This window comes from Ixodes scapularis, unplaced genomic scaffold (genome assembly GCF_016920785.2).
Source record: "Ixodes scapularis isolate PalLabHiFi unplaced genomic scaffold, ASM1692078v2 PGA_scaffold13__105_contigs__length_92229423, whole genome shotgun sequence".
NCBI classification, from domain to species: domain Eukaryota; kingdom Metazoa; phylum Arthropoda; class Arachnida; order Ixodida; family Ixodidae; genus Ixodes; species Ixodes scapularis.
In genome coordinates this window covers 24,105,248-24,177,175 of record NW_024609839.1, presented here as the reverse complement: position 1 = coordinate 24,177,175, position 71,928 = coordinate 24,105,248, and the positions used below count along the sequence as shown (strand labels likewise).

The 71,928-nt window shown below is 47.0% G+C and overlaps 2 protein-coding genes across 2 annotated transcripts; both read left to right on the top strand.

Annotated features, from left to right (window-relative positions):
- Nucleotides 1-21,243: 21,243 nt before the first annotated feature.
- Nucleotides 21,244-22,848, top strand: LOC120844453. Its single transcript, XM_040216246.1, has 3 exons — nt 21,244-21,249; nt 21,334-21,447; nt 21,943-22,848. Exons 1-3 carry the CDS (start codon nt 21,244-21,246, stop codon nt 22,846-22,848), a joined length of 1,026 nt encoding a protein of 341 aa, XP_040072180.1.
- A 17,342-nt stretch (nt 22,849-40,190) lies between these two features.
- Nucleotides 40,191-42,591, top strand: LOC120844452 (zinc finger MYM-type protein 1-like). Its single transcript, XM_040216245.1, has 4 exons — nt 40,191-40,841; nt 40,977-41,197; nt 41,303-41,861; nt 42,352-42,591. The coding sequence occupies exons 1-4, from the start codon at nt 40,191-40,193 to the stop codon at nt 42,589-42,591; spliced, it is 1,671 nt and encodes a 556-aa protein (XP_040072179.1).
- The last annotated feature ends 29,337 nt before the right edge of the window (nt 42,592-71,928 follow it).

The following is a 71,928-nucleotide window of genomic DNA, read 5'->3' as shown; positions in this document are numbered from 1 at the left end:
AATACACAGCACAACCGACAAAAGAGGAGGTCTTGGCACCATCAGTATAAACATGAAGATAACCATCATACTTATTTCGCAGCTCTCCAAACTCTTGCTTAATTACAGCATGGGAAATGCCGTGTTTGTTGAACTTTGCGAGAGACCAGTCGGATTCAACTCGCTGTGTTTTCCAAGGTGGAATACCGTTGACTTTCCGAACGAGGACGACCTGGTCCAGAGAAAGGTCCAGCGAGGAGCGAAGATGTTCAATGCGGAAGCTTAACGGTCTTACAATGCTTGATTTATTTTCAAAAAGGCGATAGAACCTTGACCTTGTGAGGGAAGAGTAAGTTGGATGCTGAGGGTCGGCCAGAATCTTGTAAGCATATGTTAGACTAAGATATCTACGTCGTTTGTTCAGGGACAGCTCATTGGATTCTGCATACAAACTGAGGACGGGGGACGTCCGGAAAGCTCCTGTTGCCAGTCGCAAGCCGAGATGGTGAACTGAGTCCAATATCTTAAGGGCAGAGGGCCGAGCCGACCCATACACTACTGCACCATAGTCAAGGCGGGATCGTACAAGGGCATTGTATAGCTGCAGGATACATTTTCTATCAGACCCCCAAGACTTGTGAGATAATACTTTCAGAAGGTTTGTCGACTGAAGGCATTTTTGCTTCAGCGCTTTAAGGTGGGAAATAAAATTAAGCTTTCTATCAAATATCACACCAAGAAATTTGTGCTCTTTCCTAACAGGTATAGGAGTTCCATTCAATTCCAGGGATGGATCCAAAGAGAGCCCACGTCGCAAAGAAAAGGGAACACAGACCGTTTTTGAAGCAGAGAACTTGAACCCATTTTCGTCGGCCCACTTGGACAGTTTCTTTATGGCTAACTGCAACTGGCGCTCACAACTAGAAAGGTTACAAGACGATGATGAAATCTGTATATCATCAGCATAAAGAGAATATGAAATAGAGGGTGGCAGCAGTTGTGCGAGTGAATTCATTGTTAGCAAAAACAAAGTAACACTTAAAACACCCCCTTGAGGAACTCCGTTTTCTTGAACAAAGGAATCAGATAGGGCTGAGCCGAGACGAACTTGGAAAGTCCTGTCTGTCAGATATTCCTTTATGCTTCGCAGCATACGGCCCCGGATATTACAGGCACACAGGTTTCGGAGAATCCCATACCTCCACGCTGTGTCGTATGCCCTTTCTAAGTCGAAAAAAACCGCAACACAGTGCTGCCTGTTTACAAATGCCTCACGTATCACAGTCTCCAGGCGAACTAAGTGGTCAAGGGTAGATCGACCTTGGCGAAAACCACATTGATTGTTATCAAATACCCTCTGGCTTTCTAACATGTAGACCAGTCGCCTGTTTATAAGCCTTTCATATGTTTTCCCAATGCAGCTTGTTAGTGCAATGGGGCGGTAGCTTGATGGTTGTGACGGGTCTTTGTTAGGCTTTAGGAGGGGGATGATATGTGCGTGTTTCCAAGCCCGAGGGAAACATGCCTTTTCCCACAAAAGATTAAAAAACAGGAGAAGGTTTTCAAGGGATTCTGGAGAAAGGCGGCGCAGCATTTCATAATGAATTCCATCGGGACCAGGGGCAGAAAGCTTTGTCACATTAAGAGCCATCTCAAGCTCGCATCGCGTAAATGGTTGGTTATAGGATGCTGAATTTCCTCCTGACATGACAAGTTTTTGTCGTTCCGCACGAGCTTTTAACTGTCCGAAAGTAACACTGTAGTTGGCCGAACTAGATGAATTATAAAAATGTTCCCCAAGTATGTTGCCAATATCTTTTAGTGATGAAGAAGGGGCATTAAACGTTGGAATTGCAAAGCACCTGTAATCCCCATTTACTTTCCTGTATCTGTCCCAGGCCTCTTTGGCTGGGACAAAGCTGGTTAAAGAAGAAAGATACTTCATCCATGACTTCCGCTTTGCCTGCTTCCTAGTCCAACGAGCCTTGGCTTTTCGTCGCTTGAAATCAACAAGGTTGCTTGGAGTGGGGTATCTGCGAAATCGGCCCCACGCCCTATTTTGGTCTGCCCGGGTTGTCGCACACTCCTTATTCCACCAAGGTTTACATTTCTTCGGTATATTACCAGATGTTTGTGGAATGGAATGCTGAGCAGCCTTTAGTATCTGCTCAGTAACATAAAGTGTAGCGTTCTCAGGGGACATAGACGAAAGAAGCGAAGGATCTAAAGTAGAGTGAAGATTAAAAAGCGCCCAGTCTGCCTTGTCTAATTTCCACCTAGGGACCCTCTTTAAAAGATTAGGCAATGGAACGGTACTCTCTAAAACAACTGGATAGTGATCACTTCCAAAAGGGTTATGAAGAACCTTCCAGGAAAAACAAGGAAGCAATGAAGGTGAAGCAATAGAAAGATCGATGGATGTAAATGAGTTGTGTGCCGCACTAAAAAACGTTGGCTCTCTCCCATTAAGAAGGCATAACCCCGAAGACAATAAAAGACGTTCAATCACACCACCACGGGAGTCTTGACGGGTACTACCCCACATAGGATGATGAGCGTTAAAATCCCCCAAAATTAAAAACGGTTGTGGAAGCTGTCCTATAAGTCCCTGAAGCTCTTGAAGGTTTAAAGGAGCATTAGGTGGCAAGTATAAGGAAACAATTGTTACAAGGCGGTCTAGAAGGAGACATACTGCAACAGCTTCCAAGGGCGTGCAGAGGGGGACTTGAGAACAAGCAACTCCCCTCTGTACGACCACTGCAACACCACCAGAAGGGGTGGAAGAGGGGCGATCTTTTCTAAAAACCTGATGACGTCTTAAAATACTAAAAGAATTAGTGTTAAGATGGGTTTCTTGCAAGGCGAGAGCGATGGGTCGAAGCTGATCCATAAAATAGTTGACATCAATATTTCTTAAAATACCGCGACAGTTCCATTGCATAAAATGTAACTTAGTCATCTATAAAAGGTATGTAAATATAAAAGTGAAAAATAAACTTAGTAAAATAAGTAAGACTGTAAAGTCAACACAAACTAGGTGGAAGACATTGGGATCATCATTTGGGTGGGACAACAGGCTTCTTATTCCTTTTATGTTTACTGGAGGGCGTTTCCCACTCCATATTGTCCTGGTCGGACCCAGGAGCGGACAGATTGTCAGCATCTGTTGACATCTCCACCTCCTGAGAGGTATCCGTTGTTTTTAGAACAGAACTTGTCCGGCCAGGTGTGCGGGGGGGCAAACCCCGACCACGACCGGCTGGGGGGGTTGCAGACGAACTGGGCGACGGGTCGTCTGAGCTCGTCTGGTCCCCTCCTTTCACAGGAGCTGCATGGGCACCATGCTGCTCCCTCGGTAAGGGGGCCCTCTCTAGCGAGCAAGAGCGAGAAGCTCGCTCCGTCTCCCCAGGGGGCGACCTAGGAGAGGGGGCAGGCGCGGCTGCTGCCGGCCTGTCCCTGGAAGGAGGAGCAGCACGCTTGCTACCACCAGGGGCTGGAGGAAGCAGCCGCTGCTCCTGTCGGGGAGCTGGGGCCCTGCAGTCGGCCGCCAAGATCTCGAGAGAGACCTGGGTGGCCCTTGACTCCGAGCGTGGTGCAGGGCCCCTGCGCACCACCTCGGCAAAACTCCCCTTTGACAAAAAGGAGAACCGCTTCTTGGCTTCTGGGTATGATATGTTTTCTTTAACTTTGATGGTAAGAATTTCCTTTTCTAGCTTCCAAGAGGGACATGCACGATAATAAGCAGGATGTGGTCCACCGCAGTTAGCGCAGAGGGCCGCAGCCGCCTCGCAAGTATCGGAAACGTGACCTTGACTACCGCACTTCGCACACGTCTCCTTCCCTCGACAGCTGCGTGTTCCATGACCAAAACGCTGGCAACGGAAGCACCGCTGGGGGTTGGGGACGTACGGGCGAATGCGGCAGTTCAAGTATCCTGCCTTGACTGTCTCGGGGAGGGTATGTCTTTCAAACGTCAGGATAACATGTCTCGAAGGAATTTGTTCGCCATCTTTCCTAAACATAATGCGTTTCACGGCGACGACACCGGCACCCTGGAGTCCCTCGAGGAGTTCTTCCTCACTAGTGTGCAAGAAGTCGTCCTCAGAGAGGACTCCACGGACAGTATTTAGTGTGCGATGAGGACTCACCGACACCTTCACGTCAACGATGGTAGTTAGTTTAAGAAGTGCGTCACTTTGTTTTTTTGTATTCAGTTCCACGAGAAGGTCTCCAGTGTGCTGTTTTTTAGCCTTGTAGGAAATCCCTACAAGGTTTTCTAGCACCTTTGCTACAATAAAAGGTGACAGCTTGGAAACAGGTCTTTGTTCATCCAGCGAATGAACGATGAAAAACTTATTAAACGTTTCTGCTTCATATTCTTTGTCGATGGTTTTTTGTTCGGGGCAGCGCCTTTTAAGGGCGTGCCCTGAACGGGGTTTGGAGGGGTGGGGCGCCATAAAAGGGCAAAGAGTGTTCGGAATCCGCGGTGCACCGCCCACCACCGAGCCCAACAAGGGGTTAGGTAACGCACCATAACAAGAAGGGCTTGGCTGGAGACGTTACGCTAACAGTGCTGCCGGGAAACTATACCCAAGTGTGGGTCAAAACAGAGGTCTATTGCCACCCAAGGTTAGCCCTTGCCGCCAAAGAAGGGTGAAAAAGGAGCAAAAGAAATGAGAAGGAAGTGAAAGGAACAGGAAAGGTAAAAGCGAAAGATCGGAGGGGATAGTAGAAGAAAAGGCGACTAGACTGAATCATCCGGGCCGGGCCTTACCAGGACTCCCGTCTATGAGAAGCGGGGGCCGAAGTGGTGTATTGCCTCGCCCGGGGGGCCCCGAAGGGTCCAACCCTGCCCCGGGCTCAGCTCAACCACCAGGATGCCCTTTTCCCCAGACACGGGAAAGCCACGCACAGTCAGACGTGGGCGGGCGAACCCGCATGGCTCGGGGTCCGTGGAGACGCCACTCTCCAAACACCTGCTTTCACAGGTGCCCCCTGCGGGGGATGGCTATGCCCGACTATGCTGCTGAATCCCCGGTTACATGCCTCACAGCTGTTTTTGAGCGTCTTTTTTTTATATAGCAGTGTATTTATATAAGCGAGCCCCACTCGATTATTGTCGTAGAGAAGCTACCTAACTTTTCTTTTTTATATGAGCTGAAAAAATAGTATTTTATGACGCTTGTAGCACAAAATATTAAATTAAAAAAAAAAAGAAAATCAGCGCAAAACATTTCTGAGCTTCCCAGAAAAATATAAAAACCGGATGAGTTCATGCAACCGGCAGCATCGAAATTCGGAGCTTTTCGTATAAATTGGAAACCCTAAAAAGTTTTACCGGCAAGTGTTATTGGATTTTATCGGATTTATTCAAAAACGCAAAACCCATAATGGCAATATTTATCTGGGACCATTTTTTCCTAGTTTGTACTTGGGACCATTAGTACCGGGACCATTTGTTCCAGGACCATTTATTTCGGGACCATTTGTTCCGGGACTATTTGTTCCGTTTCCCCTTCTCTCCATCTCGGCCATTGAGCAAGAACGAGGGCCGGCATTTGCTAGGCCACTAAGGTATATCCGAAGGTTGTTTTCAGCCTGGCCATGAGGCAAATACCGACGCGGCATTTGCCTGGCCACAAATGTATAACTGAGGGTCGTTTTCACCTCGGCCATTGGGCAAAAAATAAGGGCCGGCATTTGCTAGGCCGAGGGTTCTCAACCATCGATGTTTTGTGGACCCCTTGTGGATCGGCGATACCACCAAAAGAAGACACCAATCTGTTGAAAGTCGAAAGATGTTTGTCCTGTCCGTCCTCTTTGTATAACTCTTTCGTATTTTTGAATAAGGGCTGTTCAAAAAGTATCCATCTTTGGCAGGAAAAAATACATTTATTTGCCTATAAAACTCTAATCCCCTTCAAAGTACTCTCCTTGGGATTGCACACACGTCAATGTTTGAAAGGCTTAGATGTTTATTCAGCCAGTTGTCCCGGTGCCCTGGGCCTCTTACGCCATAGTTCGCATGGTTTCTGAATGAGCCGAAGTCCTATCTTCTTTGATGACTTGGCTACCTCCAGTTCCACATGGCCCAAGCCTCAGCACAATGCCTGCAAAACGTTATGAGAGCAATTCACTTATAAGATCAAGACAAACAAAATTTAATTTCGACTAATAACTTGGTTTCATGTCACCATTTCTGAACAATGTTTCAACCAAACTAGAAAAGCAGAAAACAAAAGAATTGCCACTCATATGGCAGCATGAAAAAGTATAATCTGCTTGTAACACTGGAATGTGCTTGCCAGGTGACTTACAGCAAAATAGAGTGCTGTTTTACCAACTTCATGTGGTTGTTTAAAATCCTCTAAACCTGCATAACTACGGCACCTGAAAAAGAAGCATTTGAAGTATACAACCACTACTATTTGCATTGACAGCTGCCATTAAATAATGTTTTCTATATATTAAAATAAGTACAGTGGACTTCGCAATAAATCAAACTCTAATATTTCGTACTGCCGGTTAATGCAAACAAATTTATATATTTTGTTGCTCCGCTATATTTTTAACGCATTTACAAGCTGCTCAATTCAAACAATGTTTTCGCTCAATTCACACACTATTTGTTCATAGCGTTTAGTGCGCTTCTCACCGAGCACCTGTGTACTGCGGGAAAGCAATATTTTCGAAGCTCGCAAGCATTGCTTTTTCGCAGTACACGGGTGCTCGGTAAGAGGCACACAGGATGGGACTAACCCACTCCGATCATGCAAGCAGCACTGTCCTGACAATCTGCTTTCATTATTCGTGCTTTTTTTTAAGGCGGTTACATTTCAGATGAAAGAAAGAATTTTGCATATAGCAAGTAGATTTATAAATTCCCTCGATTAGGATAGCTGGGTGTCTCTTTAGGTTTAATTTTATGTGAAATCTGGCATTTACATGACACCCCAACGTGAGCATTAGTCTTTCAGATGTCACAGTTCATAGATAGAGTTATATTAAAACTAACTGAGCCTAGAAGTGGACAAGTGGAACGTTTGGAACGACCTTCACGAGTTCAGCTAATTTTTGTTTAAGCACGGTACAATGGTAGTAAAAGGCTTTGAGAAACTATTTTATATTCAATTAGAAAACATTCGGCCAAAATCACTATTCGCTTTGAAATTCACCAATGTTTCATCTGTGCCCTTTTTAAATAGGCCTGTGTAGAGAATAGTGTAAAAAATCTACTTGGTATATGTAGTTATTCCTATAGCAATTTCCTACTTTGCCTTACATCATATTCACATAAATTTCAGATAATTCAAACTTCTGCTATTTCAACCCAAAATCTGTGGCTTCCAGGAGTTTGAATTATTGAGAGTCGACTGTATTAAAAAATACTTCCCATCCTCCCAAACCCAAGGACCTAAACATAGACTTCAAGCAACAGCTTTTCTAGCAGACAAACAAATGAAATGCCACACCAGAGGTGTAGCTTCTTTCAGGGATGCGAATCATAATCTCACAGAAAAGATGACCACAAGTTCACAGGAGGCTGCCGTCCCGTGTAGGAAAGTGGCACAATCACTGCCAATATAAATAATGTTGTATACTTTGTACACCTCCAGGGAATGCCCCAGGACGCAGCCATCAGGTCGGAACACCCTGATGATTCCAAGCTTCAATTGTACTCTCGAGTACTGTGCACAACGCGCACAACCTGCACAGCCCTGCAGAAGTGGCCCATTCTCGTGGGCGCCGTGAAACTCCACCTTTACGGGTTCGCGTGCATGTTCTGCCACATTGGCTTTCCCGCAGAGCCTCTTCCAGAGCTGTTCAAGGTCTGTTACCTGACCTCAGCATGCGTTTTAGCATGCCGAGGTGGTTCTCGAAGGGGAAGCTACTGAAAGACTCCGGTGCTCCCAGCCTTCGGACGTCGTTGGCAATGTCTGTAAGTGCATAAACATTGTACACTACAGCTTCCTCGCCATACAGACGCTGTTTCCTTGACAACATACTCCAAGGGTTACTCGGCATATGTAATCACTTGTGCAGAGCTGCTGACACAAGTGAGGATCCGAATGCGACATGCCAGCACATGTAGTGCACATAATCGTGCACAGGCAGCACCGAATGCAGGTACTTTCTCCTGCATACAGGAGAAAGTACCTGCATTTGGTGGCTTTCCAATGCCCGCGCTCACGCATGACGCGAGGATGCCTGGAGAACTCCCTTGGCGGTGAAGACTTGTAGGTTTCCCTGCCCACACCTTGGAAGCCCCGTGTTCTCGTCCGTGCGGTCCACCCCGGAAGAGCACGCAGTAACAAGAAAGGGTTTCTTACGTCTTGTTTATTCTCTGTCTCCACCCCGAATGCCCCTGCGCCTCCCTCCCAGCTGCGCCCTGCCATTGCGTGGCACTGCCGGAGGGCGTCTTGCACTCTGCCACAGCAGTGTGGCAGCAGCCACCACACCCCTCCCCCCTTCAGGGGGAGCCCGGGTCCAGGTCCAGCTGGTCCAGGAGCAGCGCGGGGTTCGGCTCATTTTCCGCGCCCCGAAGTGCCCCCGGGCGAATATGGCGCAGAATAACCAACGCGGCCGCGGCATCGTCCTCCGTAAGCGGGCAAAACGCCGCGGCCAAGGCCGGGTTTTTTACCGCTCGGAGGGGGGGTAGAGTCGGAGGGCTCGCCCACCAGGGGCCGGGGCTGCTCCACCCAGGGAGCCCTCGACACATAGCCCACGGGGCCTGCGGCGCGTTCGGGCCAGACGACCCAAGTCGCCGTCCCGGGAACCTCCATGCCCGCGGCAAGGACGGAGGCAGGCACTGTCCGGGCCGCCCGGGGCACCTGGCTCTGCCTGTTGCTCCCCTGTGTGCCACCTTGGAGGGGCCACTGGTATGGCAGGTTCCTCCGGCGGTAGTTTCGAACCATCTGGAAGACAAGGCAAGTCAGAAGGGGCACCTCTAATAAAGTGGGATATGTTATCCATTAGGGAAGAGATGTATACGAGGACGGAACACTAACAGGCGACCTACCCGTCGCCTTGCCCTCAAAGAACCCAATGAGAACTTGTTCAGCTGAAATAAGTGGCCGCGCCGCTTGATAGTGTCTTTCCAATTGCAGCGGCAAAGCTCTCCCGCAAGGTGCCCCCTGCTCCTCCTTTCCCTAACATAAATGATCTCCCACTAAAACTGTAGGAGCTTGAGTGCCTTCTTTCGCTGTCCTCACCGCCGCCTCATGTTGTACTCTGGTGGGGGTGGTGTAGGAACCTGTGGGCAGTGATCAGGATCACTTTCAGCTGGATCCTGGAGCAATTCTAACTCTTTGGGTTCATTGAAAGGTTTTATGCGGGTAACATGAATGGACCTGCTCACTTCACCGGACTAGCAACGGCACCAGCTTGTAAGTGACGCAAGATTGTGCTTTCCTAATGCAGTAGGTGCCTTCCCACCTCTTGGGTAGGGACGCCGTGAAGCCCCTAGCTGCGTCACTCAGAAAATGAGTTCACCTCAGCACCAGATATCCTACATTGAACCTCAAATACCGCCTCCCTTTGTTGTGCTGGTCCGCTTGCTGGAGTCTCGAGATGTCTATGTTCTTTTGAGCTTCACGTATGTAGGTTCCCAAAAAAACGCTGCTGGAGCTCTGCTGCGAACTGCGTAGTGATGCGCTGCACGCGTGCTTGATCTGTGCAAAGAAGACCATTTCCAGGGGAAACGCGAGCTCTTTTCCGAAGTTCAGAAGGGCTGGGGTAAAACCCGTAGACCGGTTCACTGTTATGAGTGTGGCGAATGCCATTTCCGCCACTTTCGCGTCCCAATCCTTGCGCTGCTTTGTGTGCGTGACCAGCATCATTTTGAGGTTTCGGTATACTCTTTCCGTAATATCCGCCTGTGGGTGGTACGGCAACGTTTTTTGTGCCGTATCCCCAATGCCTTGCATGCGTCCGTCCACAAACACCCTGCTAATAAAACAAGAAGCGTTGTCCATAATGAGTGTTAAAAAAAGCCGAACCGAGCGAATGTCTCGAGAAGGCAATCCCAGATTCTCCTGGAGTAAAGTTTGTGCAGAGGAAACAGTTCAACCCATTTTGTGAAGTGGTTCGTAACTACCAGCAAATACTGGTTTCCTCGCGGACTACGGGGGAAAGGTCCGACCATGTCGCATGCAGCGCATTCCCTAGGGTATCTACTTTCGACCGTTCTCATTAAGCCTGGTTGTTGTCCCCCTCGGAAACAAGCACCAGGCAAATGTACAGCGTGCCTTCTGGCACGCCGTACAACTGCGCGTGCACCTCATACTGTCTTGTCTCATACCAGGCCACGTTGCAATTTGGGCTAACTTTTCGTGTCTTGCTCCCACTGCTGTGTCCAACCAATGCGGAGTCATGCATATATCTCATGAAGGACTTACGCAGTTTGCGAGGTATCGCGGACCGGAACGGCGAACTACAGGCCTCGTCTTCTTCCTGGTGGATATACCTCAGCAGGATATTGTTGCTGCACAGCAGGTACAAGTCAAACTCTCCAGGACTCTTGGTGTCGGTTGGTCTCCGTTCTGCCAGGGCATGCGTCACCCGCTGGCAGAGCCCATCGACTTGCTGAACCGTCTAGAGCTCCTCTCTGCTCACATTCCTTGAAGTCGGACGCCGGGAGTCTCACGACGAAGAGTGAAAATGTTATGAGCTGGCCGCCCGGTTGTCGATGCGAGAGCAGACACGCCAGGAGTCTCAAGACCGCGAGCGGTGTGAGCTGGGCTCCCGGGTGTCGACGCGGATGCCGACACGCCGGGAGTCTCATGACGAAAAGTGTTGAGAGCTGGCCGCCCGGTTGTCAATGCGAGAGCAGACACGCCGGGAGTCTCACAACAAAGCGTGAAAGTGTTATGAGCTGGCCGCCCGGTTGTCGATGCAAGAGCAGACACGCCGGGAGTCTCAAGACCGCAAACGATGTGAGCTGGGCGCCCGTGTGTCGACGCGAACGCCAACTTGCCGGGAGTCTCATGACGTAAAGTGTTGCGAGCTGGCCCCCCGTTTGTCGATGCACGAGCAGACACGCCGGGAGTCTCAACACCGCGAACGGTGTGAGCTGGGTGCCCGGATGTCCATGCAAAATTGGACACGCCGGGAATCTCACAACGGAGAGTGTTGTGAGGAAGAAAACGTGATGGAGGGCAACCGAGGGTCAATAGAAAAGCGTCAGTCCCCGGAGCCCGTGTGAGCCTCCGGGAGGCTCGGAGGCAGATGCGGCGACTCGATCTTGTGGATCGCGTTTTCGGCGCAGCCGGCGGAGAGTAGCCATTTCTTACCACCGCCGGCCGTAGCCGTTTCCGTGTCTGAGGCTGCCGCCACTGTTCGCTACATTCCTGGCATACATGTCCTGGCCGGCATCATCGAAAACAACGGGGCGTGGCCTGCCCGTCGAATTTGTGCAGTGTCCCGCTCGTACTTGCCCTTCCCGAACTCCGCGTTACCGGTCCAGAGGCCAAGAACTCATTTTGACCAATGGAGGGGTTGTGGCGTTGTGAATGTATGCCCTGAAACCCGCTGCGCCTTCGTGATTCATATGCATGAGGATCTAGGGCTCGGGAGACAGACGCCTGGTTGGAATAGTCTGTGTAAAAAACACGTCAAGCGACTCCGATGTCTCGGATGGAATGTCTTTTAATCACGCTCCCTCGCGACCACATCACCGTTTGTGCTTGGCATTGGTGCGGCAAGCTTAAAAGAAAATAGAAAACAACGAAGCACAGGGCCCCTACAGGGCTCCCCCCCCCCCCCCTTGCAACATGGAGCAAAGTGTGTTTAAGCGTGTTTCACACGCAGCAGTTTTGGCCCTAGAGCGGCGCGATTTCTGCCGTCGCGGCGCTCGTGCCGCTCAACCGCTGGTGCTGGCCAGAGCGCCGCGACGGGACAAATCGCGCCGCTCTAGGGTAAAAACCGCTGCATGTGAAACACGCTTTATGGGGCAGAGTCAGATGTTCCATGAGACACGCTTAGTGACGGGTGGTGAATTTGTAGGTGCGTGGGAGTTTGCTTGTTGTATGATCGGAGTCGGAGGTACAGGATTATCATCCAGAAAGGCTGACTTCATGCGGTCCATGGAAACGATCTCTGTTTGACCGTGCAAATCGAGGGTCATCGTTTTTGCCGTACGGTTAATAACCTTGAATGGCCCGTCGTAAGGCGGTGTCAAACTCCTCTTGAGGCCCTTCCGCAGGAAAACGTGTGTGCATGTTGTTAGATCTTGGCTTACAAAAACTCTCCGGAAGCTTGGCAGGCGAGGCGGTGTTGGTTGTAGCCAGAGCCGTTTATACTGAGAGAGTTTGGCCGATGGGCGGAGCTTGTTGGCCGCTAGAACCAGCGGATTTCGCGATAACACAATATGGCGTTACTTCTTTGTCTTGTTCATTCCTGTGAAATCGCGTAGAGTTCCTATGAGTCAGATCCACAATATGGCGGACGGAAGTAGTCATCCCCCGGTTGTCAGACTACGCTGCTGTGGTTGTCAGACTGCCAAAATCTCCTTAAGAAGGCCAAACTCTCTCAGTATAAACGGCTCTGGTTGTAGCCATTGGAGGGTTTCCCTCAAGTTTTCCAAGTATGTCTGAGATGAGAGTGATGCAAATATCTTGGGTGCTTCAAAGAATTCTCCGAGTAAACGAAGTGGTGCACCATACACCAACCCTGCGGAGGTGCAGTTCAGGTCTTGTTTCTATGTAGACCGGATACCAAGCAGGACAAGAGGCAAATGGTCCACCCAGTGGAGGCATCCGTCTCGTGCCGTGATAGCCGCTTTGACCTGCCGGTGTAAGCATTCCACCGTGCCATTAGCCGACGGGTGGTATGCAGCGGTGTGGATGTGGCGGGCCCCAAGCAGGTCAGTTAGGGCCGCAAACAAGGTGCTCTAGAACTGGCGTCCCCTGTCTGTCGTTACTGTTGATGGGCAACCGAAGCGAGAAACCCACGTCCCTACAAATTACAGCGGTTAAACCAGCTGAACTACGAAATTAGGGAGAAAGGAGAAAAGACAAGTGATCGCTGGTTTAACCTTTCTCTCTAATTTCGTAGTTCAGCTGGTTTAACCGTTGTAATATGTACCACCGACTAGCTCAGCTTCTACCCCCTGTTCCTACAAATGTTTTTGCGACAGTCTCAGCAGAGATGGCGGCCAGTGGAACTGCTTCGGGCCACCTAGTGTACCGATAAACAGCTGTTAAAATGGATGTGAATCCTCGAGATGATGGGAGAGGGCCTACGATGTCGATGTGCACGTGGTCGAAACGTGCATCTGGAGCTGAAAACGGTTTGAAAAAAACACGTCAAGCGACTCCGATGTCTCAGATGGAATGTCTTTTAATCACGCGCGCTCGCGACCACATCACCGTTTGTGCTTGGCGATGGTGCTGCAAGCTTACAAGAAAATAGAAAACAATGAAGCATGGGGCCCCTACGGTCTGGTTCTCTCCCGACTCTAAGTACCCGTGCATTCCCAGACCGCGCAAATGATGGTTCCAGGGTCATGTTCTGTGGAGGAGGGAGGCAGTGTCTAAGTTTAGCGAGGATATCGACCTGGGATGGTGATCGCCGCTCGTGCCATCTTGTCTTAGTTCTGAAATGTACACCCCCCGAGATGGGGATGGAAACGCGGGTGGCTTTGGCGGGTGGCGTGTTCTACTTTCTCCGCGTCTGGTGCCGCGGCGTCGGCGATATTGTACAGGCCCTGGAGAGCCCTTCAAACTCGATGAGCGACTCGTCCGGGTGCTGTGTGCACGCGCGCAGCTCGTCCCTGGTCCGCATGTTATAAGCCGGAGGCAGGAACACCGTCCTAAATCACGCCTTCAAATCTGACATACTTGTGAATTTAGTTTGTCTTTGCCTCCACAGTGCTGCAGCGTCTGTCAGTGCAACCAGGAGTAAATGGTCTAGTACTACGTCGTCTTCTATCCCCGACGCTGCTTTGTAGTTTTGCAGCTCAGAGATGAACGTTGTCACCGACTTCTTATCCGCGTAGCCCGCATACTTCAGAACAGTAAGCGGGAGCCGCGAATCGTCTATAGGAGGCGGAGTGGCTGTCACCGGAGGCTGCTTAGTTGCATCATCTGGTCCCGTTGACACTGAAGCAGTAGGGTCATGGCCGATCTCAACTCGTCGACACTGTCCCGCTGCATCGTGCCAGCCGATTCTGTGGTCACTGGTTGAAAAATATGTGTGTCATGTTCGCTAGTGCTGGCGGGGTTTAGCCGCTTTGCGAGTTCACCGAGGGGTATATCCTCGTCGCCGCCCTTAGTTTTGCTAAGATCCTCCGTGGAAAGCTGCAGCGGTGGTGTCTTAACCACGCTCATCGTGAGTTCCCTCAACCCTGAAAGTCTTCCAATCGATGCTACGGAGGTCTCTTTCTGCCTAAAGTGCGACACGTCTCAACCGTCGGTGCTCCGCATAAAATTGGTGAAATAAAAATTAAAAAAAGAAAGAAATAGAAAAAGAATCGGTGAAATAAAATAGCGTTGTATGTAAACCGTGCAATCACTCTTCCATAATGACAATATTACTTCGACAACAAATCGATAACGCGGGTCGAAACGCTCGTGCGGAATGCGTGTACCATTCAGGGGGCGTGGCGCCACGCAGCGATAACCCTGACCGAAATAGAACGATGTTTGGTTTGTTTCTATAAACAAGTTATGAGCTGCCTGTACCCGTGCTCGTGCCGCGTGGACGGAATTGTCACCGACCTATGCGCCGAAAATTCGCCTCGCCTCCTCCGCTGCGTGAATGCGAGCACATGCAAACCCGAGACAGTAGAAAAGACCCCACTTACTTTGCAGAGTCAACCACACGAACGAGGCCCCACGTTAGGCGCCAAGGTAGGTTTCCCTGCCCACACCTTGGAAGACCCGGGTTCTCGTCCGTGCGGTCCACCCCGGAAGAACTCGTAGTCACAAGGAAGGGTTTTTTAAGTCTTGTTTAATCTCCGTCTCCACCCCCGAATACCCCTGCGCCTCTCCCCCAGCTGCGCCCTACCGTCGCATGGCGCTGCCGTCAAGAGTCTTGCCCTTTGCCGGAGCAGTGTGGCGGCAGCCACCACAGACTTCACAGCCTTGAGGTTTTCCGAGAGTTCCGCAACCTTGGTAGAGGGCAGGCGGACACACCTGGGACCCTTCTGTGTCCAATAGTGCAACAGCTTTCTCACTACGCCCAGGTAGAGCAGTGCATCGGATCCACAGGGGATTGGAATACCATCCCCAGGTCCCCCAGTTCCATGAAGGGTGAAGCACCGTTGCAATGTTCTGGCTGTTCCATGTCTCAAAAGGGGGCATCAGTTCGAAGTGGAGCGTCAACTTTCGGGTAGATCATCCTCCCTCTCCAGCAGCCTTTTCAAGTGCACTTATCGCACCCGAAATATCCGTTGTGGGCTTTCACATTCTTCGTAAAGCTCCTTGCCGGCATGTCGCACACCATTGATTGTAGGAGAACAGAAACGGTTGCCCCACTGCATTGTACACCTACTTGGAGCAGTTTCTTCAGTTCAGAAATTGCATTCTGAAGATATTGATGTCATCAGGCTTGTTGAGGCCGCAGTAAATGCCGATAGGGAATGGCGCTGTGTCACTTGGCATGCACAGAATTGGCCAAACGTGCATGGATGAGCCAGAGAACAGAGGCAGGCCGTCGATGTTGATGCTAACGTACATAACAGCCGTCGGCAAATCCAGAGCGCAGGCACCTCTGAATCCCTTTTTGCATCCGATGTGAATGTACTCGCCCGAGCCGCACTGATGGATTTCTGTGGCTCTCGGAGTCAGTGGCGTAACCAGATATGACGGCGCCCATGGCAAATGAACTTTCGCGCCCCTCATGATGATAGTGATAATGACATCATCATCATCATATTATTATTATTATGGATGGACTCGGCTCGGCGCCCCCCCCCCCCCCAAGTGGCACCGGGGCACTTGTACCCCCCTGCCTCCCCCCCCCCCACCCCACCCCTAGTTGCGCCACTGGTCGGAGTGTGCAGAAGCGTCCGGGCGTCAGTCGGTAGCCCTAGAAGTTTGGCCGCCAAAAACACGAGATCGTTTAAGGCGACGTGTTTGATCCTGTTCGACATCCGCGCCCTGTGCGGAGGTTGAACAGGCGGGTGTTGATGCGGCGGAGGTTGAAGCGACGGAGCTCATTATCTCGAAGTGCGCGTCAGGGGGAACTGCTGATGAAAAGTCCTCCACAGACTCTCCTGGCTGTTGTGGAATTCAGGAGCCAGCCCGTGCATAGAGCAGGTAGCTGTTCTGCTCCCCGACGCTGTGGCTTTTGGCGACTCTCCGTGGCCGGTAGAGCTCTGGGAGGAAGGGTTGACTATCCCTTTGTCTTCTTTCATTGGCTCGTCGTCTGATGTGGAGTCATCGGTAACCTGTTGCATCCGAACGATCTCGATTTGCTCCGATGCAAGCTTCTTCGCCTTGCACCATTGCCGCCTCTTTTGATTCCTTTGCCGATGCGAGCGAACCTCGCGATCCATGGTGTCGAAACTCAGCACCTGGGCGCGGACGCAATCACGGTGCTCAACGACGAAAAGTGCAGCTCAAAACGCAGGTAGCGGACGACCCACCAACGGAGATTGCCGTTTGCAATTGGCGGGTTGAGCTGCTAGCAGACGACACCTCTCTAAAAGGGAGGGAAATATTTGTTTGCTTGTTTCTCACCGGAAGCTTCTGCACTGCCGCGCCTCATTTTCTTTCGGATTCTGAATAATTAAATAAATAAATATTTTATTGTCTCTTTTTTTAACACAGTACCAGGGTTGGGCAGTATCGCGATACAATTGTATCGTGATAGTAATTCAGAAATACGTTTTGTATCGGTATTTCTGTATCGCGATACAATTTCAGATGAGTATTTATATTTCAGTATCGAAATAATATTTACAAATATTCCTGATATCGAGATACAATCAGGGACCAATGTATCTCGTTACATTCCCCAGCTCTTTTATCTTTCTTTTTTTTTCAGGGAAGGGGGGGGGGTACGGTGACGCATCTCGAAGGCCTCAATAATTTCGCGTCCGTTCAAGTTCCAACTGACATCGGTTCCCGTTCCCTCGTTCTTTCAGAGGCGGTCCTTGCCTTTCTTCGTTCAGAACTTCAGTCCTGACCTCCTTCCTTGTGTTAGGTTCCGATCATCTTCCTCCTTTCTGAAATCCCTTTTTCCTCCTTTGCCTGATGACGTTTCCCTTTTCCCATTCCCCTTATAAGGCACTTCTCCTCTTCGCCCTCTTGTGAGACTGTCCACTTCAAAATATTCTCTGCATCCTAGAGATAGAGACAGAAAAAGAGGGACCCAGATTAGTTGGGGGGACACTGTACCTATTTATAGAGGTTCACTGTTTGTGAAATTTTCCTTCAGAAGGTGTCGCCTAAGGAAGATGTCGAAGGAAGAACCGCGCTCTATTCTTGATGGTAAATTTTTCAACCTGTTGAAGACTCGCTTACGCCTAACAGTAATACATTAAAAGCAAAATGTTAATTTTGCACGAGGTTTTTTTTTTTTTTTGGTCAAGAACGTCCACGTCTAATTTTAAGCTGCATCTCACTGTGAGTACTCCATTAACATTATTCATTTCGAAATCATTCTTATGCATTTGTTTAGACTGACTTATGCCATGTTTTTTGTCTTCTTTTCCTACCCTCGCGGGTGTTCCCAAAAAAGGCAGCGGAATATGACAAGTATCTGCAGAGGCCTCAAGTCAAATTTGGGGGTTTTACGTGCCACTGCAGAGGCCTGAAAAAGCTTGTAGCGGACGCGACGCGCAGAATGGAGGTGAGCGATCTCAGGAATGTGGCAGCCAAAAGAGGCTTCAGAACTTCATGAACGTTCCTGCACGCGTAAGCCAAAACAAGTTCGACCAGCTCCCACAAAACTTTGTAGTAAAACCATGGTACCTCTGCAGCTCGTGGACGAAGACCCGTTCCAGGAATTTGTGAAAGGTGATATACATTGACTTTACTGTCATTTGAACCGCACAACATTAATAATATTTTATCAATCTTAATCAACATATATTGTTTTTGATTTGTTTTTAGGAATGTGCCCCACAGTTACGGTGATGTCGCGAAGGACTGTCTCGGAGAATTGATGAAGATTTGAGGGGAAGGTCAGCGCCATTCGGTGTGCACTGCAGTCTGCTACGCATGTGTGCACCACCGCAGATGTCTGGTCGTCGACAACAAGGAGTTTTATAGGCACTACAGCTCACTGGGTGATACACATCGCAACATTTTTTTATGATATGACAGTACAAATACCTTGGACTCCAATTTCAGCAGAGCCTTAGGTGGGAAACTCCCATCGACTTCATTACTACCAAAGCAATTAACTACGGTATCTAAGAAGAGTTTTAAAATCAGCATCCCACGAAACAAAGTTAGTAGCCTATAAGGCTCTCGTACGTCCCATAATGGAATATGCTAATGTCGTATGGTTCCCCCACTATAAAACACACGTCGCTCAGCTAGAAAAGGTGCAGCGCTTGGCTGCTAGATTTATTTTTAATAAATTTCGCTACTCTGACTCACCGTCCCACTTTTGCGATCTAGCTGAACTGACACCATTCGAGAAAAGGGCAAAAATCTCAAGACTAAAGTTCCTGTTTCAAATATTAAATGACCAAACCCTTATAGATAAAATCAAATATGTTACTTCACACATTTCCAGAGCTAAGAGAAGGAATCATGGAAGGCTACATCCTATTCTAGCGGTTTAATGTTATTTTCCCCATTTACAAGTGTAATATGTGTATTAAGATCCTTCCGTGTCTCCACTGAATAGCCCCATCCTCCTCACTGTCTTCTTTTTTAACATTGCACTATAAAGTATGTAAATAGTGTTTTACCTTGTAACCACCCTTCTAAAGTTTCCGATGGAAACTGGTAGTATTTTTAAATAAATAAATAAATATCATGTTAATGGCTTACAGGCTTTTGGGGTGACCTGTCTTCATTTGTCAATCTCAATACTCTTGAAGTCGTGTCCTACGTAAAAACAATTCCTAAGAAATGCCATTCCGGAACTCTCTTGATGCAGGGAATTCACATTGGTCATATCACGGGCACATCTCCTTCTAAAATAGCATCCTGACTAAATGTTATTTTTTTTTATTTAGGCAACTTCTACTATACGGCTTTTACGTCTGTCCGCATGTTTTTGAGATTTTCTCAGAATCATAGTTGACGGCTATATTTGCTTTGCAACATTCCTGAGTAACTGTTACTTGTCCTAAATGTTGAATTCAATTTAAGTTTATTTTATTAAAGCTTGATAAGGATTGTATATTTTCAGATTTCACCTGATACCCTTAAGCAAGAGTCGGTGTCTTTGGCTTGCAAGAGGTTTCTAGGAACCCATTCATACCACCACGTGGCCGACATGCTTGCGGATATTTACGGGAACTTCGGTTTGAACACCGACAAGATTGATTGATTGATTGATTGATTGGGGGTTTTTGGCGCATCAGCAACTAAGGCTATATTGCGCCAAGCTTAGACTATTGCAATTCGGGTTTAAGAAGAGGAAAGAGCTATAGCGCCGAAGCGCTCAAGTTTTGCCGCCAACTAAAGCGCCATTCCAGCCCCTGGTGGGACGCTATCGTCCGAGTGGTTCGCGTTTTTCTTCCCGCCTCGACGCCATCGCCAGTGGACTACGCTAATCGAGGCAGTTGCGATAGAAAAAAAACGCGCGCCTGGCACTCAGTACTGTTGTGTGGTCGGTTGCAGTAATAACCTCCGTGACTGTGGTAGTAGCAGAACTAGTGGCCAACCGTTGAAGTTCTATCGGTTTCCTGGAAGGCCGTACGAGTGTGCACGACGCCAAGCCTGGATCGCGGCAGTGCGCCGGCAAAAGTAAGCTTCTCTTTTGTTGATGCATGAATTTCGCTCTGTATACCGAAAGAGAAACGAGGTGGAATCCGTTTCAGAACATAAACAGTGTGAATGCCAAACGCGGCAAAGCAATTTGGCCATGCGTGTATGACTGGATATCCCATTTATGTTGCGTTCGATTAAGTGTGGTGATTGGCGGGACCCAGATCGCCACGTCGCACTTTCTTTGCATTATTATTTTAAATTTAGTCATTGACAAGGTGAGAACGGCGTCGCTCTCGTTGCCTTTCGCCTGGAGCGCTCTCCAGCGCTTTACTTTTGCCGTGCTTCTGCTGCGCGTGTACGCTCCCGAGACGCTTTTGCCCTGCTTCGGCTGCGCGTGTACGCTCCCGAGACGCCGTACTGTTATCGAATAAAGCGGGACGACAAACTCCTCCCTGTCGTTCTCATTTTATTTCGTCTCGGTTTTTCGTATATCGCAACAAAAGTCTTACATTGTTCCTTTTTTCAGCGAGGACGGTTCGAACTGGGTGCCCTCAGCGTCGACCAGGATATGTAGTGCCAATTTCGTCGACAATTGCCGGAACGACGCGGAGGCCCACCCATCTTACATCCCGACCATCTTTCCTCCAGTGTACAAAAAAAAGGCACCCAACGCGGAGAGGGCGAAGAGGTACTAGTAACCTGATTTATGTCTAGAGCTCTGCATTTCCGGATTTGATTTTCGATGAAAGTAGGAGGGTATTTTCGAATAAGATGTACTTTAAAAAAAAGCCAAGCAAGCTGGTTGATATTTATCGTTACAAAAACACCAACCCGAGACCAATATTCTGCATTTACCGGAATTGAATTTCGTGATATGCACAATTCTTTAGAATTCGACTTGAAGTAGAATATTTTCAGTTATAAAAAGACGCACGAAGATATTTTGCTTGTAATTAAAAGAACGTAGCACCACCCAAGCAGGCTCCAGGAGGTCTCTGTTGCTGTGCAAAATGACCTGTTTTACTGACAATTGTTTCAAAATTTTTCTACAGCCTTATTGTTCAATGCAAAACCCTCTCTGGGACATATGGTAAAAGTACTAAATAGTTCCTTTTATAGGCTGCTCAACAGGTCAGGACGACTTCAGCCTCAGCCACCACAGCTGGAGACGCCTACTGTTCCCAGTGCGCCGCCAAGGTCGGAGGACACCGCCGAGGACGAGAATGTTGCTGACTGGGACCCCCTCCAGATGCTGGTGGACGTTGCAGCCGAGGCGGTGCCAGAGAAGCACACGTCTACAGTGGTGAGCAATCCTGTGTGCTATGCGATTGTTAAACACATTATTCAGAAACCCCGATTACAAGCGCAGGTACAAATTCTGTCTTTACATATTAATGCCCACTATTTTTTACCTCAATATTTACCAATGTCAGTGCAGATAATTTCTTTATTTCTTTGTGGCATCAAATTTATGAGCATTATTATAGAGCCTGTTTTACCTGTTATTGCCCCTTAGGGAACACAGTGTGATCCCGCGCCACAGATCGGAGGACCACTGAGGCTCTTGTTATCCGCAACGGATGGCCAGGACGGATCGATCCAGGTCACTCACGCAGAACAAGTCAATGCGGTAATTTTAATGTCCTAGTTTCAAGATTACACGCAACTTCCCATACTTTAGTTTCTACTTTGCATAGCTCAATTGAAAGTACTCATATTGTCACGAATGACAGATGATGAGGCGACGAATGAACAGAAACAAAACATTTGATTTGGCAAACTTGAGCTGAAAACACAAATACAAAGAGGTAGTGTCGAAAGTCGACAGAGTAGCACAATCAAGCACAAGAGCGAGACTGACTTGTACGGCACGGCGCGGCTTCCATGGGAGCCTAGAATATTCTACCTCGATCCTTCTTGCACTATACATTCTGCCCATGAATACGCTAGATGGTTCTCCAATTTTCCCAAACTTCTACTTTCACAAAGAAAGATAAACCACACGCAGTGCCAGGAATCGAACCCGAACCACCTGCGTGTGAGCCGGATGTGCTGCCGACTTGGCTACGTAAGCGTGTGGCAATATGTATAGAGGTGATTTATATTTTGCAATTTCTCTCTTCAGGTTTCAAGCACGGAGGGAGACTGCCGACGGCAGTGTGGGTTCCTTGACTTCGAGTCGCTGAAGTCATCCGAGCACGCTCTCCAGGACCTATGTGGGGTCACCATGACTGTTTTTAGTTTGTTAAGCCTCACACCAGCAACCAGGTACAGAAAGAGCGACATTTCAGCTGAGGACAAACTCACCCTCTTCCTTATGAAGCTTAAACTGGGGATCAGCTTCACTGCACTAGCCGCCCTCTTCTCGGTCCACAAGACGACAGCGTCTCGAACATTCAAAACACTACTGGACATTCTAAGTGTGAGGCTCGAGCGCTGGGTGTTTGTGCCAGCTCGAGACATCATCAATGAGTCGCTGCCACCGGCCTTCAAAACACACTATCCAGGCTGTACATTTATCATAGATTGCACAGAGATTCGTACTGAAACTCCCTCCGACCCTGAGCAGCAGCACTACATGTACTCGAGTTACAAGAGTGGCTACACCATCAAATTACTAATTGGCATAATTCCTAATGGCATGATTTCATTCGTATCTAAAATCTATGGGGGGCGACAGAGTGACAGTCACATCACAGTAAATTCAGGGTTTTTATCTTTGGTTCAACCCGGCGATGTCGTTTTAAGCGACAGGGGCTTTCCCAGCATCCGGACTACCATGGCTGAGAAGGGTGCTGTGCTTGTCATGCTGCCTTTCTCAGTTGGAGGTCAGCAGCTTTCCCAAGAGGACATGGACAACACCTTCCACATTGCGCAGGTCCGCATCCATGTGGAGAGAGTAATTCAAAGGCTGAAAAATTTCCACATTTTGAAACACAGAATCCCGCTCACTCTAATCCCACAAATGGACCAGGTCGTCCAAGTATGCTCCGCTCTTGTTAACATGCAGACACCAATTATAAAGAAATAAGAAGACAATAAACAATGTCTCGAACTGAGCCAAGTACGAAACATTGTTTATCTGTCTTCATCTACCTAGCTGTTCCTTCCGTTTGTGCAGAAAATGCTACAAATATGGTAATGCACACTTTGGAGACTTCCCTCAACTGTTGGCTTCTGAAAATATTGTCATGTACAGTCGGGAGCAAAAGTTTGCGGGGCACCAGAGCGCGTGCCGAAATGCATCGCCACGCCGTAGGCGCGCCGCCGCATTAAAAAGCCGCGCTTTGCGCATGCGCGCCCTTCGTGCTGGCAGTGATGTCTCTTTCGCTTGTTTCTGTCTGACTTACTCCTGATAACCGGAGTCGGCGCCAGGGGCGCATGTTGCCGTTTCGCTGGCTGTCATGCCTGGCGTCCTCTTCGGCCGCCACAGCAGCCGCGCTGGGTGACGGAGCGCCTGGTTAACCCCCTCCCCTTCCCTACGCGAGCTCCGTGACAAAGCGCGGCAGCTGAAGCAGACGCGCAGCATGACAGCCAGCGAAGCGCTAACTCGCGCCCCTGGCGCCGGCTCCTGTTATCAGCAGTGCGTCGGAAAGAAACGAGCGAAAGAGACATGAATGCGAACACGAAAGGCACGCATGCGCAAAGCGCGTCTCCTTAATGCGGCGTTGCGCCATCGAACGGCGGGGCGATGTATTTCGGCACGCGCTCCCGTGCCCCATAAACTTTTGCTCCCGACTATACAGTAACTGTAATTTCATCATCATGTAACGGTTAAAATATTTTCCTGTGTAGAAACTGGGGTTTTTGTTTTCCACAACCTCACTCGGCGCATGTTATAGTGGTGCGACCTATGTATGTTTTTCTCTATATGTATGGATTTCAGTTATGCAGCCTTGCCACAGGATGACCGTGCAAAAATACAAGTACTACTTATACAAAGGTGCGACTTATGTACCAACTTTTTCGTAAAAACAACTGTTTATAGGAGGTTTGGCTTATACAATGGTGCGACTTATGGACCAAAAAATATGGTACCGTCTAATGCACGTTAGAAACTCCAGGTTAGCAGTTGTACTACATCGAAGAAATTGGCCCTCATAGCCGAGACTCCAGGTGCCATTTTGAGGCAGACCAGCTTCCCACTGTAAACATTTATGCAACAGGCTTGATTCAGATTTTTAAGATGAAATTAGTACACCTGAGCTAATTATTCTTTAAGTGTTTAGTCAGGTGCTTGTCTTGTCCTCTTAGTGCAACCTCCAAGTGAAGTCTAACATTACTTCTTTTTTTTATGCGTCCGAATCTTACCCTTTCTCTTGACTAAATTAATGAACCAAAGATAATCTGAACCTAAAACAATATTGCTGTCTGGAAGGTCTGTGTAGCGACTCCTTGCAGGCTGCTGGTCACACTGCCCTCGCAAAATTTCTCATCTACACCACGCATCAGAGGCCTGTCAAGGCAGACTAACCCCCACTGTCTAAACATCCATAGAAGTTACTAGGGCCGTGTTCCAAAATGTACTCGATCTTACTCCAGGGTAAGGGTTTTGTATTTCAGCGTAGAAAAACGTACCAGCATCCAGCGTTACTCCACCTGCGTCATCACACGACATGATCTGCCATAGTAACGGATCCATTTGAGTAAGATTTGGAACACATCCTAGGCAACGAGGGCATTTGATAGAGGCTAGTTGCAGTGAAGCTATAGTGTATCGGTTGCATGTGAAAGATACCCAAGTGGACTAAATGAATTTAACCCAGGGATCCTGGGTTCAATCCCCACCCCTGCCCGTTTCAATCTGGATGAGCATCGTGCGGTCGTGTACCACTACTGCGTGGTGCACGTTAAAGACTCCGGGCTAGCGGTTGTACTACACTGGCTAAATTGCTCATCTACAGCTGGGAGATTTGTTGCCCATTGAGGCAGACCAAGTTCTAGGCTGTATAAAGATACACACAACCCAATTTTTTTTTTTTACATCTACTCAGCTAGTGGGAACATTGTCTCATTTTGGTATTGGAAGCAGGTATTTTGTACCCTCATGCTGGTGTCGCTCTTCTGTATTTGAGTTAGCGTGTACTCCATTTCGGCATAACTTGGCAAAAGTTGCAAACGAGGAGAGGTAGTGCCTGGTTTATTTCTTCATAAATTGGGAGGCATTTTTTGTGTGATTTTTACTTCGTCGATTAATCTCCCACCAATCACATTCTTGTATTCACTGCAGCTGTGTTTATAGTGGTTCTTTTTTTTTTATTCATGTATCTTCATGCAATGCATTTATGTTGAACCTATCCATTGCAGTATTTTCGTTTTGTGAAAGTCTCAGCCGCAATGTTTTATATGAATGACCCCATCGTTGGCCGTGCACACTGATAACTGTCAAATATATATTTTTTTGAATGTTGCACATGCCTGTAAACATGTGAAGATGTATAGGTGACATTTTCTTTTATATTTATAAATATGACAGATTCAGAGGTTGTATAACAAGAACTTTATTCAAAAACATCAATTCTACACTGGCAAGTTTGGAAGATCTTTTCCTAAAAAATAAAAATTATTCTTTCATTGATAGCATGTTTTCTTTACTTAAGTGTTCCCTACAGATATGGGGTATAATTACACATAGCCCCAAAAAATGGCATTTTACAGTAATTTCATGATGATTCATGACATTGGGAAAAAGTGGGTGAAGTAAAAATATTCAAATTTTGGTACTGATTCCATGAGAAAACGCTCGTCCCTCTTTACCAGGACAGACTCGGATCCCTTGGGACTATACACATAGAAGATGGCCTTCTTGAGGTTCAACACATACAGTTGTACCTGCACCTGTGTATAGTATGGTTGCGGTGGCTCGAGTGAAAGCTCACCGTCCGTGTTGGTGAGGTAGGCAACATTGCAGATTCCTGCTTCACGATCAAAAATGGGGCGGGTCCTGCACGATTCTGGGCACTTGATTTCAATGAGGACGGTTTCCCCGCTTACTTGGATGAGGCCGTCCGGACTGCAGCAGAGCCAGAGCTGCTCGGGCATGACGACAAGTCCCGTCTGAAACAGTAAACTATAAATATCTTTCTGCACTAAGAGTGCAAGATCAGTGTGGGCATGAAAATCCCTTGCCTCAAAAACCGGTGTGCCCAGTTTACTCTGCAGCTCCTTCCTTGTTGTTGGCTCCGTCTCGATGCCTGCATGTATGCATACAAGGTACGACAAAATGCAAGACAATGTATAAACAGATCATCTACAAAGCTTTGCCTCCACACATTCACTGTGATGTCATCATGCAGTGCATTGCCAAAGTCCAAACTGAGTATGTGCTAATTACCATACTGGACAGCTTTGTTTGTGAAGCGCTTCGGTCTGCACATGCCCAAGGCTAGAGCCTCAAAGTTTCGTCCTCTTGTGCGAATCGCATTCGCGGTTGTGCTTGAGATGGGCATGCGGCGCTCTTCATGCCACCTGGAAGCATTAGCCAGACAAAATGCAAAGCAGGCAAAAGCTCTTCCCACCACCCAAGCAAAGCAAAGCAAGCAACCATTTTGCACCATTCACATGCTGTGATAGTACATTCAAAGGATTACAAGGTGTAATAATGTTCTAAGACTAGTTTTGTAACGTGGTAATTTATGTGTAGTTTTGTAGCATGGTAATTCACGCACAGGCGTCAAAAGCATGGATCTTCATGTGACGTTATACCTAAGGTCGTCGTTCTAGGAGCACTTGAAACTGCGCTGCATGTCTTTTTGCAACCATCTGCAAGAGCACGAGGGTTATTTAAGCATCGACCGGCAATGAGAGCGGAGAGAGCATCAATTTTGCGTCGGGCTCAGCAAATCTTGAACAGCAACCTTTGATGTAGCTTACTTGTCAAAAAAGCAGTGAATTGTGCGAGGTGTGAGTGGGGCTGGCACTTAAGCTCTAGTTCTCTTCATCTTCCAGTAATGTTCTACCTCCTCGAAATGCAAGAGCCACTCGAGGCACCTCGCACGACTGATTTTTTGTCAAGCCTGCAGAATTATTTTAAAGGTTGCTGCATCAGATCTGCCCAGTTCAACACAGAATTAGTTTTCGCTCTATGCTCTCCTTGCACTTCATGCCAAAAGTGCAAATCTGTAGCACAGCTCTAAATGTTCCCAAAACAACGCCCTTTAGCACATGAAGGTCCCTGCCTTCAACAGCTGAGCACGCATCACTCTGTAATACTTTAACTACACCAGATCAAACGTTTGGTTTTTATGAGCCACTTCCCTACAGAAAAATTTGCTATACATTTTTTGGGATGTTTCTTTTGTTGTAATTATTGAAAATTGGGTCTTTATAATATGGTAGTTGATCTGAAAAGAATGTGCTTCACAGTGGTAACTATAAGCACTTGATAGATACTCACACCGAGTCATGCAACAGGACAGGGAGAAGGTGAAATGCTTCAAACAGGCTCACGCCACATGCAGAAGCCACATGCCAGCGAGAAGTACAAAGGCTGAAGAGCAATGGAGTTAAGACTCGCATACAAGCAATGCAAACAAGCCACTTTGGAAAGGTGTTAAGAGATGAAGGACCAGCTATGTTAAACATTGCTACATCTGGCCGCAGTCTCTGTGATGCAGGATATAGTGCAAGCAGAAACATGCCAGGGGTTTGTTGACTGGCCCATCGTAGCCACTGCCAAGTCCTCGACATCGCAGAGGAACATGACGTTGGCGACATACTGCTCCTGCAATGTATCGTCAAGCGCCGACAAAAAGTTCACAGCTTTAAAAGACATCCTCAGGCCCGTGGAGCAGGCGGTCATGTGGTAGACCTCGCGAGGCCCTTTCATGGCAGCGAGGAGCCCCACAAGCCTTGCCTTGTCCACGGACAGGGACACCTTGGCGACCATGTCATCTACGACTTTCCTGCATATCAAATCATTGGTACTCCTGCGGGAAAGTTTTAGAATCTCCATCAAGGGGCCCTGGATTTCAGGGTAGCATTCCACCATAACTGACGGCGACGCGGGTCGAATGTCGGGGCACGAGGTTGATGGACCTGAAAAAAAAATAAAGGTTTTATACCAGCTCTCTATCGAGCTGAAAATTGTCATTAATATTATAGTCAAGAGATGCACAGTCCTTTACACAAAACTAAACCAAGGCTGAACTCTTGATTTTGCAATCTTTCCTCATCATCTGTGAGGAACAATTTAACAGCACATTATTTTTCGGCCTCTGAATATAGTGTTATTTATCTGCATGGGCAGATAAATAACAGATTTTTGGGAAAAAATAACCTGGAAACAAATCCTTGATGTCTTTGTTGGGGTCGTAAACAGGTTTTCCGCTCGGTTTGCCCCACTGCTGAGGCCGACTGGTGCACGACGAATCCTCGGCATTATTAATAAAAAAACAAACTGCGGCACAATGCTTGCAGCAACCTGCGACACCCGCCCGGCAAGAACAGGTACCGGTCACGACCGTGCGTGGGGACCTTGATAGCTAAAAGAAAAAGATTGTTCAACTTTATGAACCAATTTTTTTTTTTCGAAATGATCATGGGCGAAAACAATATATATTCAAGTAACTATCGTACTATGCCAGCGTCGTCCGCGAAACAAAAATATATCTTCAGCGTGAAAGAACTCTCCGCAGCACCGCTTCTGCTGGAGGTTCAGCGGCGGAAAAAGACACTGGTCGCATTCTCGACGTCTACGAGAACGCACGCCAACAGTGGTTCATTGCTGTCACGAATCTTCTTAGGATCAGTAGCAACAACGTTATTTCAATGTGAAACGTAAACAAGCACCACTCACCTGCAGAGATATGTCGTACACGACGTTCGGTCGCACCTGCGACACGCACTTCGCCCCCACCTCGTTCGTCGAGCCGTCGATGATCTCCTCCACAGAAAACACATGCTTCTGCAGCTTCTCGCCTTTCTTTAAATTTGCCCCGCGAAAGAATTCGCTGACGCTTTCGATTTTTTGGAGGCCGCACCGTAAACGAAGCATATTCAAGCCGGAGTAAACAATACAGTTATGGCGCCGAGACGCTACCGACGCGACCAGGTGTTGAGGTGGCGGCGCCACCGTCGCGAATTCAAAGCGCCCCCTGGTTGGCTGCTTCGATTCTATAGTAGCGAAATATATGATAAAACCATGAACATGAATGTGTATAAGTGTAAACAATATGACAATGAGTTTAGGATAGAAAGTAAAATCACAGTCGGTATAGAAGGCCGATATCTGTGAGGAAATTAAAAACACAACTATATGGACTGAGCGGTTCGTCACCTAGTAGTACGGCAAGGTGTAGTGGAATGTGTTCTTTATAAAGCAGTGAGTAGTGTTTATACCGGCATTGGTCATACATAGGGCATTCAATGAGTATGTGCATAATACTTAGAGGTAGGTTGCAGTGCACACATTCAGGGGCATCCTCCCCGCTCAAGAGGTGTCCATGTGTGAGACGAGTATGACCGATTCGTAGCCTACACAGTACGACTTCGTAAAAGCGCTCCCGATGTCGGGCGCTCTCCCACTCGCCTAGAAGAGGTTTGATTGCATGTAGTTTGTTGCCGGTTTCGCCGTTCCATTGCAGCTGCCACTTTGCTTTGATGAACGTTTCAGAGAATTGTGGTAATCTTTGTAGGGTATTTGGTGTGTGTCAATTTCTATATCATTAGCAGAACTGGCTGCACTATCAGCTGCTTCATTTCCAGGAATGCCAACATGGCTAGGAACCCAGCATAAGACTATGTCAAAATTTTTCGTTGCAGCCAGGATTATCTTGTACTTTGACTCAGAAACCAGTGGGTTTTTTACACGGTTCATTGATGCGACAGCCTTCAGAGAGCTTAAAGAGTCGGTGTAGATTACAGTGTGAGAAAGGCGTTTTTTGATTATGTAATCAACAGCTAACAACAAACCATAAAGCTCTGCTGTTAGTATAGAGGCTTTTGAATTTATTCTCTTCACCTGATTTACCGATGGTCCCACCATAGCACAGCCTACTACGGAGTCTTTTTTTGTCCCGTCTGTATAAAAACTGGCATACTTGTGATATTTGGTCTGAAGCTCAAAGAAGTTCTGCGTTATGACTTCCTGTGGAACATTCTTTTTGTTATACTTGGTCAGTGTAAGGTCGCAATGTATCTGGCAGTTGTTCCATGGAGCTATTTCCGGAGGGTATTGGACCAACTGAGGCTTTGCATCCATCCCAACGGATTGTGCTGCAGTATTATTCCTAATAGAAAAAGGGTGAACTGTGGAAGGTTTGTTTTCAAATGTGCATTGGAACTTGATCGTCTCAATATTATCTCGAACGGGGTGCTCCGCGACCGAGCGAACCCTGACAGAGTACATAAAACCCAGGGAAAACCTCCTATACTCAAGGGACAATTTGTTTGCTTCCGCGTAAAGGCTAAGCACTGGGGAGGTACGAAATGCACCAGTAGCCAGTCGCAGTCCTTGATGATGAATAGGATCTAACATCTTTAGAACTGATGCCCAAGCAGAGTTATAGACAATACAACCATAATCAAGCTGGGAGCGAATGACTGAGTGATAGATACGCAGCAGACACAGTCGGTCCGAGCCCCATGATGCATGTGACAAGACCTTAAGGATGTTTAGAGATTTAAGGCACTTGAGTTTTAATCTCTTAATGTGTGGAACGAAAGTCAACTTGGAATCGAACACAAGGCCCAAAAACTTGTGCTCATTTTTTACAACAATAGGAGAACCATACATGTTCAAAGACGGTTCCTGAAGAGCACCACGTCGACGAGAAAAGTTGACACAAGCTGTTTTTTCGGGAGAAAATTTAAACCCATTCGTATCGGCCCATCTGACCAAATTATTGACCGCAAGTTGAACGCGACGTTCACAAATTGAGAGATTACAGGATGAAACGGAGATCTGGAGATCATCAACATATAAGGAATATTGCACCGAAGGAGGAATTACACGGCCAATGGAATTAAGTTTGACGATAAAAAGAGTGACACTCAGTACACCCCCCTGAGGGACTCCATTCTCCTGTAAAAACTCCCTAGAGAGAGTTTTTCCCAGCCTCACGCGGAACGTACGGTGCTGCAGGTAACTCTGTATGGCACTCAACATTCGGCCACGGAAACCAAGATCGAATAAATCTTGCAAAATGCCGTAACGCCAGGCTGTGTCATATGCTTTTTCCAAATCAAAGAAGATGGAGAGACACTGTTGTCTGTTGACAAACGCCTTACGTACGAAGGTCTCAAAGCGGACAAGATGATCGACAGTGAACCGTGCTGACCGAAAGCCACACTGGAACTTATCAAGGCAGCTGTTTCGTTCTAGAAAAAACATGAGTCTCTTGTTAATCATCCTTTCTAATGTCTTAGAAAGACAGCTAGTTAGAGCTATTGGTCTGTAGCTAGATGCACAAGAGGGATCTTTGCCGGGCTTAAGCACTGGTACAACCACAGCAGTCTTCCAGGAGGATGGAAAGTGGCCCTCGAGCCAAACTCTATTAAAAAGGTACAAAATTAGCTCCATAGTGGATGGATGAAGATGTTCGAGCATTTTATAATGAATACCATCTGGTCCAGGGGCAGTTTGCTTGGAACAAAGAAGTGCCATTTGAAGTTTGTATATTGTAAATAGAGTGTTGTAGGGTTCGTGCGTGCCACCTGATGTGATAACAGCTTTTTTTTCTGCATTGATCTTGTATCGCTGGAACGTTAGGGTGTAATGTTCCGAACTGGAGACATACTCGAAGTGTTCACCGAGGATGTTGGCCTGTTCCTCAAGGCTTGCAGAACAAACTCCTTTCCGACTCAAGAGTGGGACAGTGAATGCCCGGTAAGAGCCGTCAATTTTATGTACGCTATCCCAGACTTCCTTTGCAGATACAGTGCTGTTAATTGAAGAAGCGTACCCTCTAGAACTTTTTTTCTTAGCTTGCCTTCTAATCCACCTCGCCTGGGACCTTTTTCTCTTAAATTCAATAAGATTGTGTGTTGTAGGGTAGCGCCTAAATATACCCCACGCTCGATTTTGTTCTTTTTTGGCCAAACGGCAATCTTTGTTCCACCAGGGCTTTGGTCTCCTGGGCAGATGCGAGGACGTCATGGGGATGGAGAGAATGGCAGCCTGTAAAATGTGCCGAGTGATATGTTGAGTGGCATTATTGATATCAAGATCGTCAAGTGATGTGCATGCAAAAAGAGATGATTCTTTAAAGGTAGGCCAGTCGGCATTTTCGAATTTCCAACGAGGACAGCGTGTTGGGACTGTCATGGGAAGATGGTTAAATTCTAAGATGATGGGAAAGTGGTCACTTCCGTGAGGATTCGGTATGACCTTCCATGAAAGCAATGGGAATAATGATGGGTGACAAATAGATAGGTCAATGGAAGTGAAAGTGTGAGTTGCTGAGCTAAAATATGTAGATTCATTTGTGTTCAGCAGGCACAATCCCGCAGAAAGCAAAAAACGTTCAACAAGGGCCCCTCTAGAATCCCGTCTGTCACTACCCCACAGGGGATTGTGTGCATTAAAATCTCCTAAAAGTAAAAAAGGTGAAGGAAGTTGATTAACAAGGTCTTCTAGCTCCTCCATATGTAACTGATAATTGGGAGCTACATACAATGAGCAGACTGTGATTATTCGATCTAACAAAATACGTGTAGCCACCGCCTCAAGTGAAGTCTGCAGGGCTACCTCGTTAGAAGGAATTGAACGTTGGACAACCACCGCAACACCTCCAGCTGCGTGAGCTGCATGTGTACGGTCCCTTCGAAACACCTGGAAGTGTTTTAAAACATCGGTGTGGGTGGTTTTTAGGTGCGTTTCCTGTAAGCAACATGCAATGGGCCGGTGATCCTCTAAAAGATCGCTCACATCATCGTAGTTAGACAGGAGGCCTCTACAGTTCCCCTGAAGGAAGAAAGACATTTATCTTCAATAAAGGAAACGCCTCAATAAGTGTTTTACGCAAAAATTGTGAAATGTAGTTTATGCGTCTTTTGGTGCCACAATCCGTGGGATGGTTTTCTTTTTTACAGTGTCTTTAGGCCGTCCTCCAGCCTCACAGGAGGCCGAGGAAACAGCCTGTTTGAGAGAGAGGAAGGTCCTCATCGGAGAGTGGGACGCTCACATCCATCTTCTTATCCAATGAGACCTTGGGTCCTCTGGGCGGTAGAGGTGAATCTGACCGCCCAGGCTTTGAAGAGCTGCCAGAGGCACGGGGAGGCAGCCCCCGACCCCGGCCAGAAGGGCCAGCTAGTGCCGGTGACGACACGTCTGGCTCCTTGGAGGGTGCAGCACCCTCCTTAGAGGGCACAATACACTCATTGGAGCATGAAGGCAGTGGGTTGCCCACTGTCTTCGGACGTACGTAAAAGGACCCTTGTGGAGATGACAGGTCTTCCGGGGAAGTCTGCGTCTCCACGGATGCCATAGACAGTGGGGGTCCCCTTCGCACTGCCTCGGCATATGAACCCTTGCCTTCAAGGCAAGCTGTTCTCTAGCGTCTTGGTAGCTGAGATTGTGTTTGACCTTAAATGTAATTATCTCCTTTTCTTCCTTCCATTTCGGACATGTGCGTGAAAATGCGGGGAGTGGTCCGCCACAGTTTATGCATTTATGGTTGTCTTCACATATGTCAGCGACGTGGTCAGTGGCACTACATTTCGCACAAGTTTCACGGCCACGGCAGTTTCGGGAGACATGCCCAAAACGCTGGCAACGAAAGCACCGCTGTGGGTTTGGAACGAAAGGACGAACTCTGCAGTTTAGATACCCTGCCTTCACGGTGGAAGGCAGAGAGTGGAGTTCAAAAGTCAGGACTAGGTGTCGGGTTGTTATCTCCTGTCCGTCTCGTCGTAGCGTGATTCGCCGCACGGCAACAACAGCACTCCGACGCAGCCCTTCAAGAATTTCTTCTTCAGTACACTGAAGGAGGTCATCCTCAGAGATGACGCCGCGGACAGTATTTAAAGTCCGGTGCGGGGTTACACAAACTTGGTGTTCACCTAAGCTAGTCAACTTCAGTAATGCTGTGCTTTGAGTTTTGTTTTCTACCTCAACGAGGAGGTCTCCAGCAAGTTTTTTTTGCCTTGTAATTCTTTCCAATCGTCTGCTCTAGGACCTTAGAGACAAGGAAAGGTGACATCTTTGATAACAGTAGAGAGTCGTTCGCAGCATGAAGTACAAGAAATCGTGAAAAGGTGTCGGGTTCTTTGGCTTTTTCAAAAGTAGGGGGAGCGGGGCGAACCCTTTTGGAGGGTCGCTCTGCTCGGGGTTTAGAAGAGAGGGGAGCCATAAGAAGGCAAAGGGTGTTCAGAATCTGTGGCGCGCCGCCCACCACGGAGCCCAACGAGGGAATAGGTAACACCCCATAACAAATATGGCTTTGCTGGAAGCATTACTCTATTAGCGCTACCCAGGAACTATAACCAAGTGTGGATCTGGACGAGAGTATCTGTCACCACCCAAGGTTAGCCCTTGCCGCCAAAGAAGTTGAAAAGGAAAGAGAAATGAGAAGAGTGAAAAGGAGGAGGAGACAAGTGTGAAAGAAGGGAGGGGATAGTAGAAGGACTGGCGACTAGACTGAATCATCCTGGCCGGGCCTTACCAGGACTCCCGTCTATGAGAAGCAGGGGCCGAAGTGGTGTATTGCCTCGCCCGGGGGGCCCCGAAGGGTCCAAACCTACCCCGGGCTTGGCTCAACCACCAGGATGCCCTTTTCCCCAGACACGGGAAAGCCACGCACAGTCAGACGTGGGCGGGCGAACCCGCATGGCTCGGGGTCCGTGGAGACGCCACTCTCCAAACACCTGCTTTCACAGGTGCCCCCTGCGGGGCCGACAAGATTGTAAAAGTTGTAACTGACAATGGAAGCAACTTCATCAAGGCATTTAAAGAATTCGGCGTTGATAGCCCAACAGAAGGCAAGCTTGTTATACAGTCGCAAGTAACAAACACGAATAAGCCATTTCTTATTGAATATCTTTTTGTGGTTAGCGTACTCATTCGCCACAAATGCAAGTTATCCCGTGAAATCACACCACATCTTCCTTGCAGATGCATCTGAGGACGTCCTTTTCTCTCATGATACCAGTTAAGCCGCCACGCTTTCGCTTCCGCATCATCTGCGGTGTGGTTGCCACACTTCGAGTCTGATCGTGACGTCCGACGTCAAGAACGCGCTTAACAAATGTCCGGCTTGCAGCAAGGGTTGGGCAGAAATACTCATAAATGCATTTGGAAATACAAATACTGGGATACTTTAAAATAGTAGCTAAAATGCTGATACTGAAATATATCTGTAAAAGTGTATCGCAATATGTATCGGAAATACATTTTAGATAGAGGCAAAAAGTATTTCGCAATACAAATACAGCAGTACATTTTAGGGAGGGCAGAAATACAAATACAGAAATACTGATACTGCAATACATTTTCCAACTTTATTTGAGACCAAATTAGATTAAACTTGGAGTTGGAAGTTTTTGATCCTGAAATTACTTTCCCGTGGGCTTGGCACTTTGCCTTGGTCGCCTTTAACCGGGAAGACCGACACGTATGTCCAAAATTCTGGACACTTCATCGAGCTCACATCGGGCCTCGAACTGCGGGACGACGAGAGCCTTGTCTCCTTCGACGTCGTGTCGCTTTTCACAAGTGTGCCTGTGCCTCTCGCAGTGTCTGTGACGCGGGAGGCCCTCTCGTCTGACACGAGACTCTCCGAAAGAATGTGCCTTGAGGTGGACGAAATTTGCCGTCTACTGGAATTCTGCCTATCCAGCACTCATTTTTCTTTTGCTGGCCGCTTCTACAGACAAACCAGTGGTACGGCTATGGGTGCTGCGGTCTCCGTCACTGTGGCAAACCTCGTAATGGAGGCGATCGAGAGAAAAGCCCTGGACACTTTCTCCCCAGGACCCGTGTGTTTCCTGCGGTATGTCGATGACTGCTTTTGTGTTGTAAAGACCAGTGAGATCGACCGTCTCCACACACATCTCAACTCCATCGAGCCAGCGATTCAATTCACGATTGAGCACGAATCAGATGGCTGTCTCCCCTTCCTAGACGTCTGTGCAGTGAGAAAGTCCGGCCGCCTGGACTTCCATGTGTATAGGAAGCCGACACACACAGGCCGATACCTGGACTTTTCCTCAAGCCACCCTAGGGCACATAAGTCTTCCGTGGCTTCGGCACTCGTCAGACGGGCGATCACAATCTGCACATCAGAGGAGACCCTTCGAAAAGAGATCGAAACGATCAAACAAGACCTGCGGAAGAATGGCTACCCAGCTGGTTTTGTAAAAAGCACGATCAAAAAAATTCGACGCACCCCTTCAACCCAAGACGCCCCCCCTCCCTCCACCCGCGTGTGTGTACCCTACATCAAGGGCACAAGCGAGGTTCTCGCCCAAGTACTGCGACAGTACGGCATAGCGGTATCACACAGGCCAGTCTCGACCATCGGCGGCCTTCTCCCCCTGCCAAAGGATCGCCCACCGAGGGAGAGGGCACAGGGACTGGTTTATAAAATTCCTTGCGGTGACTGCCCCGCGTCGTACGTTGGGGAAATGAAAAACTATCCAGAGCGCCTGCGGCGCCACCGCTACGACATCGCGAAGAAAAATGTGGAGGGAAGCGCGCTGGCCGAACACGTCGAGAAGATGAACCACTCCATCGACCTTGACAACAGCTCCATCCTCGGAACGGAGAAAAACTGGCAGAGACGCCTCCTGTTGGAGTCGTGGCACACTCAATGCACACGTGGCAACATCAGCCACTATAAACCAGCCGACGCAGCCGATATCGCTCTGTGGGCTCGGTGGCTGTGCCACAACGCAAACCACTAATCCGTTCAACTTTTTCGTGCAGGTTAGTAAACCGTGCAGTCTTTTCTCTAAAAAAAACAAGTAATTACTTTTTGATACAGCTGGTGAGCCCGCAGTGTTGCGTTGTTATTTCGATAGAGTGCTTCCATACCATCCGTTCCTTGCTGTTGCAATCGGGTGACATTGAAACAAATCCTGGTCCTGATACTAAAGCCATACTAGCCGAGCTAAAAAAACTATCCACCGGTCAATCGAAATTACTTGCGGAGGTACAAGACCTTAAAACCCACCTTTTAACAACAGACAAAGCCATATCAGATTTCAGCTCGAAAACCATTATCAATATATCGCCCCCGTGCGCACAGAGTTAGAAAATGTAAAAATCAAGACAGCTCAGACGGCCCGTTTGGTCTGTGGCCTGGAGGCGCGACTGGACGATGCCGAAAATCATTCTCGACGCAACTTCATTTTCTATGGCATACCTAACTCCAATGGATCAGAAACGTTTGCTCAATCTGAACAACTCGTCATCCGGCACTGTCGTGATCACTTGAACATAACCATAGACCCAAAAGAAATAGAGCATGCACATCATCTTGGACATCGTACATCTGACCACCCTCGCCCAGTAATCGTTAAGTTCACGTTCCATAAGACAAAATGAACTATACTATCTAACGGCCGCAAGTTCAAAGGAACAAGTTTCAGTGCTGGCGAAGACTTTTCTCGGCCCGTCGAAAATGCTCGCAAACACCTACTTGTGCTTGCAAAAAGCAAAAATATGCCATTCCATTTTCTTTACGGTTTAAAACACTTCTCATGGGCCCGAGACGTTAAGTTTTTTATGAACCATCACAGACTGTGACGGAAACAGCATAGCAAATGCCCCATCAGAAAGAAATAACAGCCCCCTCTCTGATTTCTACCAAAACTAATCTTTCAAGTTCAGTAATCCTCACCAACACGCGTAGTTTTCTTCCGAAACGAGAAATTGTGTCTAATCTTGTGTTGTCCTCCGGTAGTAATATGTTGATATTAACCGAAACCTGGCTGTCTAAAGAAATCACTGATGCTGAAGTTCTTGTCGATTTGCCGGACTTCCGCCTTTATAGAAATGACCGCCAAGCCAGACGAGGAGGAGGTGTTCTCATCGCCGCACACCAGCAGTTGTCATGTTCTATTGCTAACATTACCTCCGACCTTGAAATACTATGGCTCATATGTCGCGCTTCACCTCAGACGGTTCTTTTGGGAGTCCTGCTACAGGCCTCCCCCATAATTCTTCTGACTTTTCTTGTAAACTTAATAACATCCTTAGTGAATTTGCCTCAACGTACCCGAATGCACATATCCTTCCCTTTGAAGACTTTAATTACCCACAAATAGACCGGAGCAACCAGGTCCCCTCAGCTATAGGCAACGAAGCCGCAAGATTTTTTTAACGTATGCCTTGATTTTAACCGTGTTCAACAAGTATTTTAACCCACACGTGTTTTACGGGATTCTGCAAACATCTTAGATTTAACACTAACCAGTCATCCCGACAGCCTGGTTACTTATTTCTGCGAAATCAGCGACCACAAAGTAATTCATGCTACCTTCAACTTTTGCCCGGTACGACGCCAAGCACGCGATAAAAGAATTCGTCTTTACGATAAGGGAAATTAATTATGAAGTAATAAACAGGGAGCTAAATGCCTTCCTTCCAATTTTCGAAGCATCATTTCTCAATCGTTCTATTAATAGAAACTGGATAATGTTCAGGAATAAATTAAATGAACTTGCAAATAAAGTCATCCCAATAATTACGTTCCGTGAGAACCGACAGAAACCCTGGTTTACAAAGTCTTTAAAAAACTAGGAAACAAAAAAAAAAGTTTTCCGCTCGGCAAAGCGGAATGGAAACCCCTGCGCATGGGAAAAATACTACGCAACTGAAGACGCCTATCTGGTATCTATACGTAACACAAAGCATTTCTTTTTTTATGACTTACCAAAGATCTTAATAAACAATCCTAAAAAAATTTCGAAAGTTATAAATCCCCAAGAGACGCGCATCATTAGCCTGACGAACGGAGCGGGAGAAATAGTCACTGACACTGAGTGCGCCAGTGCTTTTCATTTGGGCTTCTTTTCCGTGTTTACAGGAGAAACCGATGTCTCTCCCTCTTTAATATCTTCTAACACAGTATCTACTACGCCAGCTCTCACATTTTCTGTAGATGGCATCTCATCATTATTTGAAAATATCACTCTCATCGTCAGCCGGCGCTGACGGAATTAACTCAAAACTTTAAAAAAATACCAAGCGTATATCTGCTGTGTACATGACCATGTTGTTCTCACAATCACTTTCTACAGGCATCTACCGGACGACTGGAAGGTGGGAAGGGTCGTTCCAGTCTACAAATCGGGTAACAAGGACTCCCCACTAAATTACCTTCCCATCTCTTTAACAAGAGTCCCTTGCAAAGCCATGGAACACGTCATCCACACTCAAATAATTAATTTCCTAGACTCTATCAACTTTTTTCACCCCTCCCAGCATAGTTTAAATAAGGATGACTGGACGGGCAGTCACCTGGTATTCATAAAAATTTCTTAGGCATTTCGGGACCCACTATCTTCTCTTGGTTATGGCTGACTTTTAACGTTCTTTCTGCATACTTTGTCACTGGTTCTGCTGTGTATGTCTCATGAGATTGGAACTCTCTATCTCTTATTATGTTGTTCCTTTGATCTAGTTCTACGCAGGGACGGCGCCAAAGGGAGGCAAGGGGTGGCGACCGCCTCCCCTCCACTTTGTCTTGCCACCCCAAAATAAAATAATCCTCCCCCCCCCCCCCCCCCCCCCGCAGTAACCAGCCGCCCTTCATTTTTCTAATTTCTGCCCAAAAGATTTCGACGCCTACGTGCCAAAATCCCAAAATCTTGTTGTTTTTTTTTGTAGTGGGCAGGAGGATAACTTTTTATTCTGAGAAAGCAGGCGAGGCACAAGAGGCAGCAGCCGCGGAACAAACACTTCTTTGTGTGACCGACCTGCTTTATTACCTTTCCGTGGCCCACGAAAAATGAAAGCTTTCTTGCCTCTCATCGAAGCCGAGGGGAAGGAGCTCAGCCGTTCGCCCCTCGCGGTTTCCACACGTAACGCGGCCCGACCTCCTAATAACGGCGCCCACGAGTCCCTGAGATAACACCCTGTCCCACATTCCCACGGGTTCCTCCGCATCGCCAGCGGGATAAGCTGACCTTCAATGCTATCCCGGTTCCCTCAAAACAGCAAGGCCGCGACCGGTTGATCACGGGTGAGCCGCCTCTGGCCGTTGCCAGAGACAGCTGACTGGCAAGCGCAGTGCCCGGGGGATTAGCTGCTTGGCGGCCAAGGACCTTGGCTGAACGCTGAGCTGGCTGAGTCGGGGAGCCCACCCTTTCCACGAGAGCGACACTGCTGGTGACATCGCCGTGGCGAGAAAGAAACCTTCGCTTTCTCCCTTTCTTCCTTACCCACGAGGGAAGAAAAAGGACGCTGAAGCTGGAAGCATTGTGGCCGCCATGGCATCCAGTCGTCCGATAAGTGACTTTTTCCAACGAAAGGGGACCAAGCGAAAAGTTCAAGAGAATGTCACCGAACCTGAACCCGCCAAAGAAAAGCTTTCACTTGATGAAGAGTGTGTGCTCAACGCAAGCGCCGGGGAACAAGAATGCGAGTCAACTTTTGGTGACAGCGATGGGGATGGCCCGGATGACGAGTTCCAGATCGAAGAACTCCGAACGAGAGCTCCTGATATACTAAAGGTCGAAATACCTCCTGATGTAGCCAGGACAGCCCATGATTTGCCGGTACAACCTGTGCTAATATCCTTTATTGTTACTAAATACGGGAACGACGGCAGGACCTTCAAGTCCGAATGGTACACCAGCTTCCCATGGTTGGAATACAGCGTGACTTCGAACTCGGCATTCTGTTTCGCCTGTCAGATGTTTTCAACTAGCAATGGACAGAGGAGTGGAAGTGCTGTGTTTGTGACCGAGGGCTATCGGAACTGGAAGAAAGCGCTTCAAAAGGACGGCAAACTGCGACTCCATTCGAACAGTGCGGCGCACAAGTTGTGCCAGGCCTCATGGGAATTCTTCAAGCAGATGAAGGAAAAGGGCGCCGAAAATTCAGTCGCCGTGCACCTCAGCGAGGCGTATTTGAAAGAGGTAAGAGAAAACCGCCACTATATCTCTGTAATAGCTGACGTGCTGAGGTTTTCTGCAACACAGGGGATTGCCCAGAGAGCGGACGATGAGTCAGCCTCAAGTGAAAACAAAGGAAACTTTCTCGAGCTCCTTCAGCTTGTAGCGAAAAGCGATGCCATTCTACTAAAAAAGCTGGAAAATGGCCCTGCCAACGCCAAATATACTCACCATTCCATTCAGGATGAGATACTCTCAGCAATGTCAGATATAGTTTTGCGTCGTTTCAAGACCGAGGTGGACAGCGCTCAGTGCTTTGCGCTTATAGTGGACGAATCTAGAGATATCAGCAAAACGGAACAGCTCTCTGTGGTAGTCCGGTATTTCCTGAACGGATCCGCCTAGGAAAGATTTCTTGGGTTTAGGAGTGACAAAACGCTAGACGCTGCCTCTCTCCTGAGCTACGTTAAGGAAACGCTTTCCAGATGTGGAATTCACCTTGAGAACTGCATCGCACAAACCTATGACGGTGCAAGCGTAATGAGTGGCAAGAGCAAAGGTGTTCAAGCCCTTCTCAAGTTAGAAGTACCTCAAGCCCTGTATGTCCACTGCTTCAACCACCGGCTGAATTTGGTTATTGTCGATGCCTGCAAGAGCTTTGATTCCGCGAGGACCTTTTTCTCTTTAATAGAGATGTTGTATGTCTTCTTGGGAGGGTCTGCCACACATGCGCTGTTCATCACAGTTCAAAAGCAGGTGTGCGGCACAACGATCGAACTGAAAGGAATCAGCGAGATTAGATGGACATGCCAAATTAACGCATGCAAAGCCGTCCTACACGCGCTTCCTGCAATGATTGTCTCACTCACAAAGATCGCCGAAGGCGGAAGATCAAGATCAGCAGAAGCACGCGGAATTTTGCACCAGCTGAACTTCACGTTTGTTTCACATCTGGGTATCTTTGGCGAGGTTTTGGGTGAGCTGCAGATTCTTTCAGATTACCTGCAGAACAAGAATTGCGACCTTACTCATGCCTTCATGATGGTCAGTGCGGTACTTGAGCGATTTAGATATCTAAGGACGTCAGAGGGTTTCTCAAGCATTTGGAGCCAGTGCTTAAGCGTTGCAGAGACAAACGGAATTCGTCTTGTAGAAGAGCGAAGAATCAACCGTCTGCCGGCGCACCTTGCAAAATATCTCACAGAAGCCCAGCTGCCTGGAGAGGACCCCAGCTGCTCCACTGGAAACGACTGCCGTGTGCACGTGTTCCTTCCCATCCTGGATGCGAAGATTTAGCGACAGTGATCTCATCCTGAAGGGCTTGAACTGTTTTCAACCTCAACACGATCGCTTCATGGACATCTCGCTGGTCGAACCGCTAGCAAACCACTACTCGTCCGACTGGGATGCACTTGTGGCCGGGATGAAACTGCTTCCCAGAGTTTTACAGAGATACGAAAAAGAGAATGGGTGCATTGTCACCACCACAATATTGTTTGCCGAATTTTTAGGCAAATTTAAAATTTGCTTTCAGGAATCGTACCGTCTTTGTGTTATAGCGTTGACTATCCCTGCCTCCAGCACCGCCTGCGAACGCACGTTCTCGTGCCTTCGTCGGCTGAAGACGTATCTCCGAAACAGAATGTCTGACAAGAGGCTCGCGAACTTGGCGGTTCTCGCCGTGGAGAAGACCACCGCGAAAAGCCTGGAACTAGATGACGTTGTCAACGCCTTCGATGCTGCCCATCACAACAGACGGATTCGACTTCACTGAACTTTTGGGGACGAGTGCGAACGAATGTGAAATTTCAGAATGTAGATATTTGTAAATAACGAACATGTGCAATGTAATTCAGGTTGTAAGTACACTGTCAACCAAAAAAATAAACTGAGGTGATAAAAATGTTACGAAATATTTCGAAGTGCTTGGTTCTTCCAGTTTTACGTCGTCGGCAGTGACTATTCTACGCAGCCATCGACCATTACTTTCTTTAATCCGCCTTTTAAACATGTCATGAAAGGAGACGGTGGCAAAGCGATTTGCCTTTTTGTTTACACAATTCTCGGGTAGCTGCACGACATTAACAACCCCCAGCTCACTTCCAGGTTTATTGGCCGCCAACACTTATTTTAGCTGTCAGAACCAACCTCCCGGTTTCTCATGAACCCCCCCCCCCCCCAGAGAATGTAATACGCCTCCCCACTGCCCCCCCAATCTGGAAAGCCTGGCGCCGTCCCTGGTTCTACGATCATTTACAATAAGGCTATAAGGGTATTCACTGGCAGCAATCGCTGTGCACGTTTCGGTAAATCAGCTTATCTTTGCATAAGCTCCTCAGCTTTGCTGGTGCTAGATAATGCGAGATGACCACAGCGATGGGGGCACGTGACGTCATGTTAATATTCCCTATACACTTCAGATCACACTGCAGCTTCCTGCAGCTTTGAGGCAGAGGAAAGTGCCTAGGAAGCACCAACTTTTGGTAACGTTCATTGCTTGCTTTACTAACATCATTAGGAATTTTTTTTCTTTATGGACTGTCAGAAAAACAAAATTGCTACTTTGTGGAGGTAAAGCAGATTTAATAACAAACCACTTCACATCTCCCTCTAGCAGTAGCCCCGATGATTGCGTCGACGGATGCCGCGTCTAATGTCTACCTTGTTTGGTTCATCATGATTGATTTGAGGCCACTCTTGTAGCTTTGTTTCTTGCCATGGCTAAGGAAACCTCACTTATTTATCAGGTGCTGCTGAAGCACCCGCTCCCACTGAGGCACCCGCTCCCACTCCCAAGGCCAAGGCAGCTTCTGCCAGTGGAAAGCCAAAGGTGGCACCCACCAACTGAGGGTAATGCTCCGTGACGTCAACATTATAAATGAGTGACGTAATGAAACTGAAAAAAAAAAACTTCAAATTTTTTTTTTGTAGTGCTCTCAATATAATAGTTGTGCTACCTCTCCAGTTAAACTTCTTTTTTTTTTTGTAGAGTGGTTGCTAGGCCGAATCGCTGCACTTGTATTTTCTGTTTTGGTTCTAATTCGTACCTGAATATATGTATTAGCTGATTCAGATGGATCACCTAACATCCAATGATACCTTGTTTTGTTCATTATTACTTTTCCTCAGTTCTGGGTTAACCATCAATGTCATTTACAGGGTGGACACCTTTAAATTGTTTTGTACTGCTGAAAATCATCACGAGGTAAAAATAATTATGTAAATGTTTCTCTGTGCAGTTGCTGACTACAGAGGTCAGAAGAGTGCAACACCATTCTCGATGTTGTAAAATGGCAGGATAAGTATGAAGGTGGCTTTCTGGTCCTCTTCTAAATGTTTACCCACACATTTGACTAATTTTTCAGTTCCACCTGAAAGGAGGCACCACCATCTCCGCCGAGCAGTGGAAAGGAATTTCCAACAACTCAAGGGAGCAAAAGCTACTAAAAACATGCTTTTTGGGAAGCCGAGAAGCCGGTTGACAGGACCTTTGGAGGGGGAGAAAGGCTCCGAAGGACCGAAAAAATTCAAGGAGCTCACACCTGAAAAGGTCACCCTTGTGTTCAGTAAGCACGTAATTAGGTTGCTTTCACTGGTCCAACCTAACATTGAATTTTTTTTCATGCTACTTTGCAAAAACAGTGGCATGTTGGGGGAAGATAAACAATGCTGACGTCACGGACACCGTCCACAACATGGGCATTATCCTTTCCGAAAAATTCAAGATACAAAGAAGGGCTTAGGCGCAGGGGCCTGCATTAGGCGCAGGGGCCTGCATTAGGCGCAGGGGCCTGCATTAGGTTTCTAATAAACAAAACTTTCTTGTAACAACATAATCTGTTGCTATAGTCAATGTTGTCCATAAGGCCGTGTGGTGAACACTCATCTTTCTGTACTGTAAGTGTGCTTCCCTGCAAGCAATTTGGAAGTGAATGAATGAATTTGGGGTTTTTTTGGCGCAGCAGCAACTCGGGCCATAGTGCGCCAAACACATGGTGAGTAAATATCACAAGACTCGGCGGCTAAATTATACATTGCTAAATTTCACTTTACTAAAATCAGCTAAAGGCGATTTAAAATACCAATATTCTTTAAGAAGTTGAACACTTGTGTATGTGGGACAAGAGGCTCGTCTCCGAGCAAAAGTGCCAGGTGAAACGGAATATGCTCTCTAAAAAAGATTGGGAAGTAGGTGCAGCGTTCGTTATGAAATTGCGGACATACTAGAAGGATGTGGAGTATACTTAAAGTTTCAAAGCAGTAATCGCACACTGGAGGGTCTTCGCTTTTTAAGAGGTACCCGTGAGTTAGGCGTGTGTGTCCTATTCGCAGCCGGCACAGAATAACTTCGTAAAACCTTTCTTGATGTCTGGCACTGCGCCATTCACTCAAAGTAGGCTTAATAATATGGAGCTTATTGCAACAGTCAGAGCTCCACTCCACTTGCCAGGAACGTTTTATTTTCTTTCGCAGAGTAGTTCTATAGTCAGTCGCTGGAATGGCGTGGGTTTCAATGGACCTGTTTATACATGTACTTGCAGCTCGGTCAGCCTCCTCATTGCCGTGTATTCCTATATGACTGGGTACCCAGCAGAACTGAATATCAATATTTTGCTTGCGGGCCTTTATTATTTTACCACGGAGTAGACAAATGAGGGGGTGGTTCCAGGATGTTGCTGAGTCAAGTGCAAGGAGGCAACTAAGCGAGTCTGAAAATACTATGGATTTCCTAAAATTTTGTTTAATTATTTGTTCGACAGCTAATATCAGCCCTAGAAGCTCAGCAGTGAAAACAGATGCCTCGGGGTTAATTCGTCTAACACGCTGGAAGGACTGCCCCACCACAGCACATCCAACATAATCAATGCCCTTCGTCCCATCGGTGAAGAAACTCTTGCCGGTCTCGTAACGGCTTGCTATCTCGAAGAATTCCTGTTTTATAACACTGGAGTCGACAACTCTCTTGTTGTACTTTGTTAATGAGAGGTTGCATGTTACGGCTATATCATCCCAAGGAGCAAATCTCTGTGGAGTTTCCATAACAGGAGGAGATATATTAAAGCTGTACTTCTCTGCGGCATCCCTCACGCGGAGCGCAAAGGGACGTGTTACAGACGGCTTGTTTTGAAAGGTCTGTTCATAATTTACGTTGTTAGTCAAAGAAAAATTTGGATGTTGAGGGAGAGTCCGCAGTCTTAGATAGTACTGTGCGCTAAGGTAAAACCTCCGTTTATCAAGCGACCACTCATTTGACTCAGCATACAAGCTAAGCACTGGCGATGTTCGAAAGGCCCCGATTGCTAGTCGAATACCCTGATTGTGAACCGGGTCCAACATCTTAAGCGTAGAGGGCTTAGCAGAACCGTAGACAATGCTGCCATAATCCAGCACAGAACGAACACATGCCCTATAAAGTCGTAAAAGGCAGAGACGGTCTGAACCCCAAGAACGGTGTGCCAGGACTTTAAGAATGTTTAATTTCCGCTGACATTTAATTCTTAAAGCCTTCACATGTGAGCCAAATGTTAGCTTGCTGTCAAATACTACACCGAGGAACTTATGTTCTGACCTAACAGGAATAGGCGCACCTTTGATGGACAGCGATGGAACAGAAAATACTCCCCGCCTTCGAGAAAAACAGACTGCCACGGTTTTCTCGGCGGAAAACCGAAAACCGTTCCGATCAGCCCACCTACTCATCTTGTTCACCGTCAGTTGAACTTGGCGTTCACAGATAGCTAAATTACACGAAGAAAAGCAAACTTGGACATCATCAACGTAAAGAGAATGGGAGACCATGGGCGGAATCACCTGAGACAGAGAATTCATTTTTATAATAAACAAAGTGACGCTCAAGACACAGCCCTGCGGTACGCCATTCTCCTGGGGGAAAGGGTCAGAGACCGTAGCCCCCAGGCGTACCTGAAAGCCACGATCCTGCAGAAAGTCGGAAATGCAGTTAAACATTCTCCCTTTTATGCCCATCGAGATGAGGTCCTGAAGTATGCCGTAGCGCCAGGCGGTGTCGTAGGCCTTTTCAAGGTCAAAAAACACCGAAAGACAAAACTGCCTATTTACAAAAGCCTCCCGGACGGTCGTTTCGAGGCGCACCAGATGGTCAACAGTAGACATGGAAGTGCGGAAACCACATTGGAAATTACTTAGAAGTTTCTTACGTTCTAGCACGTAGACGAGTCTACTGTTGACCAGCCGTTCGAAGGTCTTTCCCAGACAGCTAGTGAGGGCAATTGGCCTGTAGCTCGTGGCTTTGCTTCTGTCCTTTCCTTGTTTTAAAATGGGAACGACCACAGCCTGTTTCCAGGAGCTGGGAAATTTCCCTTTCGCCCAGATTATGTTAAAAAACTGAAGAAGAGTGACAAGAAATGTATCAGGTAGGTGGGAAAGCATAGTGGGGTGAATTGAATCAGGTCCAGGGGATGTGGGTTTTGCAGCAGCAAGGGCTCGACGAAGCTCGACAAGAGAAAAGGGACGGTTATATTCTTCAGTACAATCATTTGACATACGAATTGGAGTTCTCTCACATTTCGACTTAAACCGTAGAAACTCTGCAGTGTAATTTTCGGAACTGGAGACTTGTGCAAAGTGGTTACCCAGTGCATTGGCTTGTTCATATAACGATGAATAAGCTTCTCCATTCTCAGCTAAAAGCAAGGGGATTGAGAAAGAACGGTAGTCGCCCTTCATTCTCCCCACTCTGTCCCAGACAATCTTGGCTGGTGTGTAACTATTGATGGAGGATGCATACGAGCAAAAGGATTTCTTTTTGGCCTGTTTTCTGATATAGCGGGCTTTTGCCCGCAACTGTTTAAATGCCAGGAGGTTTCTGGAGGTCGGATACCTTCTAAACCTTCCCCAAGAACAGTTTTGTCGCTTTCGGGATTCTCTGCACTCATCATCCCACCATGGCTTTGGGCGTCTCGGCAGGTTGCCGGATGTCTGTGGGATGGACAAACGGGCTGCTTCAAGGATTGCTGTTGTTATTAGTGCATTTCCATCGTCCACAGAGACCACTTGTGAAAGATCCAAGGAGGAAGGAAAGCTTGACTTAAAAAGCTCCCAATCTGCTAAAGAGATCTTCCAACGAGGAGGACAACAAGGAAGCCTAGGTAGAACTTCTAGCGGAGTAAGGTACACTGGGAAGTGGTCGCTCCCATAAGGGTTATCTAATACGTTCCAGGTAAAGTCGGTAAAAATCGCAGATGAACAAATAGTGAGGTCAAGACAAGAGAAAGAGCAGTTATGAGAATTGAAATATGTTGGTGCTCCAGTATTTAAAACACACACTTCTCTAAGAGACAAAAACCGTGCCACAACAGAACCCCGGGTGTCAGTCCGATCACCACCCCAGAGCGGGTTATGTGCATTAAAATCACCCATTAAAATAAAAGGTTCAGGCAGTTGGTCAGCTAAGGCTTCAAGCTGGGAAAGTTCCAAGGATGATGAAGGAGGGATGTAAATGGAGCAGATGGTAATGAGGCGATCTCGTAGCAATCTTACCGCGACGGCCTGCAGAGAAGTGTTAAGGGAGACTTCGCTGGCAGGTAAACTACTGTCTACAATAATTGCAACTCCCCCAGAAGCGCCAGAGGTCGTCACGCGATCCCTCCTATATATCTGATACGATTTAAGAAAATTTATATTAGATGGCTTCAGATATGTTTCCTGCAGACAGAATACGGAAGGTTCATGTTTGTGTAACAAGAACCTCACATCGTCCAAATTACTAAAAAGACCTCTGCAGTTCCACTGCATAAAACTCATTATTTAAAAAACAGTAGAGCAAATATTAAAAAGTTAAAAAAACGCGAAAAGAGAAAAAAGACAAGAACATACTGATCAAAAAGGATCATCAGGTCTTAAAATCGATCTTAATACGCGGGGCAATTTTCTTTTTTTTTTAGCTTCCTTCTGTTTCCCAGTGGGACCACTGGGGGCGCAAGAGGAAGACTCAGATCCCGAGAGGAGGGAGTCCTCGTCAGATCTGGGTCCACTCTCATCCATTGGCTCCTCTGTTGGGGAAGCAATGGCCTCAGGTTGACCTGCAGAGGTCGACTGCTTGGGGGGCTCCCCAGGCTTCCTCTGAAGAGTAGAGGTCCGGGATTGGAGGCCCCGGCCCCGAGGGACCGAAGCAGCAGGTGGGGCAGGAGAGGTCATACCCTGCCCTGAGGTGGATGCTGACGCAACAGCATCCACCTTGCAGTTTGGAGGCGGTGCCATGGGCACCGCTCCCGAGGTGGACGCTGATGAGGAAGCATCCACCTTGCGGTTTGGAGGCAGTGCAACTGGCACTGCTCCCGAGGAAGGGGGACCTAACAGGAGACGCGAGTCGTCCGAAGACGTCTGCGTTCCCGTTGACGCCATTGACCGTGCCGGACCCCTCTGCACGGCCTGGGAATAAGACCCTTTAGAAACAAACGCAAAGCGCTTCTTTGCATCAATGTAGCTTATATTTTCTTTAATTTTTAGTGCAAGAATTTCTTTTTCTTGTTTCCAGACAGGGCAGGATCTGGAATAGGCAGGGTGGTGGCCTTCACAGTTTGAACACAGAGGTTCACTCTCACATGCTTCAGCAATGTGCTCTTTACTAGAGCACTTGGCACACTTGTTGGTCCCCCGGCAGCTCCGCGACCCATGCCCGAACCGCTGACACTTAAAGCAGCGCAGCGGATTCGGCACATATGGGCGGACGCGGCACTGGAGGTAGCCGGCTCTAACAACTTCGGGAAGAGAGGTCGATTCGAAAGTTAAAACAATATGTTTTGTTTTCAATTCTACGCCGTCCCGACGCAGGGTGATCCGCCGTGCAGCCGTCACTCCCTGCGTGGCCAGCCCCTCAACGACTTCATTCTCCGGTGTATCAAGGAGGTCATCCTCAGAGATGACACCTTGAACAGTGTTAAGGGTGCGGTGTGCTGTGACAGTGACCCTATAGTCTGAGATAGAGTTTACAGCTAAGAGGGCGTCACTTTGTCGCTTAGTGTTAATCTGGATGAGGAGGTCGCCAGATGACATTTTCTTGGCATGAAAGTCTTTTCCAACCACTCCCTCTATCACCTTCGCGACGAGGAATGGGGATAGTTTCGCAAGAGGTTTTTCGGTCTCTGAATGCATTACGAGGAATTTTGAAAATCTTTCAGGCGTTGATAGTGTTTTTTCAGGGAGTAGAGCTTCGGTGCAGCCTCTTTTCAGAGGCCGATCAAGAAAGTTTCGTTTGGAACCCATAATAATGGGAGGATCTTCGGTGCCCCGGGTGCGCCACCCACCACGGAGCCCAACACGGGAATAGGTAATGCGCCATAGCAAGAATGGCTTGGCTGACGACATTACACTATCAGCGCTGCCCAGGCACTATAACCCAGTGTGGTGCTAGACAGGGGTCTGTCGCCACCCAAGGTTAGCCCTTGCCGCCAAAGAAGTTGAAATGGAAAAAGGCGAGAGAAGAGGAAAGAGAAAGAAGAGAGGGGATAGTAGAAGAAATGGCGACTGACTGCATCATCCTGGTCGGGCCAAGCCAGGACACCCGTCTACGAGAAGCGGGGGCCAAAGTGGTGTGTTGCCTCACCCGGGGGGCCCCGAAGGGTCCAAACCTACCCCGGGTTCAGCTCAACCACCAGGATGCCCTTTTCCCCGGACACGGGCTCGCCACGCACAGCCAGACGTGGGTGGGTCTTAGCCACTTTTTACTCAAGGTCTGTGATGTTGCCAATGAGGCTGGGGTCCGTGGTGACGCTACTCACCAAGCACCTAGCACCTAAGGTGCAGGCGCCCCCTGCGGGGCTCAGGGTCCGTGGAGACGCCACTCTCCAAACACCTGCTTTCACAGGTGCCCCCTGCGGGGAATTTGGAAGTAGTCCCACTTCAAAGTGGTCCCACTTCAAAGTGGTCCCACTACAAAATGGTCCCAGTTCCAAATACCACTTTGAAGTGAAACCATTTTGAATTTTTACCTGGGGTTTAGTTTTCTTTTTTGCATATGAAAAACTCTGACTTCATTATCAAGATAAACAAACCGTCAAACACTGGATGCAATATAAAGTCATATGCTTCACACGTAGCTTCAAAAAACACACATTTCAGCTGTCTGACTGGGATTCGGTCTTTCTGTTTTTGTAGTAAGAACAGCGTTCCTTAACTTATGTTTTGTGAACATGTTGTAAAAAATTGTTCTTTCTGTTATTCTTGTGCTGGAGAATGTTACCGCAATTAATATTCTAAATACCCCAAAATCCATTAAAAGGACCACAGTTCATTATTTCACATGGCGATGACCTGAGAGAGAAAATGCAGTGAGAACCCACAACAGTAGGCACTGATTTTGTAAGCAAATGCAATATTCTGTTACCTCCAAGGTGAATGAAAGACCCTGTCATTAAAGGGACACTGAAATCTCCAAAATATTTTGAAGTGCCCGGACCAAACACGTATGTGACAAAATAAAGGTTTTGTGAACAACATATTTAACTAAATTATTACAATGTGAGACACATCTTGAGTTATGAAAGCATCCGAAATTAAGACGTATACCGAGAAATTAAATCCAAAATAGAGGTTAGTTTTGGTTTCGCCCCAGAACTAAAACGTGCCTTCTGGCATAAATATTACACTAAACACCGTTCTTGTTTTCAGGATAAAGGGGTAACATGCACTCATAAAACCCCAGCTTCCTCATATTACCAGAAATAATTTCTGTCGCTCAGTGAATTCAACACACCAGATAGGCTCAGCAGCGGCACGCAGCTTCGACCCCAACTATACCCGCCATTTTAAAAAAACGAGTGGCACCACCTATAGTGAGTTGGAGTCGTGAATATCCTGCTACGTTTGACTAATAATTAAGGAAGCCAGGCCGACAGTAAGACAAAGCTAGCCAATTAACCTTCCCACATAGAAATTCTTCTAGTGCAGGCTGTGTTACGGAACCGAAAATGGACTACGCATGGAGCTGGAAATCTATTTTACCAGCCGAATTCCAGGCTGTTTCCACCCAGAAATGGACAAATTTCTTGCTGGAAATTAAATTTTTCCTCATCTAGCTGGGAAACTTCCAGGTGGATCATGTACTTCAAAGCTGGAATTTCTGATTTCCAGCATGAACAGCTCAGTTGAGCGAGCTTCTCACTACACAGGTGCACTGCGGACAAGCGACATTCATGAGGTAGTCATGGCGATTTTGTGCATCTCACTTTGCTTCAGTGCAGCCACGTGCTGAAAACAGCACCCCTCCAGATAGCATGTGCATGCCTGCGTCGGATACTTGAATATTTAAAAAAGACATACCTCGATCCTACAGGTAAAGAAAGTTGGACAACGCTGAATGTAGTGTGTCTATTAAGATTTCCTAGGTTTTTAGTTCACTTTACAAGCTATTAATTGCTCGAAAGACATTTTGCACATAGTGGGTCATTCAACTTTGCCCGTAGGACCAAGATGTATTTAATGTTTTCTGCTGCTCAATGGAAGTCAAGGCAGGACTACATTATAATTTGTCTTAATTAGCCTAGCATTGGCTAAAATTAAAATTTTAATTGCGCAGCGGCAACGGAGGCCATAATGCGCCAAACAAAATGTGTACTAAACCTAGCATTGGCTAATTCATAATAATACAAGCTCGAGCTGGTAGCGTTGATTTGTGGCCCTGCTGCTCGAGCAATTCTGTGGTGTTTCCGGTTAATCCATCTTAAATACAATGTATGGCTGCAAGTAAGTCAAAACAGCATGTCGGCAACTGCCACCGTGTGCGGCCAGCCACTGCGAACACAATGGGCATCATGCTATCTCCATGCGCCAGCTTTGTTTCATATTTTTAAAATCACAATCAAATGTTGGCTGCGTGTGAAAGATTACGCTGTCTGCTGAGCAGCAAGTGCTAATTTTCGATAACAAAAAAAGTGTGATTGCAGTGTGCATGGTTATGTAGAACACTTTAAGAAAAAAGAGGGCACGACTTAGTTCCTCGGGGACTAAATGCACTGACGCTGCCATTAGTCGTCCCCTGCAGACTAATGAGCACGGCAGCAACCGTTGCTCCCTTACAATAGACTACTTCCATAAAGCCCTGCATGCAACACGGCGCGCGTTGCACTCTGGGAACTAGTTGGCCAGGGAGGAGGGTGGCATGGTTTCGGTTTCGATAGACACGTCGACAAGAGATTGTTTTTTGGTCATGAGAGCATCATTTGTGGTCTCTAAACTAACCTAAATGGCCAGAACTCGAAGCTTTAGCACAAGCCTGAGACGTATAGCTTGTCTTAACACATGCTTGTATTTTTGTACTTGAGCCTTCCTGTTAGCGTTCCAATCAAGGTATGTGGACGAGCCAGTGCTGGGAGTCTCGACGCTGCAAAACTCGGGGATCTTGCTTGTGTACGAATCAACAAGCTGTAGCAACCAATAAGTATGCATACATCGAGCTCGCGTCTTTACATTAGTGCTGTTGATCAGGAAGTTTGTTTGTTTCGTGCGTCCATAGACGAAATATTACTTTTTGCAATTACTGTTTTTCTTAATATGCCTGAGTATGCGAGGTAAAACTCGGAGGCGCCATTGAAAAGCTAAATTTTAGCACACTTCTTATCTCTCATCTGAACAGACCCGCAGCACTGCACGAAGTGAAGTCCCCAGTCGCTTGCATTCCACTAATATTCAACATCGCGTATGCGCATAAAGTTATCCTGCAATCATATAGGAAAATTCGCACATACAGACCGTTTTAAGAAAGCAAAAGTCGAGCACTTGTGTGAAGAATGTCGCACCGTTCGCCGGAAGTGTGCCAAACGGGCATAAACCCCTATGCGCACCGCATTGGGGTTCATGCCTTTCGGCGCACGGTGCGACATTCTTCACACAAGCGCTCGAACGAATTCAAAGCGCGTTTGACGGTTGCTTATGGCCATAATATTTGTTATGTGTTTGCTTTCTTCCTGCCTGAGTATGCCGAGATAATTTCAGACACACCGTTCAGGCACAGATCTTGGGCGTCAGTAAAAGCTCGTCCAAAAAGGCTTAGCGAGGAGTAGGGGACGCTTGTTAGGGCCTCCGTCGTAGCTAGCCGATCTCAGCGTTTGCAAAAAGTTAATCTTCTATCAGCATAAAATTTGAGTGTGAGATATATGATGACACGAGGAAGACATCATAGTAACTTTTGTGCAGTAGTAAGGTCGAATTTATTACGTTTCCTTAAAAGTTCATGCGTAAACGTTGGGCTCAACTTTAATACCGTGTGAGGATGCGGCTTGCTTTTCGCCCAATGAAGTAACAAGAAGTGGACGTTTGGCAAAAAAAAATATGTGTAAGGCTCCAGATGAACAAATTTCAGTTCTAGTTCACTGGTACTAGACGGGATTATTGAAATTGAGCTCAAACATGCACTCGTGGGGTGAGGTGACTAAGCCACGACTTCCTACGTTCGCATACGCACATACAATATCCGGTGTTTCGGGAACCAAGGAAAGTGCCCAGGTATTTGTTTTGTATCGCTCGAAAATGAGTGCATTGTACGTTCCTGAAAAGTCAAATAATCGAAAACGCAACCAGAGCGTTCGGTCGCGGCGTGATAGCATGAGATGAAGCTGCTGAGTCGAAACCGAAACTGAGTGGCCAACTAGTTCCCAGAGTGCACTGCGTGGTATCTCGCCGCAATGGGGCGCGTCGGTTTTGGAACAAGTCCATTGGACCCCCAGGACTAACCTTTTTTTGGTTTCTATACTCTAATTTGTGGTTAAAATAGCCTAATTTCGAAGCGATAAAGCGCAAAAGACAAGCGGCAGGGACGTCTAATCTACCTCTAACCCCACAACCCACATTTGATGGCTTTTTCAGAATCTCCTAATTTCAGGAACATCACTTTTTTTAACTGTACGTTGCAGACATTAGTGTGCGACACAAGATAATCATGCGACCACCGTCATCTCCGGGTTTTTTCCTACAGCTGAAAGGCTGTTACCTAATCTACTAGTTCCCTGCATGCTTACCTGGGGAATCCTCTGAATTTATCAAATTTTGTACGAATATGACACTATTACAAAGAAAAAACAGGAATGAATAGATGTATCACTTGTGAGTGCCAAGCTGCTGTTCTTAATATTCCTCTTGTACGTGTAAGTTGTCATGGGCAGACCATCACCGATCTAACAAAACAAATAGCGTTGTTTGTTGAAGGGTTTCAGGATTTCATTAGCCATTGAATTTGATTCGTTATCCAGGCCATGTGAGGGACGTCAGAATATGGCAGCCCGAGAAACACGAAGTATGTTTCGTACAAGCATCCGTGAAGCCGTCGCAGAGGGCAACTGGCCCACCCCATGAAGCATGGGTGTGCATCGACAACCTATCAGGACGAGTGTGCTCTGGTCATTGCACGTGTAAAGCTGGGTAAGTTTCGTCGAGCTACATCCAAGTGTGCTCCGCAACGTCACGCTAGTCTTTTGCACCCAGCACTCTTCGTCTAAAGGGCTGTTTATACTCCAACATCGGCACAACAAACGTTCGCCGGCGCAACGCGATGTCCATCGACCATGACGTTGTGCCTGACTGCGATGAGAACCCCCGCTCGCTTGGCGGTGTCTATACTCAAACATTGGCGAACGCGCTTCCCCATTTTGCGCATGCGCACAGGGCCTTTCCAGGTGGTGCACTTCCGCTTCAGTGTTCTGTTCCAACATCTCTCCACGGGAGGTCGGGGGTGTCGGTCGTGTCAGTTGTGTGCTTGGCAGAATCAAGATAAACGCAGACATGCAAACGAAACAAAAGATAGCTGCAGTGATTCTGTGGCGTCAGATACAACAAAAAGAGAATATGTACGATGTACATAAAAGACATTTTTGATAAGCGGAAAGTTTTCGGCGAGTTTTATCACCTGGCCCAAAAACTGCGAGAGAGAGACCCCGAGTACCATTTCGTGTGCTTCAGGTAAAACCGGAAAGATCAAGTCAGATTCTTTTTCCAGAATCAACGACAGAAATGGAATAGAAATGATTTTCTTTTGCAGGATGACAAAGCCCTCCTTCGACACGCTGCTCGCTCTTGTCCATGTTTGTCTCGTCCATGCGCCCACGCATCGTTCGCCGATCTCTCCCGCTGAGCGGCTTGCGATTACACTCAGGTAATTACACAGAGTCTCTCTGCTTTGTTTAGGGCCAGAGAGAGCGTCGCAATGCTGAAATGTTGTATTGTTATGTACTCTCGATATAGAGGTCAGCGCAGTATTCTCAATACCACGCAGATTTTTTTACGGCAGCCGGCATACTAGGCCCGAAAACGAAATAGCTGGCCATAACCCCCACAAGGCACGTCGCCAGAAGGGAGGGGGGGGGGGGGTTGGTTGGTCTGAAACTGTTTTACTGGGACCTCCTCTCCCAGAAATGATGTTTTGCCATGGGCAGGCCGGCACGCTCCCCCCCCCTGCCCCCAAGATAAAATGCGGGCCACATGCCTGTCAGTATAATTCTGCAAATGATATTGTGCCAGCAGCCGGTATAGCAGCCTCTAGTAAGGACTTGCTTGCAGAACTTGCTTGCAGAACTTGCTTTTACGTGGCAATACTGTGCCCTAATTTAGGTGGGGTTTAATAAGTATGGTTTGGATCAATGCTGTTCCAGTTGTATTTGCGGATTGCGGATTGTAGAGATGTAAAGAATGTCTCAAAACAGGCACTTCCTTGGTGTAAAAGGCCCTTCCCGAAAGTCAGTCAAGCAACCTTGGCAAAGTTAGCCGATGTCATTACTACGGCGTCGCCACGAAAGCGATGGCTGCAGCTGACTGTGGGCCAACCGCTGACAGCGGTTCAAAAGGATCAACAGCTTCATCGTGGAGCACGAGTCTCACTAAAATACTGCAGAGCTTCGATGTAGATAAAGTCTAATCCTACCGTACGTCCAAGTTGAGGTCGAGTCGTCAGGCTGCATGAAGCTATAAGTTCGTAACGGAGGCCTACATAGACCCGTCGTCAATTCGAATGTCGAGGTGAGCATTATTCTTTCCTTGGGCATTTGACATGCATCACATTATCTCTATACTCCGTTTGGCCGTAAGTATGAGCGAAGCCAAAGCTACAAGTTCGAGCAAAACGCCGTAAGCGATCTTTGCACGCAGTCGTGCCGTCCAAGTGCTGTTAAAGGTACCACGCTGCCCGCTTACGCCTTCGACTTCGCTCGTGCTTCAGATGAAAACAAGGGGAACGAAATGTTGTAATTTGAATTCGGAGTTTGTTTTTGGTTTACGTAATGTTGCGAAACTCAGTAACGTGGTTCTTCGGCGGGGCTAAAGGGCCAAGTCAAGACGGGAGTCACTCGTTGCGTTGTGTCGGTGGATTTCGCTACTCCATGCCATGTACCATATTGTGGATTAGCTGTTTTACCAGTCTTAGTGCAAGCTGTCTGTTTCATTCATCTTGTCCTCATTGCGGTGCAAACGTGCAACATTGGAAGATTGATTTCGATTTGTTGGGCCATTAGCGTCCTAGTCCTAGTGAAGCTCGTCCTCCCGTGCGCACGGATGAAGGCTGCCACTTCCACGTGGATCTGCCTCACCCAATTTATATTATTCAAAGCATTGTTGGCAGGCAACTTCACAAAAGTGAATTGCCTTGTTTTCTTGTTCATCTTTCGGTCCTCTTTGGCTGCATAGGGGGCAGCAGTGAGTCGGCATCGCACCGATTAAGCACTAGCCAAACGGTACGAAAAACTGACGCCGTAGTAATGGCGAATTTTGTGTAGTTCGCACGTTTGGCACCAGAGGCGCTTACTTTTGGGAAGCCCCTATTGCCGTGGTGGACGAATGTGAAAATGGCACTGTTACTTTTTACGTAAGGGTACTTGGAAGAATAGCAACTTTTTTCACACTTACTTCATTTTACATGTGCAAAACCCAATGCCCGCAACCTTGATTTCTTTCAAAATAGGACGCGATGTGCATATCATGCAGCCAAGAATGTCTAGACTGGAAACAATGGGATAAATTTGCACTGCACAGTTGGTGCTGGAGACCATGGGCCCTTTATCTTCAGAATTTCGGGCCAGCAACCAAACACATAAATAAATAAATAAATAAATAAATTGTAGCTACCGCCAGCCATGACTTAGCACTGCTGGAAGGGTTCCATACAGAACCCTTCTGTTGGCAAAGCAGAAGTACAGTTGGTCATGGGAATAGCGCCAGCCAACATTACTAGCACCACCACTGTAGAATGACATTGTATGCAAGCCATGTATGCACATTTCCAATGTTTACAAATCTGCAGCCCAGCTTGCAACCTCCACAGACTAGCATGCAAATGTTCATCGCTTGAGGAAATAGCGAGTCATGGGCCATAAGCACAGACTCTGCAAATGGCACCGGCCAGGAGGTCTTTATTGGAAAGGTCTCGAGAAAGAGTCATTTCAAAGCAAATAGCGTGGGCCAGCTCGCGCCTGTAGCCTTTGCTACCCTGTGAGCTCAAGGTTGTATGAAGTGCAGTATTAGTGCAAGGGTTCACAAAATACTTGCAAATGCAGGTTGGAGATAATCTATGTTTGATAAACATATTTAAACTTTTTTACATAATCTCATTTGTGTATTAGCTTCACTCAGATTTGTCTTTGTAAGAGCATATCTTAGCAGGATGTAGTTGCAGTGGGGATTATATTTGGGCCAAGTTGTAGCCAATCATAAGACCTTTTGATTAGTCACTTCTCTAACACAGACAATCCCATGCAGTATTTCCAGGTTCCTCGCATCGCCTGGATCCCTGGGACATGGTGTCAGCTACAGGATGCACAAGGCAACACTGTCTTTTATCCTCCAGGAGACGTTGCCTGCGATCTGGGAAACGCTGGCACCCTTGTTTTTGAAGCCACCAACAGCTGCCAAGTGGAAAGAGATCCGCAGAGAGTTTGAGGTTAAATGGAATTTCCCGAACATTTTGCAATGAGATGCCCCTCCAACTCGGGGACGGCGTGTTTTAATTACAAGAAGTTTTACTCTATGCAACTTCTAGCTTTTGTTGATGCTCACTGCCGATTCACTTTGGTGGACATTGGTGCCACTGGGCATCAGTTGGACGGCGGAGTTTTTAGGGATTCAAACATTGGGAAGGCGTTAGCTGTGAATTCCCTTCAAGTCCCCAGTATTGCATGCCCAGCACCACCTCCGTGTATCCTCGGGGATTAGGCGTTTCCGTTGAAGCTTTACCTAATGCGTCGTTTTCCGGGAAGAGGACTGGACAGGTGACGGAAAGTTTTTAACTACCGACTCTCTCGTGGAAGGCGTACCGTGGAGAATGCCTTTGGTATCCTAGTCTCCCAGGGGCGCACGTTCCTGTGCCCGATGCATGGCAGCATGGGACGCTGTGAGGGTATGATTAAGGCAGCAGTCTGCCTCAATAACTTTTTGATGGAAGATGAGGCGTACTGCCAGCCTGGCTACATGGACAGAGAAAGGAGGGGCCAAGAGTGGATGGCGCTACCTCATAAAAATAGTGCATATTCACGACCAATGTTTCAGACAGCTTGAAGTCCGAGAGTTCGCTTATTCGGACAAAATCGTCGCGAGCGATCAGGGCGAAACACTATCGAGAAGCGGCCATTTTGAATTCTATGTTGGCTGCAAAATAAATTTGCTTGGTTGGGCAGCACTACTTGAGTACTCCCGAGTCCTACCGCTAGGTGACGCCATGCTAGCCCTTTTTTCCATTTAGCTGCACGTAATCATCATCATCATCATTATTGTTGTTTTGCTTTGTTTCTTCCATCCCTTCGTGCCACCGTGCCACTTTCGTGTCACCAGTCCCCATTTTGCCGTCGTGGATTTGCGCCTCTAATCTCGTTTGGACAACGCTGGCTTGGACGTCGTGGCCCCATTTGTTCTTCTGCCGCCGCCCCCAAGTGTCGCCAAGAAGCGCGAAAAGTACCGCACCATGATGAGCGAAAAGAAGGCAGCAACACTGAAGCTATTAGAAAGTGGCCGAACTTAGCAGACGTAGCGAAGGAGTTTCAGTTGTCCAAACAGACCTTGTCGGACTATGTCAAGAACAAGGGAAAGATTTTGTCTGCGCTGGGGAACTCCCACTGCAAGGGCCAAAAAAACGACACCAAAGGAGACCACCCAGCACTAAAGGAGGCTCTTATACTCTGGCTGAAAGAAGTGCTCACGTAGAATCAATCTACCGGTGTCGGGAGAGACCCTGAAGCAAAAGACAGAGACACTTGCTGAGAAGATGGATATTGTCATGAATGACAACAGATGAGGTGATGAAAACTGAAGAAACTAAACGTATAATGGGGCGAACTTGTGCCCAAGAACAAAAAGGAATCAGAAGATAACAGAAGGGCGTTGCGGGCGTCGAAGTCGGCGTAACAGCAGAGTCGAACGCTGGGGCGAGACTGACTACAGATTGGAGCCCCTTATGTACGCGCGTTGGCTTCTGGAACAATCAGCTTAGAACGTTCGGCGACTAGAACATTCGGAACTCGAACAGTCGAGAGTGTTTTTGAACACACAAGAACGCAATGTTGAAACAATAAATAAAAGAACATTCTTCCGTCTGAAATCGAACCCAGACTTTCCGCGCGACAGTCAAGCGTGGTAACATCTCTGCCACGCACGCGGTCGCTCGCCGACGCGCGTGGCATTTCTTTCCCCTTTAAAAAAAGGCATCGCCTCGATGCCACATGAAAGGCAACAAAACAGAGCAAGACAAACAAAAGAATGAAAAAATAAGGAGGCTGGCGCAGAACACAACCCTATCAAGCGTCCCACAAGATCATAGTTCACAGTCTTATTGCGCATTGTACAACTTGAGGCACACGACGTGGACGACTTACAGTCATGGAAGTCGGCGTGACGAAGTCCGTGTTCCGTCGGGCATCACCTCATAGTTCAGATCCCAGAGTCGACCAAGTACTTTGCAGGGTCCGAAGTAGCGCATCAAAAGTTTCTCGCTTAGAATGCGTCGTCATATCGGGGTCCAAACACACACGGTCTCCGGGCTTGAAGCGAACGTCGATCCGGAGAAAGTTGTACCGGATAGCATTGACACGTTGTTGATCTTGAATTCGGAGTCAGGCAAGCTGGCAAACATTTTGGGCTCGTTGAGCAACCACCTGAGCGTCGGGGATCCCATCGTCAGCAGGTTCGTGGGGTAGCATTGCGTCGAGCATGGTAGTTACTGTTCTGCAATGCCCCAGCTGAAACGGGGTTACTCCTGTGGTCTCTTGCACCGCCGTGTTGTAAGCAAACGTGATGTAGGGTAACACCTCGTCCCAAGTCTTGTGTTCTACGTCGACATACATGGAGAACATGTCGGCGATAGTTTTGTTAAGCCGTTCCGTTAGACCATTTGTCTGCGGATGGTACGCAGTGGTTCGACGGTGGCCGGTAGTGTACAAAGTCCGAACGGTATCACTTTGAGTTCGTGCAGTCCGTCGGGAGTGACGAATTCCTAGACCTTCAAGTTCACAGACGGATGGCTCTGTGGCTTCAAGAAAAGACATGGAGTCTCATTCAAGAAGGTGCGCGGAGAGAGCGGAGCCGTTGACCCAACCAGTCACAAACAACAGCATGCACAAACTAAAGTCATTGCTGCAAGAGTATGCCCCTGAAGACGACTTCAACTGCGACCAGAATGGTTTATTTTTTAAGGGGTCCCCCCTTAAAAAATAACCTAGATATTTTTTAAGGGGTCCCCCCTTAAAAAATAACCTAGATAATTTTTTTTTAAGTCGATTTTGAAAAATATTTTAATCAGGTTCACAAACTCCTGAAAAGTATTTCCACAAAAGTTTCATTCGTATCCGATACATACCGTAGAATACCGCACATTTGCCCATTCCACATTAAGCGCCCATTCCGAAATATGTAAGATCTGAGCAAATATGCACGGTAGATTTATATGTAAAATTGATGACCGGAAAAGCGCCCATCCCCCATTTTTCTGCGATTATCTCCGAAATTTGAGTGGGCGCTTGCCCGGTTTTGGTTTTGGTTTTGGGTTTTTTTGGCGCAGCAGCATCGGGGCCATAGTGCGCCAGAAACATTGTCTAAAGGAAGCCTACATTCTTTAAGGACTGACTAAAGCCTCAAAGCAGACCTTACTAGGAACTAGACTTATAATTTCCGCAGAATATTAGTTTCTTCCAAAAAGTTTAAAACTTGTGAGACTGGGACAAGAGGCTCGTCACCCAGTAAAAGTGCCAAGTGAAATGGTACATGTTCCCGATAGAATATAGAAAAACAGGTTCGACGGTTCTCTTCAAAGTGTGGACAAACTATCAAAATGTGAAGTATACTTAATGGTTCAGAACAGAAGTCACAGGTCGGTTCACTCTCCCTACGCAAGAGGTAGCTATGGGTAAGGTGGGTATGTCCTATTCTCAATCGGCATAAAACTATCTCATAAAAACGCTCTCGGTGTCTGGCACTGCGCCACTCGCTCAGGATGGGCTTAATCATATGGAGTTTGTTTTGCAACTGGGAATCCCATTCCCTCTGCCAGGCATATTTTATTTGCCTTTTTAGTGGTACTCGGTAATCAGTAGCAGGGATGCTGTTATGGTCAACTGTCCTATCTACACACGCAGAAGCTGCACGGTCAGCTAGCTCGTTGCCTTCAATGGCAATATGGCCACCCAGTTAAAAATGTCCATTGGGTCCAATTGGTTTCTGACAATTGGAACCAATGGGGAAAACTGTTTGTGATTTCGGACTCCTCATTGAAAAAATCCCAATTGGTTCCAACTGTCGAAACCCAATTGAGCATTGCCAATTGGAACCAATTGGGCACGACCAATTGGGAAAACCGTTTGTGATTTCGGACTCCTCATTGAAAAAATCCCAGTTGGTTCCAATTGTCGATACCCAATTGAGTATTGCCAATTGGAACCAATTGGGGAAACCGTTTGTGATAACTGGACAATGAAACTCTAGTAGATGATGTTTGCCATTTTTATTGCAATTAAGAGATTCATTCATTCGGCCTCCCCTTGCTTGGCCGTCTCCTGTTGTTCAGGTGTTGCCCTCTGGTTCGGTAGTTTCCTCCTGGTCCAGTTTTTCCTCTGCAGCTTTCCTAGGAGCATCAATATAGGTTAAATTATTACATGACCTATATAAAGAACAATAAAGAACAATGACGTTTCCCTTAATAAAAGATTAGTTTCTTTATTTATAAATCAAGTCTTCGATGTGCAGCAAAAGGCGGCCAAAGCCACCCGACAAGGCTTTATAGGCGGCATTTCGGACTGGTCAGAATTATGGATCAACTAAAATTCTATTTTGCTCGAAGGAGAGCATTCGGCAATATATGCAGTACATCCATAATCGATGGGCAAATTCTGGTAGAAGATAATTAGGAGCATGTATTTTTACGTTGCAAAGAAAAAAGGAACTGTGACCATATTGAATATGTTCGGTTCCATGCTTACGATACTTGACTAGGAGTTAGGGCAGTTAATATGCTGTAACTGGGAGGCACTCACTTGATCGAATGACGTTTTAGCGAACGCCCACGTTTCACCGAATGACACTTTAGCGAATAGTCGGACGCCGCGAAGCGGCGTTTTCGGGTGGGCCAAATGAGTTCATATTTTTGTAATGAGTTGCCGCAGACTGTCGCCGCGAAGCGGCGTAAAGCGCAGCGCGACGGATGGGTTAACGCGCGCCCCCGTTATTCGCTAAAACGACCATTCGCTCAAATGTCGCCGTTCGCTAAAATGTCATTCGCTCTTGTGATATGGACCCGCTGTAACTATACACATACTGCATAGTTGCAGCGTTTATAACATAGTTATACATTCTGCATAATTACAGAGGTTTGAGAGAGACATTCCTGGGTGTTCTCTATTTTAATAAAGTTTTCCAGCAAAAGTTTATCTCCAGCTCTAAAGTGGCATTGAGTTATACAAAAACATGTCTCCAAAGTACTGCGTCTTTCCGAGAAAAGAGAATAGTGTTTTTCTCACCGCAAAAGTGAACTACAGATCGTGGCGCGCTCAAACTTCGCCAGATATGTAACCCTAGCCTTTGGTGCAACATGCCAAATTTTTGGCATATTGCAACTCTAAATCTATGGCAAGTTAGTGCTTTCAGGAATCTATAGTATATTTAAAAAATGCTTAAACACTTTTTTTTCGCACTAGCACTTGATTACATTGCGTGAACTTTCGTGCCCCTTCGCGACTTTCGAACTGACAGCTCGAAAAATTCTCTTCTGTAAAGTTTCGTTCGTGCAGGCTTCTACCCTGTACTAACCATAAAGGTAAAGGTGTCTCGGCGTATTTATTACTACGAATTCGCCGATTTGCAATGCAGCAAGCACCAAGAAAAGAAACAAAGAAGTGTCCTCACCGGTATTGATGTCGCTGGCCTGCAATAAGGCGGAGCCTCCGGGGCAATAACGGGGGCGCGCGTTAACCCATCCGCCGCGCTGCGCTTTACGCCGCTTCGCGGCGACAGTCTGAGGCGGCTCATTACAAAAAATGTGAACCCACATGTGTGCGTGTATTGGCCCACACGTAAACGCCGCTTCGCGGCGCCCAACTATTCGCTAAAGTATCATTCGGTGAACCGCCCCCTCAGGAGGCTCCGCCTTATTACAGGCCAGCGACATCAACACCTCCTCACCTTGAGTTGATAACCGTTTGCTATCCATCCTTCACGCTCCAACGAAGTGGCAGGCCCAATGAACTAATAATCACCGCACTATTCAGCACTCGCAGCAGTAAAGCAACATAACGTTCTTGAATATCTGCTGTAACCATGCCACAAATGCCGTGCCTGCCAACGTGCCATGTGCGTACGCGCTCCTTCTCGGACGCCATCTTTCTTGCCCAGTGTGTACAGACGTTTCCGAGGATTCCCGCCAATTTTAGCAAAAAAAAAAAAAAAAAAAATCCGGATATTTATAACATAAAATAAAAAAATAAAAAATCTGACACATTCAATTTTTATGCGCAAGTTTTTCTCATTTTGATATTTAAAAAAAAATTACTTTGTGCAAGTGCTATGATTCCGATTGTACCAATATTTTAATTGTAACTGGGCTGAAAAAAACAAAATATGTACAATTTTTCCTCCATACGACTTTCATCAAAAAATCACACAACTTAAAGTAATGGCACGTTTTACGAGCCTATTTACACATGTTCAGTGAAAAAAAAAAAAAAGATGAAAAAAGGTGTAGCAACTTGAAATTACAAGTGGGACATCTGAACCTAACTGGGATAATTTTGACTAACCACTTTAAATTTTCATTTGGGTTAAAATAACCAATGAAAGAGAACTGAAGATAGAATTGTGTATCAGGTGTCAATTGAAAAGTACAGTTGTGATATTCAACTGGACATTTTCGTCCCAATTGGCATAACAATTGTAGATCTTAATGCCAGTTGGATTCAACTAGTTAATTTGGTGCCAACTGAGCTTGCAATTGCCACCAATTGGCACAAACAGTTGTTTACTTAATGCCAAGTGGATCCAACTAGTTACAATTGGCATCAATTGAACTTCCAATTGGAACCAACTGGCACAACCAATTGTTTACTTACTGCCAATTGGATCCAACTAGTTACAATTGGCATATCAATTGAACTTCCAACTGAAACCAACTGACACAACCAATTGTTTACTTTTTGACAATTGGATCCAACTAGTTACCATTGGCATCAATTGAATTTTCAATTGGAACCAGTTGGAAACAATTGGTACCAATTGAAATTCCAATGGTTCTCAATGGTTATTTTTATCTGGGCAGGGACCCAGCAGAATTCTATCTGTATTTTCTTTGCCAGTGCTTGTGTTAGTGTATTACAAAGTTGCACAAGCAGAGGGTGCTTCCAAGATGTTGGAGAGTTGAGTGCTTTCAGTGAGCTCAGAGAGTCGGAGAAAATGACAGACTTTCTATATCGATGTCTGACAATGTGGTCAACTGCAGTTATCAGACCATAAAGCTCAGCAGTAAAAATTGAGGCATTTTTGTTTAACCTTTTTTATAGATCTGTAGCCCTCGCCGATAGCAGCACAGCCAACGTAGTCTGTGGTTTTTGATCCATCAGTAAAGAAGTGCTTGTAGCCATTGTACGAGCTACACAGCTCTAGGAATTCTTGCCTGAGAACACTAGGGTCAACTGTATCTTTTTTGTGCTTGGTCAAAGAAAGATTACAACAAGTATTGGCAACTTTCCAGGGTCCAGTTCTTTGTTGAATTTCAAGGACAGGAGAGAGAGTATCAAAATTGTATTGTTCTGTAGCAATTCTTACACGTACTGCAAAGGGAGGGGTTATAGATGGTTTGTGCTCAAACAAGCGCTCATAGTTTATATTTTTAATTATTTCATAGGCAGGATTTTGCGGAAAAGAACGGAGTCTTAGAAAGTACTGAACAGCGAGAAAAAGTCTACGTCTCTCGAGCGAGCACTCATGCGATTCAGCGTGCAGGCTAAGTACCGGCGACGTACGGAATGCCCCCGTTGCCAAACGGATCCCCTGGTGGTGAATAGGATCAAGCATCTTGAGGGTGGATGGTTTCGCAGATCCGTAAACAAGGCTTCCATAATCCAGGGTAGAGCGCACTACAGCCCTGTAAATTCGTAAAAGACATACCCTGTCCGCGCCCCAGGTGCGATGTGAAAGAACTTTTAAAATGTTTAGTTTCTGCTGGCATTTCAGTTTCAGTGCCTTGATATGGGGGCCGAAAGTAAGCTTGCTGTCAAACGTCACACCGAGGAACCTGTGTTCCGGTCGGACGGGAAGGGGTGTGCCATTTATGTGAAGCGATGGTTCGGGAAACATTCCCCTTCTCCGAGAGAAGCAAACAGCCTCGGTCTTCTCAGCAGAAAACTTGAAACCGTTCTCATCAGCCCATTTACTCATTTTATTAATGGTTACTTGGATTTGGCGCTCACAGATAGCTAAATTACATGACGAAAAGCAGACCTGGACGTCATCAACATAAAGCGAGTAGGAGACCGAAGGTGGTATTGCTCGGGACAGAGAGTTGATTTTAATAAGAAAGAGGATAACGCTCAGGACACATCCTTGTGGGATTCCATTCTCCTGGATGAAACATGACGAAAGGGTTGTTCCCAATCGTACCTGAAAGGTGCGATCCTGCAAAAAGTCTGCAATGCAATTAAACATATTTCCGCCAATATTCATCTTGATAAGGTCTTGAAGGATACCGTACCGCCAAGTGGTATCGTAAGCCTTTTCAAGGTCAAAAAATACTGAAAGGCAGAACTGCTTGTTTATAAAGGCCTCTCGGATGGCCGTTTCCAATCGTACGAGGTGGTCGGCAGTGGACCTGGCGGCACGAAAGCCACACTGTAAATTGCTTAAAAGCGAGTTCCGTTCAAGAATGAAGATAAGCCTATTGTTAACCAGCCGCTCGAATGTCTTTCCCAGGCAGCTAGTCAGGGCTATAGGCCTATAGCTGGAGGTTTTAGTTCTGTCTTTTCCCGGTTTGAAGATAGGGATGACAATAGCCTTTTTCCACACGCTCGGCAGCTTCCCCTCTGCCCACACTCTATTGAAAAACTGGAGGAGAATGACGAGGAATGCTTCAGGCAGATGGGAAATCATAGTGTAATGAATGTCATCAACCCCGGGAGATGTTGCTTTTGCTGTGGCAATGACTCGACGCAGCTCAGTAAGAGTAAAAGGCCGGTCATATTCTTCAGCACAGCTATCAGATCGGCGGATTGGGACCTTCTCAGCTTTGGTTTTAAAGCGTAAAAACTTTTCCTTATATTCTTAGAGCTGGAGACCTGCGCAAAATGTCTACCCAGTGCATCAGCCTGTTCCTGCAAAGATGAAAACGCCTCTCCATCGTCGGCCGATAGCAGGGGGATTGAAAAGTGGGCGTAATCACCATCCATTCGCCTTACCCTGTCCCATACAATTTTGGCTGGAGCAAAACTATTAATGGAGGAAGTATACGAGTGAAAGGAACGGCGTTTCGCTTGTCTCCTGACGCGTCGGGCTTCTGCTCGCAGGCACTTGAATGCGAGAAGGTTTGTGGGGGTGGGATACCGCCGAAACTTTCCCCAAGCGCAATTCTGGCGATTTCTGGACTTTCGGCACTCCCTATCCCACCAAGGCTTTGGGCGCTTGGGTAGCTTACCCGAGGTTTGTGGAATAGCAGCAAGAGCTGCATCAACAATGGCAGTTGTGATGATTTCATTTTCTTCTTCAATAGAGTGTGCTACAGGCAGGACAGAAGACGTTACACACTCCTGGAAAAGTTCCCAGTTTGCTATAGAAAGTTTCCATCGAGGAGGGCAACAGGGGAGAATAGGTGGGGGCTCTGTGGGGATGAGACGGATAGGGAAGTGGTCACTGCCGCGTGGGTTACCCAGTTAAAAATTCCCATTGAGTCTAATTGGAATTTCAATTGGTACCAATTGGTATCAGTGGGATCCAATTGGTATGAAGACAACCAATTGGCCATTCCAATTGGAATGCATTTTTCCAATTGGTCACTCCAATGGGAAATATATATTCCAATTGGTATTAAACAACCAATTGGCCATTCCAATTGGAATGCATTTTTCCAATTGGTCACTCCAATTGGAAATATATATTCCAATTGGTATTAATCAACCAATTGGCCATTCCAATTGGAAATTAATTTTCCAATTGGTATTAAGCAACCAATTGGGAGAGTTACACCAATTGGATTCTTGGAGATTGGTGATGATGATGATGATGATGATTGGGGTTTTATGGCGCAAGGGCAACTAAGGCCATATTGCGCCAAACAAAGGTTTTTCCAAAGGGCTTAGAGGTGTAATCTAGAAGAACTGCAAGCTACAGCTGGTGTAAAAGGCCAGTGTTATGAAGGAACTTTAAAACTCTATCGAATGATATAAATGGTTGATCGCCAAGCAGAAAATATGGATGAAAGGGGAGGTGATCTCGAAAGAGTTCTGGAAAACATGATCGGCGCTCCTGGTTTAAAGCTTTGCAATGCCACAGGATGTGCAAAACAGTCATAGCTTTCCCACAGTTGTCGCAAAGTTTAACATCCTCACCACAGAGCAGGGGTAAATGAGTCAAACGGGTATGACCAATTCTTAAGCGGCAAAGGAGAACCTCAACCCGACGGACTTTATGGAACGAACTCTCCCATACTCCCAGTTGGGGCTTGATATTGTGAAGCTTGTTCTCTTTTTCCAAATCCCAATCCAACTGCCATGAGTTGATAATCGATTTCAGTATGATCGGTTTCAGGTCTTGGTGTGGCAGGCCAAGAGGCAGTTTGGGGCATTCCTTTGCAGAGGCAGCAAGCAAGTCTGCCTTCTCATTGCCAGAAATGCCCACGTGGCTCGGGACCCAGCAGAATTTGATCTGGTGTCCTAGATGAAGTGCTCGGTTTAGTCGTACCCGAAGACATTGCACGAGAAGGTTTTTGCTGTTTGCTAAGGACGAAACGGCTAGAAGAACACTCTGGGAGTCGACAAACAGAACTGCTTTCATAATATTGTTCTCTACTAAGTATTCAACAGCCATTAAAATACCGTACAATTCAGCAGTAAAAATATTTGCATAAGTGTGGAGTTGTCGAACTTTCCTGAAGGTAGTGGAGTAAACCGCACACCCCACGAAGGTTGATGTTTTTGATCCGTCAGTGTAAAAGTGTGAGTAGTCCTTGTATTTCTGTTCCAATTCGGCGAACTCCCGCTGAAGAACGAGTGGAGAAGTAGCTCTCTTTCTGTACTTGGCCAGTGACCAGTCACAAGAGATTGGCAGAAGGTCCCAAGGCGCAACTCTCTCATTGTTCCTCAGCAAAGCAGCTTCACTAAAGGGGAGATGGAGCGATGTTGCCATGCTCTGCACTCTGAAACTCAGGGGCCGAACAATGCTCGGCTTGTTTTCATAGAGTCGGAACAATGTAGAAGGTTGAAGGGCGTCGAAAGTGGGATGTTGAGGATAGCTGTATATCTTGTAAGCATAACAAAGACTCAAATATTGCCTTCATCTTTCCAAGGACATTTGATGTGTATCAGCATACAAGCTAAGTACAGGTGATGTTCGAAACGCTCCCGTGGCAAGTCTGAGCCCCAGATGATGGATGGGGTCCAACGTTTTTAGGGCAGACGGACGCGCCGAACCATAAACAATTGCGCCATAGTCCAGGCGGGACCGCACCAAGGAGTAATAAAGTCGCAAGAGGCACCGTCTGTCAGACCCCCAGGACGTATGCGACAGGACTTTGAGGATGTTTGATGAACGTAGGCATTTACGTTTCAACTCTTTCAAGTGGGGTATAAAAGTGAGTTTTTTATCAAATATTATTCCTAAAAACTTGTGTTCTTCCTTTACAGATATAGCAACGTCATTCAAGTGCAACACTGGATCTGGAGACAGGCCACGGCGGAGTGAAAAGGGAACACAGATTGTCTTTTCGGGAGAGAACCTGAAGCCATTTTGATCAGCCCACCTGCTCATCTTATTGATAGTGAGCTGCAATTGCCGTTCACAGCTGGACAGGTTACAAGAGGAAAATGATATCTGCACATCGTCAACATACATTGAATAGGATACAGATGGTGGTATAACCTTAGCCAGACTATTAATCTTCACGGCAAAAAGTGTAACGCTTAGTACTCCACCCTGAGGGACGCCGTTCTCCTGGAGAAAGACATCCGAAAGGATGGAGCCCAAACGCACTTGGAAGGTCCAACCCGTCAAGAAACTTTGAATGCAGTGAAGCATGCGACCTCGGACACCATACGAGTACAAGTCTCGAAGGATTCCATATCTCCAAGTCGTGTCGTAAGCCTTTTGTAGGTCAAAGAAGACAGAAACACAATGCTGGCGATGGACAAATGCTTCCCGAATAGAAGTTTCCAGGCGGACGAGGTGGTCGACCGTGGAGCAGCCCGCTCGGAAGCCGCACTGATTCCTATCAAACACACCCTCTGCCTCTAAAAAGTGGACAAGACGGCGATTAATAAGTCTCTCATAGGTCTTGCCCAGGCAGCTTGTCAATGCAATCGGGCGATAGCTCGTCGGTAAGGAGGGGTCTTTGCTGGGTTTTAGTAGAGGGATTATGTGTGCCATTTTCCAGCAGTCAGGAAAAAAGCAGCATCCCACAATAAATTAAAAAAGGTGAGCAAACTGTTTAAAGATTCAGGCGATAGTCTCCTTAGCATCTCGTATTGAATCCTATCCGGCCCAGCTGCAGATTCTTTTTTGACACCAAGAGCCAACTCAAGCTCACACCGTGTAAATGGCTTGTTATAAGGAACACCCTGGGCACCAGAAAAAGAAATAGCTTGTTTTTCTGCTGTTGCTCTAAACCTCTTAAAGGATTCACTGTAGTTGGCTGAGTTAGAGACTTCCTGGAAGTGTTCACCAAGAACATTTGCTTGCTCCTTAAGGGATGTTGCTGATGGAAAAAGGGGTATCCTGAAAGACCGATAGTCTCCCCTGATCTTCTGAAGACGATCCCACACTTCCTTTGATGAAACAAAACTACTCAGAGATGTGACATACTTTTTCCAAGAACTGCCTTTAGCTTGCCTTCGCGCCCAGCGAGCTTTGGCTCTGCTTTTCTTGAATTCAAGCAGATTCTGTGGAGTGGGATATCGTCTAAAGATGCACCATGTCTTGTTTTGCGATTTTCGTGTTGTGGTGCAGTCATTGTTCCACCACGGCTTGCACTTTTTGGGGAGTCGTCCAGAAGTCTGGGGAATGCTATGTGATGCGGAATCTATAATCGCTTCAGTAACGTACAGCGTGGCATCTTCGGGGCTCATATTTACAAGAACAGATGAATCAATAAAAGCCTCCAAACAAAAAAGAGACCAATCAGCCTTTTCCAATTTCCACCTTGGAAGTCGTGTCGGAATAGAAGGAATTGGCATCGTGCTTTCTAAAACAATAGGGAAATGATCACTCCCAAAAGGGTTATTTAAAACCTTCCATGAAAAGCATGGAAGTAAAATTGGTGATGATATAGAAAGGTCAATAGATGTAAATGATTGATGAGCTGCACTAAAAAATGTAGGTTCCCTTCCATTAAAAAGACACAACCCAGATGATAATAAAAACCGCTCTACGACACCTCCACGTGAATCCTGGCGAGCACTACCCCACAAAGGGTGGTGGGCATTAAAATCGC

What these genes read in the sequence shown, in the direction of transcription:
- LOC120844453 (XM_040216246.1), top strand. An exon ending in ACGCAGAACAAGTCAATGCG is followed by an intron (nt 21,448 to 21,942) that starts GTAATTTTAATG and finishes TTCTCTCTTCAG; the next exon opens with GTTTCAAGCACGGAGGGAGA.
- LOC120844452 (XM_040216245.1), top strand. Translation starts at nt 40,191, where the DNA reads ATGGCATCCAGTCGTCCGATAAGTGACTTTTTCCAACGAAAGGGGACC. An exon ending in CAGCTCTCTGTGGTAGTCCG is followed by an intron (nt 41,198 to 41,302) that starts GTATTTCCTGAA and finishes AACGCTTTCCAG; the next exon opens with ATGTGGAATTCACCTTGAGA. An exon ending in TTACTCATGCCTTCATGATG is followed by an intron (nt 41,862 to 42,351) that starts GTCAGTGCGGTA and finishes ATTTGCTTTCAG; the next exon opens with GAATCGTACCGTCTTTGTGT.